Below are 60948 nucleotides of genomic sequence, written 5' to 3' on the forward strand. Positions count from 1 at the left end.
CAGCACCTGGAAAGTAGATCAAGCCAGTCACCGGGTTGCCTACCGAGTCCTTGACAGTTCCAAAAGGAGCTCTTTCCTGTGACCGGTTCCTCCTAAGGTTTACCCCTCTACTGGGGAGGGGAACGAAATACAAACAAAAAAATCAAAACCCCATATCTGCGAGCTTTCAAGATTCAATGACAGACCTCTCCTCTAGCACTATTCAAGCACTATGCAAACAGCTGCTCGCAAGCAGCTCAGGTCTCCCCCTCCACATTTGCCAAACACCACGGAGATGACTCTGTGCCACCTGCCCTTCAGTACGTGCCCAGAGGCAGACCGGATGTCTTTGCCAAAACACTCCGGACAATGTATTAGTACACCGCCACGTTAGCTACCATCACTAACTGCCAGGCAGGACAGCTCCAGGCCAAACACACACACAGGCACGCTACAAACGTTACGAACAAAACACAGAACACAAGGCGCAAAAAAAATAAGAGGACTCCCAGAGGGAAGCCCTACAGCGACAGCTAGTCAGAACAGGTGCTCTGCAGCAGACCCAAGGAGAGACTCAAATGTCACGACATGCGACTGGAAGCAACTGCCAGAACTGGGATGACGGAGGCATAAAAAGCCTGCCTTTAAGACAAGAGACCAGAAGGATGGGGAGTGCAAACCCCAGAAGAAAAATGCTTCGGAAATGAACTCCCAAGACAGAGCTCCTGATGAAGCCCACATGACTTCCGCAACAGCGAGGATGGAAACAGATGCCATCTGAAACCGAATATGATGCACAAGACCTGAAACACATCTGCGCTTCAGGCTGTGACTGCAAGACAAGAAGTGCTCAGATCAGCCCTACGATGATGAAACAAGCATTTAGGACCTTTGGTGTGGCTAACAAGTTGCCCATCTAATCTGTCCAGTGGAAAAAGGCAATGAGGATATCAAGACCTGAGGAGCGTGTAACATATGATAATCACATCAAGAAACATTTGATACAAAAAAATTACACGCACAGAAGAAATGATCTCTTTAGGCTCCCACTGCAAGACAAGAAATGCTCAGCTTCCGATTGAGCATCAGCATTATTCCAGTGAGGTCAAGTGTTCAACACCCTCAGGACGGCTTCCCCAGGGCCTGCCAAGCACCAGGAGCAACAGCACAGCACAGACAACACAGAACACAGACACCAAGCTGGAACTGCCCTGCCTGGCACGTGCTCAAGCCCTACCTGACAGAATCCCACGCCCCCACACACTGTCTGACCGTGATCAATCCTAAAAGGCCCCATCCACAGCAATGACTTAAAAGCACAGACCCTCGCCCTATGTGTGCATTCAAAACCCGAAAGCAAACATAGCACTTGCCCCACAACTTAGCTTGGGAATGACGGGAGGCAGGTTCCATCCTCATCAAGGAACACGAAGGCTAGCCAGGACATTGCTTCCGGCACGAGGCTCCTCTTCACCTGCAGAAATAAAGTGCCATCGGGCACTGGCGCACCAGCCAAACTTCTTCCAGTGAAACACCCACCTCAAAAACAAAACAGTAGTCCACTGACCTGCTCTGCTACTGAAGTCAGATAGACCAACTCCAGACAACTGCCCGCCTTCCCCTGCCAACCACCCCCAAACACACAGTATTTGCCCCTGGACTTAATTCTCAGGGGTCACAATCCATCCTCAAGGTGGACCACAGAGGCCAACTAGGATGTTCCCACTATCTTCTTCGTCCCCAGAAAAGAGGAGTCACCCAGAGGTGGGACCAATAGACTACCAAACCAAAACCAATGCCCTTTTCCCAACTTTTCTCCACTCACCTTCCCGATCCAGGCTTAGCGCTTCCATTTACTGTGCTGAGCCAAGGTCACATAGCTTAGACCAAGGAGAAAGAACAAACAAAAATGACAATCCACAAAACAGTCTATACCCACTCCTCTTCTTTCCTCCCCTACCCCAACAGCCAAGAAGCCCCAGACCCACGTTCCCCAACCCAGTACCACCGCTTTGCTCACCTAACATCCCAAGGAGATGCATCACGCTCCCAGCTCCTCTTGTGCTCCGAGCATCTCCAGCATTTCAGGAACTGGAACCGCTGACGCCTGGCGCGCCTCAGGAACGTGGCAGGAGATGTACTCTGCTCTTTCAAGGTGCTTCCAAAGCCTGCATAACAGGCAAAGCAGACTAACACAATCCACTGACCAACTCAGGGCCCACACTGCCGTCCACTCACCCTCGTGCCTCATTCAAGTGTCCGGGCCCATGCCCTGGGCTACAAGAAACAAAAAGAGAAGGTCATATCCGTGATGGACACGCAAACAGTACAGCTCCTTGCAGAGGACTCAAACACAGAGACGAGAGCCGAAAAAAAAAACACACCCTCAGGTCCACAAATGCCAAAAGGCCATGAATGCACAGCAGCCCCAACAGGGGTAATCACAGACTTATCCTTTACAGATGAAAAAGGTGACCCTGCTCAGTCTCTCCGTAATACTGCACTTATGCGGTCAAGCCCCTTCGGATGCGTACTGAAGCTCCTTGTGAAGCCTCTGGACAGTTATGCAAATGGCTTGATATACCTAGAGATTAAAAGGTAACTCAAAAAAAAGGAACCGTACCCCACCATTTCCCAAAAACAAGTTAGCCAGCAACACCTCCTAAGCACACCTCTATTACGTGAATTCCAAGCACTTAAAAACTAGAAGGCTGCAACATCTAAAGACTCTACAGCCACACAAACCACAGGCAAAAGCTCCAAAAATATAACAAACTGTCCCTAACCCTGAAAAAGACTACCCCTTACATGCCTACTGCTGCTCTTTTCAGACACATGCTTACACAGGGAGCTTCGATGATACTTATCTCCTAAACCCTGCTCCATCACTTTGCCATCAAGGTTATAACTTTGACAATATTTGCCTTAATTCAGCAAAAATCATAAGGGACCCAGAACCAAAAGCAAACACACAAAGTAGCACTGCCATCCTATCCGTAAACATGCTATAACAATTACTCACCTGAAGAAGAGCTGCATGCAATACAGGCACCTATTACTAGATTGGTTTACTCTAACAGATCCTACCAGTTGTTACCTCACAAAGATGGGCGTACCGGTCTCTACTTGGAGACGCATCAGTCCATAGACTCTTAACCACCTAAAGAAACCTGCAACTCACTGAAGGAGAAACAAAGCACTTAACCCAAAGTGCAGCCCAGGCAGAATGAGCTCTCTGATGGGATGCCTGTGACTCAATGACCACCAGGCCCTCCCTGGAACCCAAAGCCAATCACCTGGGAAAGGGGAGGGGCAAAGCACAAGTAGAAAGAGAAGCAGCAGCTGTGGTTTATTTATTATTGCTTCAGCTTTGAATATTGAAAGCTTTTCTCCTCTACAACTCCTGTCTCAGGAACCAAACAGCATTCCAGTGACCTGCTTTGCTCCTTTTCCAAAGACTATCACAGCCCACCTTGCCTGTGGCACCTGATAAGCAGAAGAGAAGGCAACCACAGCAATAAAAGCCACAGCACCCTCAGGACAGTTACTCTCATCCCCTCCTTTACCTCAGCCGCTTACCTACCCCACATGGCAGATGCTTCCACCCGTTCTCTGAAGCCACCTAGAGCACCTCTAAAAGAGAAACTGGAATTTTACTCTATTGGATGTAGTTAAAAAAACTGCAGGGACAACCGCACCCCAAAAATAACAGCTACCTCTGTTCATCACTCACCAGAGTCACTCCAGAGGTAGCTTGGGTCGTGACGTCCTGTACTGCACACTGCGTTTCAGCCTGAACAAAGGAAAACACAGAAGACAAACATTCAGCTGACAACATTAGCACCCATCCCTCAACAACAGAAGTCACCCCATATTTAATGTTTTCGTTTCAAAACAACAGTCCACTTGCCTCTGTACCTGCAAGTTAGATCCAAGCTCGAAAGGAACGGCCACCATCACCCATGCCACCTGGGAACACAGAAGGACAAAATGACCACTGTGCTTGCAAGCGACCACCTGCCACTCTGCTCCTCTGTCCCAGCCAGCTTCACCTCAGACCCTCAGAGGGAAACACCTGAACGTCTTCCCCTGTGGTGGTTTTACAGGGGTAGGCGACCGAGCTCCACCAAAACCGCTCTCTCACTCTCCCTCCTCAGAGAAGGACAAGGAGAAAATACAAGGAAAAAGGGCTCAAGGGTTGAGATAAGGACGAGGAGATTACACAGTGAATATCGTGATAGGCAAAACACACTCAGCATAGAAAGATAGAAAGATTTATTGCTTATTACTACACAATGTAGAGAAGCGAGAAACAAACGAAAGCAACCAAAAGCACCTTCCCCCCCAACCACCCTCTTCCACCTTCTCCCCCCCAGCGGTACAGGTGATCGGTGTTTATGGTCAGTCTATAGCGCTTCTTTGCCGCCACTCCTTCTCGGACGCCCTCATCCCCTGTGCTGTGGGGTTCCTCCCGCAGGATGCAGTCCTTGGTCAACTGATCTGGCATGGCCTTCCCACAGGCAGCAGCTCTTCCAGAACTGTTCCAGATGTAGGTCCATACCACGGGGTCCATCCCTCAGGAGCAAACTGCTCCAACCTGGGTCCCCCACGGGCAGCAGCTCCTGCCAGCTCACCTGCTCCTGCCTGGTCCCCTCTCCACGGTCTACAGGTCCGGCCCGGAATCTGCTCCGGCAGGGGTCTTCCACAGGCCGCAGCCTCCATCAGTGCAGGTCCACCTGCTCCACCGTGGCCTCCTCCACCAGCTGCAGCATGGAACCCTGCTCCACCGTGGTACTCCGTGGGCTGCAGGGGGACAGCCTGCTTCACCATGGTCCTCGCCACAGGCCGCAGGGGACTTCTGCTCCGGCACCAGGAGTACCTCTCCCCCTCCTTCTTCACTGACCTTGGCGCCTGCAAGGCTGTTCCTCACTCCTCTTCCTCTCCCAGCTGCTGCATGGACCAGCGTGGTTTTTTTTTTTTTCCTGTCTTAAATATGCTCTCACAGACGCGCAAACAACATCACTTATTGGCTCCGCTCAGCAGCGGGGCGCTTACCTAACATGGGGCAGCTTCTAGATTCTTCGCACAGAAGCCACCCCTAGAGCTCCCTGCTACCAAAACCTTGCCACATAAACCCCCCACGTCCCTTCACTTCGGTTAAGGGACGACCAGGCTGACAACACGCTCGCCTTCCCTCACTGCTCCGTGACACGGGGATTTCCCTGTCCAAGACTGCACGAAGCCCCTGCAGAGACGAGAGAAAAGCACACCCTGAGGCACCTCACAGCCACAGCGTACCTGCTGCAATACCTCTCTCTCCCCAGTTGCTTTACTTCAGTTGCTCGTTAGCTCGATCTAAGATAAATGTGCCCGGGCGGCGCCGCGCCAAAATGTGCCCGGGCGGCGCCGCGCCAAAATGTGCCCGGGCGGCGCCGCGCCAAAATGTGCCCGGGCGGCGCCGCGCCAAAATGTGCCCGGGCGGCGCCGCGCCAAAATGTGCCCGGGCGGCGCCGCGCCAAAATGTGCCCGGGCGGCGCCGCGCCAAAATGTGCCCGGGCGGCGCCGCGCCAAAATGTGCCCGGGCGGCGCCGCGCCAAAATGTGCCCGGGCGGCGCCGCGCCAAAATGTGCCCGGGCGGCGCCGCGCCAAAATGTGCCCGGGCGGCGCCGCGCCAAAATGTGCCCGGGCGGCGCCGCGCCAAAATGTGCCCGGGCGGCGCCGCGCCAAAATGTGCCCGGGCGGCGCCGCGCCAAAATGTGCCCGGGCGGCGCCGCGCCAAAATGTGCCCGGGCGGCGCCGCGCCAAAATGTGATACAACCCCAAAATGTGCCCGGGCGGCGCCGCGCCAAAATGTGCCCGGGCGGCGCCGCGCCAAAATGTGCCCGGGCGGCGCCGCGCCAAAATGTGCCCGGGCGGCGCCGCGGTGCCCGGGCGGCGCCGCGCCAAAATGTGCCCGGGCGGCGCCGCGCCAAAATGTGCCCGGGCGGCGCCGCGCCAAAATGTGCCCGGGCGGCGCCGCGCCAAAATGTGCCGCGGGCGGCGCCGCGCCAAAATGTGCCCGGGCGGCGCCGCGCCAAAATGTGCCCGGGCGGCGCCGATCACAGACCTAGCCTTTACAGATGAAAAAGGTAACTCTGATACAACCCTGCTCAGTCTCTTGGTAATACTGCGCCTACGTGGTCAAGCCTCTTGTAGTGTGTAATCAAGCTCTTTTTAGTCCTATGGAGAGTTACACAAGTGCCTTCATACGTCTAGAGATTCAAATATAACCCAAAAACACAAGTGGATCCCACCATCCCAAAAACAAGTGAGCCAGCAACCTCTGCTAAATATCCCTCTAGTAAGTGATTTCCAAGCACTTAAAATCTAGAAATCCATAGACTCCAACCTGCCCAAAGAACCCTGCAACTGACTGAAGGAAAAACAAAGCACTTACCCCAAAGAGCAGCCCAGGCACAATGAACTCTCTAATGGCATACTTGGGGCTCATATACCATTTGGCCCCGCCCAGCACCCAAACCCAATCACCTGGGAAAGGGGAGGGGCAAAGCACAAGAAAGTAGAAAGAGCACAAGCAGCAGCAGCTGTGGGGTTTTTTTTTGTTTGTTTGTTTGTTTGTTTTAAATCTGGTTTAGCTCAACAGCATGCAGACTGCAGACAAGACAACTGGGGTGTTTCTAGAAGCAACAATACCCATGCTTTTGCTGCAGCTTTGAATATTGAAAGGACAATACGACCAAGCAACTGATTTTTTTTCAGCTGGAATTAGCTCAAACCTTTCTTTACAAAGAAATAAAAATCTAGGAGCATAACAGATCACTCATCAAAAAAAAAAAATCACCAATTCCATGTAATAACATCACTCGCAGAAAAATTCACGTACTTGAGTAGGCTATCTGTAAACCAAAAGGCTATGCTGATGGGTCAAAACACACTACAGGACAATGGAGCCTGGCCCTCTGCTGCACCAGCTTAAAACTCATCCCTACACTCACCAAGGTGCAACCCCAGCCCAAACACAGACACACCATTTCAGCCTCAACACAGTTTTGGGAACTGCTGGAAAGCAGGCTTCATCCTCAGCGAGGCGTGCTCAGGCTCCACGGGATGGGGCTTCAGGCACCGCTTCACCTACTGAAGACGACCACCACCATCAGGAGCTGCCACGCCAGACCACCTTTTTCCTCTGCAACACCTTTCTCAGGAACCAAACAGCATTCCAGTGACCTGCTTTGCTCCTTTTCCAAAGACTACCACAGTCCGCCTTGCCTGTGGCGCCTGATAAGCAGAAGAGAAAGCAACCGCAGCAGCACAAGCCACAGCACCCTCAGGACAGTTACTCTCATCCCCTCCTTTACCTCAGCCGCTTACCTACCCCACAGGGCAGATGCTTCCACCCGTTCTCTGAAGCCACCTAGAGCACCTCCAAAAGAGAAACTGGAATTTTACTCTAATTGATGTAGTAAACTAACTGCAGTGATGGGCACGAAAATGTGCCCAGATGGCAGCAATCACAGACTTACCCTTTACAGATGAAAAAGGTGACCCTGCTCAGTCTCTTGGTAGTACTACCGTGCTTATGCGGTTGAGGAACCGTACCCCACCATTTCTTAAAAACGAGTTAGCCGGCAACACATCCTAAGCACGCCTCTATTACGTGAATTCCAAGCACTGAAAATCTAGAAGGCTGCAACGTCTAAAGACTCTACAGCCACACAAACCACAGGCAAAAGCTCCAAAAATATAACAAACTGTCCCTAACCCTGAAAAAGACTGCCCCTTACACGCCTACTGCTGTTCTTTTCAGACACATGCTTACACAGGGAGCCTCGATGATACTTATCTCCTAAACCCTGCTCCATCACTTTGCCACCAAGGTTGTAACTTTGATAAAATATGACATACAGGCAAAGACTCACAAGTAAGCCCCGCAATTCGGCAAAAATCATAACGGACCCAGAACCACAAAGTAAACACACAAAGTAACACTGCCATCCTAGCCGTAAACACGCTATAACAATTACTCACCTGAAGAAGAGCTGCATGCAATACAGGCACCTATTACTAGATTGGTTTACTCTAACAGATCCTACTAGTTGTTACCTCACAAAGATGGGCGTACCGGTCTCTACTTGGAAACGCATCAGTCCATAGACTCTTAACCACCTAAAGAAACCTGCAACTCACTGAAGGAGAAACAAAGCACTTACCCCAAAGTGCAGCCCAGGCAGAATGAGCTCTCTGATGGGATGCCTGTGACTCAGTGACCACCAGGCCCTCCCTGGAACCCAAAGCCAATCACCTGGGAAAGGGGAGGGGCAAAGCACAAGAAAGTAGAAAGAGGAGAAGCAGCAGCTGTGGTTTATTTTTTTTTTGCTTCAGCTTTGAATATTGAAAGCTTTTCTCCTCTACAACACCTGCCTCAGGAACCAAACAGCATTCCAGTGACCTGCTTTGCTCCTATTCCAAAGACTATCACAGCCCACCTTGCCTGTGGCACCTGATAAGCAGAACAGAAAGCAACCACAGCAATAAAAGCCACAGCACCCTCAGGACAGTTACTCTCATCCCCTCCTTTACCTCAGCCGCTTACCTACCCCACATGGCAGATGCTTCCACCCGTTCTCTGAAGCCACCTAGAGCACCTCTAAAAGAGAAACTGGAATTTTACTCTATTGGATGTAGTTAAAAAACTGCAGCGACAGCCGCACCCCAAAAATAACAGCTACCTCTGTTCATCACTCACCAGAGTCACTCCAGAGGTAGCTCGCGTCGTGACGTCCTGTACTGCACACTGCGTTTCAGCCTGAACAAAGGAAAACACAGTCAGAAGACAAACATTCAGCTGACAGCATTAGCACCCATCCCTCAACAACAGAAGTCACCCCATATTTAATGTTTTCGTTTCAAAACAGCAGTCCACTTGCCTCTGTACCTGCAAGTTAGATCCAAGCTCCAAAGGAACGGCCACCACCACCCATGCCACCTGGGAACACAGAAGGACAAAATGACCGCTGTGCTTGCAAGCCACCACCTGCCACACTGCTCCTCTGTCCCAAACAGCCTCACCTCAGAGGGAAACACCTGAATGTCTTCCCTTCGCTTCAGATCAGGGATCACCAGGCTGATAAAACTCCCACCTTCCCTCACTGCTCCGTGACACGGGGATTTCCCTGTCCAAGACTGCACGAAGCCCCTGCAGAGACGAGAGAAAAGCACACCCTGAGGCACCTCACAGCCACAGCGTACCTGCTGCAATACCTCTCTCTTCCCAGCTCCTTTACTTCAGCTCCTCACCAGCTCTGAGATTCTTCGCTTCAGTTTCCCCATTGACTGGGTAATCCAGGTTCACGATCTATCCGGTGCTTCACTGAAAATACACAGCTGCTGGCCTGTTACAAGTCAATTTTCTTTTTTCCTTGACTGTTTTCCTCTTTGAGGTGGTAATGTTTCTTACACCGTGATTTCCAACCAATTGCTCTAAGGATTCTGGTTGTCTGCATTTTACAAGGTTGTCTGTTAAGCTTTCTTCTCACTGCAAGCATATCTCAATACTACCTTCCTTCCCTCTAAACAAGGTAACTCTGTGCAAAAACATTTTTATTCCCACAACCTTGATCCCCTTACCCTAAAATCCTTATTCCCTTTAACCCTAACAACTCTAACCACAACCCTAACCCTTCATATCAACCCCCCGACGCTAATGACACTGACTAATGATCCAAACCCCAAACCCCAGGCAACCAACAAAGAAACAGACACAAAGCTGGAAACTACAAAAAAGGCAAAACCCTGGATACAGACCCCAAATCACAAACACGCGACCAAAATGCTACAGAAAAGCCCCAGACGCAGGCCCCAAGCACTACAGCTAGGCCCCAGAAGCTCAAGACACATCCCAAAGCCAAAATGCAAGCCCCAAACGCTACAGAAAAGCCCCCGAACACCAGACGCAGGCTGCAGAAGTCTACAAGCGGGCCACAACCCACCCCCAGACGCAGGCCCCAACCACACCCAGATGCAGGCCCCAACTGTCCACAAGCAGCTCCCAACCCGCCCCCCATGAACTGGACCCCACCCCACCCCGATGCAGGCCCCAGGCCCCAGCCCCAGCCCCCACACCCCAGACTCAGGCCCCAAAGGTGTACAAGCAGGCCCCTACAGTATACAAGCAGCTCACAACCACCCCCCCAGAGGCAGGCCCCAACCCCCTCCAGATGCAAGCCCGAAAGGTGTACAACCAGCTCCAACCCCCCCCCCACCAAGACGCAGGCCCCAAGCCCCCCCAGACACAGGCCCCAAAGGTGTACAAGCAACTCCCCACCCTCCCTCCCCAGAGGCAGGCCCCAAAGGTGTACAACCAGCACCCGACCCCCCCCAGATGCAAGCCCCAAAGGTGCACAAGCAACTCCAAATCTCCCCCCCCCATCCCAGGCTTCCAGTGTACGAGCAGCTCCCAAACCCCCCAACACAGGCTCCTATACTGTACAACCAACTCTGAACCCCCCCGCTCCCCAGAGACGCAGGCACCAAGCCCCCACAGATGCAGGCCCCAAGGGTGTGCAAGCAGCTCACAACCACTGTCCCCCCCCCAGAGGCAGGCCCCAGCCCCCCCCAAACGCAAGTCCCTGCAGTGTACAAGCAGCTCCCAACCCCCCCCAGATGCAAGTCCCAAAGGTGTACAAGCAGCTCCACACCTCCCCAAAACACTGGCCTCAACCCTCCCCCCAAGACACAGGCCCCAAATGCCTAAACATACGCCAAGCAAGTACTAATGCAGGTGCCAAACGCTACAGACAGGCCCAAAAGCACAGGCACACGCCCCAGATGCTCGAGGCCGAGACGTAACTTGGCTTTCTGAATTACTGGAAAGCGGCTTTCCTTCTCAGCGAGGTGTGCGCAGGCTAGACAGGATGGGGCTTCAGGCACCTCTTCACCTGTGGAAACACACTGCCATCAGGCACTGCCATGCCAGACAAGCTTTTTCTGTTAAAACACCCTTCTCAGATGCCCTGCGGCATTCAAGTGACCTGCTTTGCTCCGATTCTAAAGACTAGTGTCACAGCCCACCTTGCCTGTGGCACCTGATCAACAGAAGAGAAAGCAACCATACCGTTTGGAAACCGTCACTGCACGTGCCGCTCCTTGATGCTCTGTAACCTCTTCTGAAATCCTCAGCCACTTCTGTGGAGAGCCTGCCATGGCACCTGCAAAGCAAGATGGATACCCTTCGCAGTCACCTTGCGCAACTTGGCCATTCTGCTCCAACCCCACTCACGACCAGCCTGCCCTTCTAGTGCTGCTCTTCAGAGTGCAGCTCTGCAACTCAGAGTGCAGACCCCTCTGGGTCTGTGCGAGGCACCTGCGAAAGAAAAAGAAAAGCATAGGCCGCGGCAGCATCCAAAGCCGCAGCACAGCTAGGACAGGTACTCTCACCTGCTCCCTTACTCTGCCCCCTCACCTGCCCTCGAGGCAGATGCTTCCATCTGCTCTCTTAAGCCAGCTACAACACCTCTGGAATATAAACAGGACTTTAACTGTATTTTGTGTAGTTAAGTAACTGCAGTGACAACCGCACCCCTAAAATAACTGCTGCATCTGTTCATCGCTCACCTTGCCAAAACCAGCTCTGGTCGTGAAGTCCCAGGTTGTACGCTGTGTTTCAGCTTTAACAAATGAAAACAGTCAGAAGATAATCATTCAGCTGCCAGAATTAGCACCCATCCCTCAACCACACAAGGGACCCCATGGCTAATTTTATCATTTCAAAACAGCAGCCCCCTTGCCTCAGCACCTGGAAAGTAGATCAAGCCAGTCACCGGGTTGCCTACCGAGTCCTTGACGGTTCCAAAAGGAGCTCTTTCCTGTGACCGGTTCCTCCTAAGGTTTACCCCTCTACTGGGGAGGGGAACGAAATACAAACAAAAAAATCAAAACCCCGTATCTGCGAGCTTTCAAGATTCAATGACAGACCTCTCCTCTAGCACTATTCAAGCACTATGCAAACAGCTGCTCGCAAGCAGCTCAGGTCTCCCCCTCCACATTTGCCAAACACCACGGAGATGACTCTGTGCCAGCTGCCCTTCAGTACGTGCCCAGAGGCAGACCGGATGTCTTTGCCAAAACAGTCCGGACAATGTATTAGTACACCGCCACGTTAGCTACCATCACTAACTGCCAGGCAGGACAGCTCCAGGCCAAACACACACACACAGGCACGCTACAAACATTACGAACAAAACACAGAACACAAGGCGCAAAAAAAATAAGAGGACTCCCAGAGGGAAGCCCTACAGCGACAGCAAGCCAGAACAGGTGCCCTGCAGCAGACCCAAGGAGAGACTCAAATGTCACGACATGCGACTGGAAGCAACTGCCAGAACTGGGATGATGGAGGCATAAAAAGCCTGCCTTTAAGACAAGAGACCAGAAGGATGGGGAGTGCAAACCCCAGAAGAAAAATGCTGCGGAAATGAACTCTCAAGACAGAGCTCCTGATGAAGCCCACATGACTTCCGCAACAGCGAGGATGGAAACAGATGCCATCTGAAACCGAATATGATGCACAAGACCTGAAACACATCTGCGCTTTAAGCTGCGACTGCAAGTCAAGAAGTGCTCAGATCAGCCCTACGATGATGAAACAAGCATTTAGGACCTTTGGTGTGGCTAACAAGTTGCCCATCTAATCCGTCCAGTGGAAAAAGGCAATGAGGATATCAAGATTTGAGGAGCGCGTAACATATGATGATCACATCAAGAAACATTTGATACAAAAAAATTACACGCACAGAAGAAATGATCTCTTTAGGCTCCCACTGCAAGATAAGAAATGCTCAGCTTCCAATTGAGCATCAGCATTATTCCAGTGAGGTCAAGTGTTCAACACCCTCAGGATGGCTTCCCCAGGGCCTGCCAAGCACGAGGAGCAACAGCACAGCACAGACAACACAGAACACAGACACCAAGCTGGAACTGCCCTGCCTGGCACATGCTCAAGCCCTACCTGACAGAATCCCACGCCCCCATACACTGTCTGACCGTGATCAATCCTAAAAGGCCCCATCCACAGCAATGACTTAAAAGCACAGACCCTCGCCCTATGTGTGCATTCAAAACCCGAAAGCAAACATAGCACTTGCCCCACAACTTAGCTTGGGAATGACGGGAGGCAGGTTCCATCCTCATCAAGGAACACGAAGGCTAGCCAGGACATTGCTTCCGGCACGAGGCTCCTCTTCACCTGCAGAAATAAAGTGCCATCGGGCACTGGCGCACCAGCCAAACTTCTTCCAGTGAAACACCCACCTCAAAAACAAAACAGTAGTCCACTGACCTGCTCTGCTACTGAAGTCAGATAGACCAACTCCAGACAACTGCCCGCCTTCCCCCGCCAACCACCCCCAAACACACAGTATTTGCGCCTGGACTTAATTCTCAGGGGTCACAATCCACCCTCAAGGTGGACCACAGAGGCCAACTAGGATGTTCCCAGTATCTTCTTCGTCCCCAGAAAAGAGGAGTCACCCAGAGGTGGGACCAATAGACTACCAAACCAAAACCAATGCCCTTTTCCCAACTTTTCTCCACTCACCTTCCCGATGCAGGCTTAGCGCTTCCATTTACTGTACTGAGCCAAGGTCACGTGGCTTAGACCAAGGAGAAAGAACAAACAAAAATGACAATCCACAAAACAGTCTATACCCACTCCTCTTCTTTCCTCCCCTACCCCAACAGCCAAGAAGCCCCAGACCCACGTTCCCCAACCCAGTACCACCGCTTTGCTCACCTAACATCCCAAGGAGATGCATCACGCTCCCAGCTCCTCTTGTGCTCCGAGCATCTCCAGCATTTCAGGAACTGGAACCGCTGACGCCTGGCGCGCCTCAGGAACGTGGCAGGAGATGTACTCTGCTGTCGCAAGGTGCTTCCAAAGCCTGCATAACAGGCAAAGCAGACTAACACAATCCACTGACCAACTCAGGGCCCACACTGCCGTCCACTCACCCTCGTGCCTCATTCAAGTGCCCGTGCCCATGCCCTGGGCTACAAGAAACAAAAAGAGAAGGTCATATCCGTGATGGACACGCAAACAGTACAGCTCCTTGCAGAGGACTCAAACACAGAGACGAGAGCCAGAAAAAAAAAACACACCCTCAGGTCCACAAATACCAAAAGGCCATGAATGCACAGCAGCCCCAACAGGGGTAATCACAGACTTCTCCTTTACAGATGAGAACGGTGACCCTGCTCAGTCTCTCCGTAATACTGCACTTATGCGGTCAAGCCCCTTCTGATGCATACTGAAGCTCCTTGTGAAGCCTCTGGACAGTTATGCAAATGACTTGATATACCTAGAGATTAAAAGATAACTCAAAAAAAAGGAACCGTACCCCACCAATTCCCAAAAACAAGTTAGCCAGCAACACCTCCTAAGCACACCTCTATTATGTGAATTCCAAGCATTTAAAATCTAGAAGGCTGCAACGTCTAAACACTCTACAGCCACACAAACCACAGGCAAAAGCTCCAAAAATAAAACAAACTATCCCTAACCCTGAAACAGACTACCCCTTACAGGCCTACTGCTGCTCTTTTCAGACACATGCTTACACATGGAACTCGATGATACTTATCTCCTAAAGCCTGCTCCATCACTTTGCCACCAAGGTTGTAACTTTGATAATATTTGCCTTAATTCTGCAGAAATCATAACGGACCCAGAACCACAAAGCAAACACACAAAGTAACACTGCCATCCTATCCGTAAACATGCTATAACAATTACTCACCTGAAGAAGAGCTGCATGCAATACAGGCACCTATTACTAGATTGGTTTACTCTAACAGATCCTACTAGTTGTTACCTCACAAAGATGGGCGTACCGGTCTCTACTTGGAAACGCATCAGTCCATAGACTCTTAACCACCTAAAGAAACCTGCAACTCACTGAAGGAGAAACAAAGCACTTACCCCAAAGTGCAGCCCAGGCAGAATGAGCTCTCTGATGGGATGCCTGTGACTCAATTACCACCAGGCCCTCCCTGGAACCCAAAGCCAATCACCTGGGAAAGGGGAGGGGCAAAACACAAGAAAGTAGAAAGAGGAGAAGCAGCAGCTGTGGTTTATTTTTTTTTTGCTTCAGCTTTGAATATTGAAAGCTTTTCTCCTCTACAACTCCTGTCTCAGGAACTAAACAGCATTGCAGTGACCTGCTTTGCTCCTATTCCAAAGACTATCACAGCCCACCTTGCCTGTGGCACCTGATAAGCAGAAGAGAAGGCAACCACAGCAGCAAAAGCCACAGCACCCTCAGGACAGTTACTCTCATCCCCTCCTTTACCTCAGCCGCTTACCTACCCCACATGGCAGATGCTTCCACCCATTCTCTGAAGCCACCTAGAGCACCTCTAAAAGAGAAACTGGAATTTTACTCTATTTGATGTAGTTAAAAAAACTGCAGCGACAGCCGCACCCCAAAAATAACAGCTACCTCTGTTCATCACTCACCAGAGTCACTCCAGAGGTAGCTCGCGTCGTGACGTCCTGTACTGCACACTGCGTTTCAGCCTGAACAAAGGAAAACACAATCAGAAGACAAACATTCAGCTGACAGCATTAGCACCCATCCCTCAACAACAGAAGTCACCCCATATTTAATATTTTCATTTCAAAACAACAGTCCACTTGCCTCTGTACCTGCAAGTTAGATCCAAGCTCGAAAGGAACGGCCACCATCACCCATGTGCCACCTGGGAACACAGAAGGACAAAATGACCACTGTGCTTGCAAGCCACCACCTGCCACACTGCTCCTCTGTCCCAAACAGCCTCACCTCAGACCCTCAGAGGGAAACACCTGAACATCTTCCCCTGTGGTGGTTTTACAGGGGTAGGCGACCGAGCTCCACCAAAACCGCTCTCTCACTCTCCCTCCTCAAAGAATAACAGGGAGAAAATACAAGGAAAAAGGGCTCAAGGGTTGAGATAAGGACGAGGAGATTACACAGTGAATATCGTGATAGGCAAAACACACTCAGCATAGAAAGACAGAAAGATTTATTGCTTATTACTACGCAATGTAGAGAAGTGAGAAACAAACGAAAGCAACCAAAAGCACCTTCCCCCCCAACCACCCTCTTCCACCTTCTCCCCCCCAGCGGTGCAGGTGATCGGTGTTTATGGTCAGTCTATAGCGCTTCTTTGCCGCCACTCCTTCTCGGACGCCCTCATCCCCTGTGCTGTGGGGTTCCTCCCACAGGATGCAGTCCTTGGTCAACTGATCTGGCATGGCCTTCCCACAGGCAGCAGCTCTTCCAGAACTGTTCCAGATGTAGGTCCATACCACGGGGTCCATCCCTCAGGAGCAAACTGCTCCAACCTGGGTCCCCCACGGGCAGCAGCTCCTGCCAGCTCACCTGCTCCTGCGTGGTCCCCTCTCCACGGTCTACAGGTCCGGCCCGGAATCTGCTCCGGCAAGGGTCTTCCACAGGCCGCAGCCTCCATCAGTGCAGGTCCACCTGCTCCACCGTGGCCTCCTCCACCAGCTGCAGCATGGAACCCTGCTCCACCGTGGTACTCCGTGGGCTGCAGGGGGACAGCCTGCTTCACCATGGTCCTCGCCACAGGCCGCAGGGGACTTCTGCTCCGGCACCTGGAGTACCTCTCCCCCTCCTTCTTCACTGACCTTGGTGCCTGCAAGGCTGTTCCTCACTCCTCTTGCTCTCCCAGCTGCTGCATGGCACAGCGTCTTTGTTTTTTTTTTTTTTCCTGTCTTAAACATGCTCTCACAGACGCGCAAACAACATCACTTATTGGCTCCGCTCAGCAGCGGGGCTGTTACCTAACATGGGGCAGCTTCTAAGTTCTTCGCACAGAAGCCACCCCTAGAGCCCCCTGCTACCAAAACCTTGCCACATAAACCCCCTACGTCCCTTCACTTTGGTTAAGGGACGACCAGGCTGACAACACGCTCACCTTCCCTCACTGCTCCGTGACACGGGGATTTCCCTGTCCAAGACTACACCAAGCCCCTGCAGAGACGAGAGAAAAGCACCCCCTGAGGCACCTCACAGCCACAGCCTACCTGCTGCAATACCTCTCTCTCCCCAGTTGCTTTACTTCAGCTGCTCGTTAGCTCGATCTAAGACAAATGTGCCCGGGCGGCGCCGCGCCAAAATGTGCCCGGGCGGCGCCGATCACTGACCTACCCTTTACAGATGAAAAAGGTAACTCTGATACGACCCTGCTCAGTCTCTTGGTAATACTGCGCCTACGTGGTCAAGCCTCTCGCAGTGTGTAATCAAGCTCTTTTTAGTCCTCTGGAGAGTTACACAAGTGCCTTCATACGTCTAGAGATTCAAATATAACCCAAAAACACAAGTGGATCCCACCATCCCAGAAACAAGTGAGCCAGCAACCTCTGCTAAATATCCCTCTAGTAAGTGATTTCCAAGCACTTAAAATCTAGAAATCCATAGACTCCAACCTGCCCAAAGAACCCTGCAACTGACTGAAGGAAAAACAAAGCACTTACCCCAAAGAGCAGCCCAGGCACAATGAACTCTCTAATGGCATACTGGGGCTCATATACCATTTGGCCCCGCCCAGCACCCAAACCCAATCACCTGGGAAAGGGGAGGGGCAAAGCACAAGAAAGAAAGAGCACAAGCAGCAGCAGCTGTGGGTTTTGGTTTGTTTTTTTTTTTTTTTTTAAATCTGGTTTAGCTCAACAGCATGCAGACTGCAGACAAGAGAACTGGGGTGTTTCTAGAAGCAACAATACCCATGCTTTTGCTGCAGCTTTGAATATTGAAAGGACAATATGACCAAGCAAGTAACTGATTTTTTCTCGGCTAGAATTAGCTCAAACCTTTATTTATATAGAAAGAAAAATCTAGGAGCATAACAGATCACACATCAAAAAAAGTCACCAATTCCATGTAATAACATCACTCGCAGAAAAATTCACGTACTTGAGTAGGCTATCTGAAAACCAAAAGGCTATGCTGATGGGTCAAAACACACTACAGGACAACGGAGCCTGGCCCTCTGCTGCACCAACTTAAAACTCATCCCTACACTCACCAAGGTGCAACCCCAGCCCAAACACAGACACACCATTTCAGCCTCAACACAGTTTTGGGAACTGCTGGAAAGCAGGCTTCATCCTCAGCGAGGCGTGCTCAGGCTCCACGGGATGGGGCTTCAGGCACCGCTTCACCTACTGAAGACGACCACCATCAGGAGCTGCCACGCCAGACCACCTTTTTCCTCTGCAACACCTTTCTCAGGAACCAAACAGCATTCCAGTGACCTGCTTTGCTCCTTTTCTAAAGACTATCACAGCCCACCTTGCCTGTGGCACCTGATAAGCAGAAGAGAAAGCAACCACAGCAATAAAAGCCACTGCACCCTCAGGACAGTTACTCTCATCCCCTCCTTTACCTCAGCTGCTTACCTACCCCACAGGGCAGATGCTTCCACCCCTTCTCTGAAGCCACCTATAGCACCTCTAAAAGAGAAACTGGAATTTTACTCTATTTGATGTAGTAGAGTGATTCAAAGATCATAAATCCAATTTCTTTAAGTGATTTATTCTTTATTGACGGCACCGGATGCACGGGGGATCTTTCTGCCTATCGTGCATCCCGAAGTGAAAAGCCGTCCCAAATTTATACATCACAGTGATTAATATTTTATTAACGCCTATACATATTCATTATCTAACCCCGCCTACTCTCGCTTCTCATGCTAATCAGTTTTTTGTGTCCTGCGCCTGCGCAGATCCTCTCGGTGGTCTTGGGCAGGGGTTGTCGAGCTGTGGTCGGTGGTCTCAGAGAGGAAGGCCATAAGTCTTCCTCACAGCGTACTTTTCACCCTTGGTCAGGATTCTGCTGAGTTAGCTTTCTTCCTAACCGCAAGGACTGTTTTTTCTTCGAATCTTCTGCTCATTATTTTCTTATCTTGGATTCCAATGTCTTGTTCGAGATATATTGCCCGTATGTCCTATTTCAAGATACATTGTCCGTACATCTGTTTCCTGCCCTACACCTAATGTTCTGTTCTCCTTTAAGAGTTACATTCTTAACCCTTTCTTATCTGGAATCGCCTCAGCTTCCCTAATCAAGAGTAAATGCAGCGAACATAACCCTAACTGGAACAAGAAGCTGAACCCGAGTTAGACCCGAAAAAACACGCACGGTGCCACTTTCTGCCATCAAAAAGTGCTCTCAGCGGAAGCCTTTGGGTACACCTGAAAGCCTTTACGCAACCCCACACTCAACAGGACTCTGCCTCTTCACTCTTTCCTAACAACCCCAAACATAACCCTAACCGCAACAAGAAGCTGAACCCGAGTTAGACCCGAAAAAACACGTACGGTGCCACTTTCTGCCATCAAAAAGTGCTCTCAGCGGAAGCCTTTGGGTACACCTGAACTCCCTGGGGGAGCCTTTACGCAACCCCACACTCAACAGGACTCTGCCTCTTCACTCTTTCCTAACAACCCTAAACATAACCCTAACCAGAACACTGAACCGAACCCTAAGTAGGATCCTAACGTTCAGGAGAAGTCCGCGGGAGGTCTGCAGTGTGCCTGAGAGCGCACTGGAGAGCCCTGCGAAGCCTCCAGAGGCCTCTTGACTCCGGGAAATGTCCTTATTTTGCCTCTAGGGTACAGGAGGAGGCTCGTAGGGCACCCTAGAGTGCCCTGGGAGGCCTCTAGGGCATCCTAGAGGGCGCTGGGTGACACTGGGATACCTGCAGAGGACCACGGGAGGCCCCCAGTTCCAAGCGGGAGGCATTTATTTGGGATGGAGGACCTTGCAGAGCCCTGCGAGGCCTCGAGCTTGTGCCGGAGGCTCCTTTGGGGGGTCCCTGGGTAGCCTCTGGTGGTCTCCTCAGCACCCAGGGGAGGACTGGAAGTCCTCAGGGAGTCCTCTGCTTCCCCACCCCAGCCGCCACTGCCTCCACATCCCCGTTGCGCCTGCGCTGTGGGCACGGAAGGAAGTGGTTTTTGGGGGGCGGGGGGGGGGGGGGGGGGGGCGCGTAGTGCCGGGGGAGGCCGCCGAGCGCGCGGCAATGGCGGCACCGGCGGCGAGCGGAGGCTGCGTGGCCTCCGCTGGAGGCCTGGTCCTTGTGGGGGTCCTGCTGGCTGGTGAGGGGGGGACAGGGGCACGTTAGGGCAGGGGGTGAGGGGGACTGGGGGGGTATTGGGGAGGGGGATGTTGGGCATGGGATATTGGGGGGGAGGAGATATTGAAGGGGATATTGGGGAAGGGGATTTGGGGGTGGGATGTTGGGGAGGGGGGGATTGGGGGCTGGATGTTGGGGGGATGTTGGGCGGGGAGATATTGAAGGGGATATTGGGGAGGGGGATTTGTGGGGGATATTGAGAGGGGGAGATATGGGGGAGGGGGATATTGGGGGGATATTGGGGGTGGGATTTTGGGGAGGGGGGGATTGGGGGGGTGTTGGGGGTGGGATATTGGGGAGGGGGGGATTGGGGGGGGTATTTGGGGAGATATTGGAGGGGTATTGGGGAGGGGGAACATTGGGGGGGGTATTTTACTGGGGTGGTTTGAAGGACAGGGACGGAGGGGTGCTGTGGGGAGGGGGCATCCCAGTGCCCCCCCCCCCTTCCTCCCCCCCAAGTTTGGGGTGGCTGCAGGGCATGCTGGGAGCCCCCGCCCCTTTCTCCCACGGCCAAGGGAAGGAAGCGAGGTTAACCACAGCCCCCACACCCCACCTGCGGATGCTTCACACGGATATGTGGGGCCGTTATGGGGTGGGGTGCGAGGGGCAGGACCCCCACACATCCACAACCCCCCCCCCCCCCCCTCCCCACAGTGCTCCCCCCCGTGGGGGGGTTCAACCTCCAGCCGAGCCCCCACCGCGTCCTCAGCCACAACAGCGCCCGCAGCTTCGGGCATCAGGTGCTGCAGCTCCCGGGGGCACGGTAAGGAAACCCACCCCCCAAAAATCCCCCTCCCCACGTCCTCCATGTCCCCGTCCCCCACCCCGCAGAACAAACCCCCATTTTTCACCCCAGGATCGTGGTGGGAGCCCCGGCGGAGGAGGGCACGGGGCGGCTGTACCAGTGCGAGGTGGAGAGCGGGAGGTGCACGGAGCTGGAGGCGGAAGGTGGGGAGGGGTCGGGGTGGGGTGGGCAAGGGCGAGGGACGGGAAAAGGGGTGGGATGGGGGCGGACAAGGAAAAGGGGTGGGGATTCATTTGGGATGGGAATGGAGGAGGGATCGGGATGGGAATGGAGGAGGGATCGGGATGGAGAAGGGATGGGATTGGGTGGAAAGGGGATGGACATGGAAGAAGGACGGGGATAGGGTTGGGGTTGGAATGGGAATGGGATGGACATAGGGATAGGGGCGGGGATGGGGGTCGGGATTGGGATTGGGATGGGATGGACTGGGAGGAAGGACAGGGAATAGGGCTGGGAATGGGATGGACAAGAACAAGGGATGGGGTTGGGTGGAAATGGGATGGGCACGGAGGCGTTATGGGGATAGGGTTGGGAGGGGAACGGGATGGACACGGGGGGAGGACGGGGTGGAGGTGATGGCGGTGGGACGGGACCGGGTTTGGGCTGGTGAAAAGGCCAGGACCATGCGTGTCCCCCCCCCGCCACGCAGGGAACAGCACCGCCTCCCACATGGGCATGGCTCTGGCCCGCGACGGCAACACCACCATCGTGAGTGGGGCTGGGGCTCGGGTGGGAGCTGTGGGGCAGATCCGGGGGGGTCCCGGCCCCACCGCGCGTCTCCCTGACCCCCCCTCCCCCCCCCCACCCCCGAAAGGCCTGCGGCCCCGGGCTGACGCGCGAGTGCGACCGCAACGTCTACGTCAGCGGCGTCTGCCTGGTCCTCGGCCCCGACCTGCGGCCACAGGAGGAGCTGAACCCCGGCTACCAGGGTGAGGAACCTGAGGGGGGGGGACAAGGGGGGGGCCCACATCGTGTCCCCCGCCCCAGACGGCCTCCGAAACCCAACGCGTGGTGCTGCAGTGTGCCTGCCGGGCATGGTGGACCTCGCCTTCCTCTTCGACGGCTCCAACAGCATGAACTCGGCGCAGTTCGGGGCCATCCGCGACTTCATGGTGGAAGTGATGGAGCAGCTGAGTAACAGCTCCATCCGCGTGAGGAGGGGGCGCGGGGTGGGGGCAGCAGGGGCTGTAGGGCGATGGGTGGCCGTGGGGGGCAGGGAGGGCTACGGGGGCGGTAGGGTCGTGGGGTGATGTGGGGGGGGGGGGGTGGGGGGGGTCGGGGGGTCTGCGGATGTTGTAGGGGTGGTGGAGACGACTTGGGGCTATGGGGTCTGGGGGCTATTGTAGGGGGGAGAGGGTGTATGGGGGATATAGGGGCCACGGGATCTATAGGGGGACAACGGGCACTATATGGGGATCCTGGGGTCGGCAGCACCCAAGGGGGTCTATGGGGCCAATAGCGGGGTCTACAGGGCCCGTGGGGGGGTCTGTAGGGCCCGTGGGGGTCTATAGAGCCCATGGGGGGGCTATGGGGGACTACAGGCCCGCATTGCCCCCCTAGTTTGCGGCAGTGCAGTTCTCAGACCGGGCACAGACGGCCTTCACGCTGCGGGACTACGCCGAGCGGCCCCGGCCGCGGGAGCTGCTGCAGGACCTGGTGCAGCTCCGCAGCCTCACCGACACCTTCTCGGCCATCAAATATGTGGCGTGAGGGCCCCGCATGGCCACCCCCCCGGCCACCCCCATCACCCAACCACGGACACCTCCGTCACCTCCATGGCCACCATCACCCCATGGCCACCCCTATTACCCCATGGCCACCCCCATCACCCCATGGCCACCCCTATCACCCCATGGCCACCTCCATGGCCACCATCACCCCATGGCCTCCCCTATTACCCCATGGCCACCCCCATGACCCCATGGCCACCTCCATGGCCACCATCATCCCACGGCCACCCCTATTACCCCATGGCCACCTCCATGGCCACCATCACCCCACGGCCACCCCTATTACCCCATGGCCACCCCCATCACCCCATGGCCACCCCCATCACCCCATGGCCACCTCCATGGCCACCATCACCCCACGGCCACCCCTATTACCCCATGGCCATCTCCATCACCCCATGGCCACCCCTATCACCCCATGGCCACCTCCACGTTCCCCATCACCCTATGGCCATCTCCTTCACCCCATGGCCACCCCCATCACCCCATGGCCACCTCCATGCCCATCATCACCCCACGGTCAACCCCACGCCCCCCCCCCCCCCCCCCATCACCCTGTGGCCACCCCGCAGGGAGAACATCTTCACCCCTGAGAACGGGGCTCGGGCGGGGGCCAAGCGGGTGATGATCATCATCACGGATGGCGACGCCACCGACAGCGGCACTGTGCAGGAAGCCGAGGAACGCGGCATCATGCGCTACATCATCGGGGTGCGGGGGGTGTGGGTGTGGAGGGGATGGAGGGGATAGGGGGGATGCAGAGGGGTGGCCGGGGACCACCTGACGCCGCCGGTGCCCGCAGGTGGGGAACAACTTCAACAGCCCCAACACCCAGCTCTACCTCAGCCAGTTTGCCTCGCGGCCCAGCTCCGAGTTCGTCAAGGTGCTGGACAGCTTTGAGAAGCTGCGCGGGCTCTTCCGCGAGCTGCAGGCCAAGATCTACGACATCGAAGGTGCCCCCCACACACACACCTCCAGGAGCCCCCCCACCCCCCCCCACCCCCGCCACCAATTTTGGGGTCCCAACCCCCCCCCCCCCAACCTTCCTGCAGGCACCAGCGACCAGAACCGCTTCCACCTCGAGCTCTCCTCCAGCGGCTTCAGCGTCGACGCCATCAACGTGAGACAGGACCCTGGGGAGGGGGCACCCATGGGTTCCAGGCCCCCCCCTTGTCACCCCCCCTACCACCACCACCACCACCCTCCTTGTCCCCAGGGCCGTCACGTGACCGGAGCAGTGGGGGCCGACAACTGGGCCGGGGGCTTGGTGCAGATGGCGCCCGGGCCGCAGGTCTTCGTGCCCAGCCCCTCGTTGGCCGAGAACCTGACGGACACCTACCTGGGTATGGGGGGGAGGGGAAGGGGGCGTGGCCTTATGGGGGGGGGAGGGGACATGTCCGGGGGGGGGCCGAATGGGGGGGAGCCAAACGGGGAGAGGTTGGGTTGGGAGGGTCCCAGCTGGTGAGGACCAGGCTGGGGGAACCGTAGATGGCGGGGACCCGACTGGGGGACTGGGGGACCCAACTGGGGGACGCTGGGGGGGGGGGGGGGGACACAAATTGGGGGGACTGGGGGGGGGCAGGGGGGTGGTCCTGGTGTGCAAGGGGACCCTGGGTGGGCTGCTCAAAGTGGGGAGCCAATGGGAGGGGGAACGTGCAAATGGGGGGGGGACCTGAACTGGGGGGAGACAAACTGGGGAGGGGGTTGCAATTACTGGGATAGATGGGACCATTGTGCCCCCCACCCCCCTCCCCCCCCCCCCCCCGACTAGGCTACTCGGTGGTGGGGGTCCCGCGCCCCGGGCGGTCGCTGCTGGCAGCGGGGGCCCCCCGGCACGGGCACGTGGGGCGCGTGGTGCTCTTCGAGGTGGCCGGGCCCGGAGGGGGCTGGCAGGCGCTGCAGAGCCTGGCCGGGGAGCAGGTGAGTATGGGGGGGGGATTTGGGGGGTGGGGGGGGGGGCATTTTAGGGACCCCCACCCCCCCCCACCCCAACCGATGTCACCACGGCCACACAGGTGGGGTCGTACTTTGGGGCCACGCTCTGCGCTCTGGATGGGGACAGGGACGGGGCGGCTGAGGGGCTGCTGGTGGGGGCCCCCATGCACTTCGACGGGCGCCGGGGGGGGCGCGTGCACCTCTACCAGTGGGGGCAGGTAAGGGGTCACCCTGTGGGGCGGACCCGTCCCATCCCCATCCCCATCCCCATCCCCATCCCCATCCCCATCCCCATCCCCATCCCCATCCCCATCCCCATCCCCATCCCACATCCCACATCCCACCCCCTCCGACCCAATCCCAACCCCCCCCTTCCCCCATCCTGACGCCCCTCTGCCCCCCGCCCCCCCCCCCAGAATGGGCTGGAGGAGGCCGGGGAGCTCTGCGGAGCCCCAGGGCACCCCCTGGGGCGCTTCGGGGCGGCGCTGGCGGCGCTGGGTGACCTGGACGGGGACGGGGTGGCCGAGGTGGCCGTGGGGGCCCCCATGGAGGATGAGGAGCACGGCGCCGTCTACATCTTCTCCGGGCGCAGCGGGGGCCTGGAGCCAAGCTACAGCCAGGTGGGGCGTGGGAGGACGTGGACGCAGGGTGGATGGGGTGGGGGATGCCGTGGGGACACGTCTGACTCCGCACCCCACCCCACAGCGGCTGGAGGGCCGCGTGGGGGGCCCCGGCCTCCGCTTCTTCGGGCAGGCGCTGGACGGGGCCATGGACGTGACCGGGGATGGGATGGTGGACCTCGCCGTGGGGACCCAGGGACACGTGGTGGTGCTGAGGTGGGACATGGGGCGGGGGCAGGGTGGAGACGGGGATGGGATTGGATGGGATTGGGGTGGAGATGGGGATGGGATTGGGATGGGATGGAGATGGGGTTGGGATGGAGATGGGGATGGGATGGGATGGGGATGGGATGGGGGTGGAGATGGAGATGGGATTGGGATTGGGATGGAGATGGGATGGGGGTGGAGATGGAGATGGGATTGGGGTGGAGATGGGATGGGGGTGGAGATGGAGATGGGATTGGGGTGGAGATGGAGATGGGATTGGGCTGGAGATGGAGATGGGATTGGGGTGGAGATGGAGATGGAGATTGGGGTGGAGATGGAGATGGGATTGGGCTGGAGATGGAGATGGGATGGGGGTGGAGATGGAGATGGGATTGGGATTGGGATGGAGATGGGATGGGGGTGGAGGTGGAGAAGGGATTGGGGTGGAGATGGAGATGGAGATTGGGATGGGATTGGGATTGGGATGGAGATGGGATGGGGGTGGAGATGGAGATGGAGATTGGGATGGGATTGGGGTGGAGATGGGATGGGGATGGGGATGGAGATGGGATAGGATGGGATTAGATAGGCTGGAGATGGAAATGGGATGGGCATGGGGCCATAGACGGGGCCAATGCCAGGGCAGCCCCAGCCCCATTTCCGTGCCCCCCCAGCTCCCTGCCCATCGTGACGGTGACCTCGAACCTGAGCTTCTCCCCGGCACGGATCTCGCTCAGGATGGTCGACTGCTCCAACAACACCGGCGCCTCCGTCCAGCTCCAGCTCTGCTTCCGGGCCCACCTGGACACCACCTCCTACACAGGTCCGGGTGGTCTGCAGAGAGGGGGCGGTCCGTGTCCCACCCCCCCACTGAACCCCATGTGTCCCCCCCCCCACCCACCCCAGGAGACCTGGTCGTGCCCCTCGCCTTCCACGTGGACGTGGACCCGCAGCGGGTTCGGGGCCGCGGGGCCCTGGGCGACGGGAGGCGGCAGTGGGACGGGCACCTGGAGCTGCGCAGGGAGGACAAGTGCCTGCAGGAGACGCTGCACATCCTGGTAGGGCCCCACCGGCCTCAAACCCGTGTTGAGGTGCTCCTGGTGATGGGAAACCCCGTAGCGAGGTGCTCCTGATGACGGGACACCCTGTAGAGGGTTAGACCTGATGAGGGCGACCCCAAATCGAAGTGCTCCTGGTGACGGGTGATGCTGGACCCACCCGGGGCGACCCCACACGTGGGGAGGTTGCCGCTGATGGGGGCCCCCTCCCCACCCCAGACCTGCCTCGAGGACTTCGTCACCCCCATCCGCGTGGCTGTCAACTTCTCCCTGGACCCTGCCGGGCCCCGGGACGCCCCCAGCCTCGTCCTGAACCCCAGCGATCACATCGGGATGGACCGAGGTGGGTGCAAGGGGCCCAGCCCCGACCCTGGGGCGGGACGTGGGGCCGGGGGGGGCCGCTGACCCCCCCACCCCGCTCCGCAGGTCCCCTTCGAGAAGAACTGCGGGGCCGACGAGGTGTGCGAGGCCGACCTGAGGGTCTCGGCGCTGCCGGGGGCCGCGGTGCTGGCGGGGGCCCCCGGCGTGGAGCTGGCGGTGGCCCTGCGGCTGCACAACGGCGGGGAGGACGCCTACGGGGCCACCCTGCGCCTCCGCCACCCGCGGGGGCTCTCCTTCCGGAGGGCCGGCGCCACCCAGGTGAGCGGGGGGCTTCTCCCCGGGGACCCCCGTGGCTGCCACCCCTCGTGCTGGAGGCACCGGGGTCACCGGGGGAGAGCACCGCCCCAAATCCTCCGCCCAGGCCCCCCCCGGGACCCCGGAGGCCAGGTCAACCCGGAGGGGGGCATGGTCCCGGAGGCCAGGTCAACCCGGGGGGGGGGGGGCATGGTCCCGGAGGCCAGGTCAACCGGGGGGGGGGGGGGGGGCATGTTCCCGGAGGCCAGGTCAACCCGGGGGGTGGTCCCGGAGGCCAGGTCAACCCGAGGGATGGTCCCGGAGGCCAGGTCAACCGGGGGGGGGGGGGGGGGCATGGTCCCGGAGGCCAGGTCAACCCGGGGGGGGGGGGGCATGGTCCCGGAGGCCAGGTCAACCCGGGGGGGGGGGGGCATGGTCCCGGAGGCCAGGTCAACCCGGGGCATGGTCCCGGAGGCCAGGTCAACCCGGGGGACATGGTCCCGGAGGCCAGGTCAACCCGGGGGGGCCCCGGAGGCCAGGTCAACATGGTCCCGGAGGCCAGGTCAACCGGGGGGGGGGGGGAGGGGGGGCATGGTCCCGGAGGCCAGGTCAACCCGGGGGACATGGTCCCGGAGGCCAGGTCAACGGGGGGGGGGGCATGGTCCCGGAGGCCAGGTCAACCGGGGGGGGATGGTCCCGGAGGCCAGGTCAACCCGGGGGATGGCCCCGGAGGCCAGGTCAACCCAGGGCACGGCCAACTCACCGAGGTGCCACCAACGGGGGGCTGTCCCCATGGCCCCCCCCCCCCCCCCCCCCCCCCCCCAGCCCACCCGAATGGGGACCCCCCCCCTTGCCCCCCCCCCCATTTCTAGGGCACCTCCCCCGTGGCCATCAGCTGCCAGGAGCAGGCGACGGCCGCAGGCCCCCGGGACCTGGTGTGCAACGTCAGCCGCCCCGTGCTGCGCGCCGACAGCGTGGTGAGTGCCTGGGGGGGCTGGGGGGGGGGGGGGGGCTAGGGGCACCATGGGGGGGTGGGGGGCACCATGGCAGGGTGGGGGTGTCACTGCACTGAGCCCCCGCGTGCCACCAGGTGGACCTCGAGGTGGTCTTCGACGTCCTGCAGAACAGCTCGTGGGACGAGAAGCTGGAGCTGACGGCCAACGCCAGCAGGTGGGGGGGGGGGCGATAATTTGGGGAGGGGGGTGCGATAATTTGGGGGGGGGGGGGGGGGGGGTGACACAGTTCCCACCCCCCCCCCCGCAGCGACAATGAGCCGCCCAGCACCCTGACGGACAACGTGGTCACCTGGCACGTCCCCGTGCGCTACGCCGTCAGCATCGTCGCCAGATGGTGAGACCCCCCCCCCCATTGGGACCACCCCCCCCCAATTATCGACACCGACACCCCCCCCCCCCAATTATCGACACCCCCCCAATTATCGACACCCCCCCCAATTATCGGCACCCCCCCCACAATTATCGACACCCCCCCCCAATTATCGACACCCCCCCCAATTATCGACACCCCCCCCCAATTATCGACACCCCCCCCAATTATCGACACCCCCCCCCAATTATCGACACCCCCCCCAATTATCGACACCCCCCCAATTATCGACACCCCCCCCAATTATCGACACCCCCCCCCAATTATCGACACCCCCCCCCAATTATCGACACCCCCCCCCAATTATCGACACCCCCCCCCAATTATCGACACCCCCCCCAATTATCGACACCCCCCCCCAATTATGACACCCCCCCCCCCAATTATCGACATTATCCCCCCCCCCAATCCTGACACCCCCCCCCCCAATCCTGCCCCCCCCCAGGCAGGAGGACTCCACCCCCTACCTCAACTTCACCTCCGGCGATCCCCGCCACAAGACCCTGCGGCACCACTACCAGGTGAGGAACCGCCCCCCCCTCCCCCCCCCCCCCCCTTCCAAAATAACCCCCCCCCCCCCCCCATTTCCTGAGGACCCCCCCCCCCCCAAAATCCGCAGCTGGAGACCCTCCTGCCTGCCCCCCCCGGCGTCCCCCCCCCGGAGCTGACGGCCTTCGTGCTCCTGCCCCCCACGCTGCCCCACGGCCTGCGCTGGGCCCCCAGCGTCCGCATGGTGAGCGAGCGCCCCCAGACCCACACGATGGGGTCCCCCCCCCCCAAATTTGCTATGGGGGGGGGTCCTAACCGCCCCCCCCCCCCCCCCCTTTTGTCCCTGACCCCCCCCAGGAGGACGGCACCGCCTGCGAGGCTCTGGACGAGGGTGAGGTCGGGGAGGAGGGGAGGGAGCTGCAGCGGAGCATGGCCCAGGTGGGGCTGGGTTATGGGGCTGGGGTATGGGGTGGGGTTATGGGGTGGGGTTATGGGGTGGGGTTATGGGGCTGGGGCTGGGTTATGGGGCTGGGGTATGGGGTGGGGTTATGGGGTGGGGTTATGGGGCGGGGGTTATGGGGCTGGGGCTGGGTTATGGGGCTGGGCTATGGGGCGGGGTTATGGGGCTGGGGCTGGGTTATGGGGCTGGGGTATGGGGTGGGGTTATGGGGTGGGGTTATGGGGCTGGGTTATGGGGCTGGGGCTGGGTTATGGGGCTGGGTTATGGGGCGGGGTTATGGGGCTGGGGCTGGGTTATGGGACTGGGGTATGGGGTGGGGTTATGGGGCTGGGGCTGGGTTATGGGGCTGAGTTATGGGGCGGGGTTATGGGGCTGGGTTATGGGGCTGGGTTATGGGGCGGGGTTATGGGGCTGGGTTATGGGGCTGGGTTATGGGGCGGGGTTATGGGGTGGGGTTATGGGGCTGGGTTATGGGGCTGGGTTATGGGGCTGGGGTATGGGGTGGGGTTATGGGGTGGGGTTATGGGGCTGGGTTATGGGGCTGGGTTATGGGGTGGGGTTATGGGGTGGGGTTATGGGGTGGGGTTATGGGGCCGGGTTATGGGGTGGGGTTATGGGGCTGGGTTATGGGGTGGGGTTATGGGGCCGGGTTATGGGGTGGGGTTATGGGGTGGGGTTATGGGGTGGGGTTATGGGGCTGGGTTATGGGGCTGGGGTATGGGGCTGGGGTATGGGGTGGGGTTATGGGGTGGGGTTATGGGGCTGGGTTATGGGGCTGGGTTATGGGGTGGGGTTATGGGGTGGGGTTATGGGGCCGGGTTATGGGGCTGGGGCTGGGTTATGGGGCTGGGTTATGGGGCGGGGTTATGGGGCTGGGGCTGGGTTATGGGGCTGGGTTATGGGGCGGGGTTATGGGGCTGGGGCTGGGTTATGGGGCTGGGTTATGGGGCGGGGTTATGGGGCTGGGGCTGGGTTATGGGGCTGGGGTATGGGGTGGGGTTATGGGGTGGGGTTATGGGGCCGGGTTATGGGGCTGGGGCTGGGTTATGGGGGTGGGGTTATGGGGCCGGGTTATGGGGCTGGGGCTGGGTTATGGGGCTGGGGTTATGGGGTGGGGTTATGGGGCTGGGTTATGGGGCGGGGTTATGGGGCTGGGTTATGGGGCTGGGTTATGGGGCGGGGTTGGCATGGGTTAGCCGGGTTATGGGGCGGGGTTGGGGGGGTGGGGTTATGGGGCTGAGGTTATGGGGTGGGTTATGGGGCTGGGTTATGGGGTGGTGGGGCTGGGTTATGGGGCGGGGTTATGGGGCTGGGTTATGGGGCTGGGTTAGCGGGGCTGGGTTATGGGGTGGGGTTATGGGGCTGGGGTTGGGGGTGGGGTTATGGGGCGGGGTTATGGGGTGGGGTTATGGGGTGGGGTTATGGGGCCGGGTTATGGGGCTGGGGCTGGGTTATGGGGTGGGGTTATGGGGCCGGGTTATGGGGCTGGGGCTGGGTTATGGGGTGGGGTTATGGGGCGGGGTTATGGGGCAGGGTCCAGGCTATGGGCCTGAGTTATGGGGCCGGGGCAGGGTTATGGGGCAGGGGCAGGGCTATGGGGCAGGGCTATGGGGCAGGGCCCCCCTCACCCTCCTGCCCCCCCAGGCCTGCGCCTCCCCCCACCTCCTCCTCTTCCGCTGCCCCCTGGGGCCGCTGGGGGCCGGCGCCCGCGTCCTGCTGGAGGCCCAGGTGGGGCCCCCCCCCCCGGATCCAGGTGAGGGGGCGGGGCTTGGCGAGGGGGCGGGGCTTGGCGTGAGGGGGCGGGGCTTGAGAGGGGGCGGGGCTTGGCGAGGGGCGGGGCTTGGTGAGGGGCGGGGCTTGGCGGGTGGGTGGGGCTTGGAGAGGGGCGGTGCTTGGCATGGGGGCGGGGCTTGGAGAGGGGGCGGGCTTGGAGAGGGGGCGGGGCTTGGAGAGGGGGCGGGGCTTGGGGAGGGGGCGGGGCTTGGAGGGGCGGGGCTTGGAGGGGGGCGGGGCTTGGCGGGTGGGCGGGGCTTGGGGAGGGGGCGGGGCTTGGAGAGGGGGCGGGGCACAACCAGGCAGCTGGGCATCAATGGGGGGCTGGTGGTGGGTGGGAATGGGGGCGTGGCTCCCAGGGGGCGTGGCTCCAAGGGGGCGTGGCTACAAGGGGGCGTGGCTACAAGGGGTGGGGGCATGACCCGAGAGCCGGGCACAAACAAGGGTGGAAGTAATCCAATGGGGGGGGGGGGTGGGGTCCAAAAAGTGGGCGTGGCCCGAATTGCGAGGGGCGTGGCCACGTGGAGGGGGCCCCTCCCTGCTAAGCCCCGCCCCCCCCCCAGGCCGCTGCCCGCCCCCGCCCTGCTCCGGCCTCTGGTTCGCCTTCGACACCCAGCGCTTCGCCAGCACCCTGGGGCCCGAGTTCGCCTGGACGCAGGTTTTTGGGGAGGGGGGGGGCTGAAATATGGGGGGGGGGTCCTGGGGTGGGGAGGGGTCCCCAATTTGACCTCCCCCTCCCCAAAATCCCACAGGGGGCCACGGAGGTGGAGCTGCTGCCGGTGCTGAACTTCACGCTCATCTACGTGGGCAGCGGCGTCGGGGGGCTGCTGCTGCTCATCCTCATCATCTTCGGCCTCGTCAAGGTGGGGGGGGGGGGGACGGTCACGTGACGGGCACGCGGCCCCGGGGGGGGGGGGCACGGTCACATGATGGGGGTCACGTGATGGGGTCCTAACCCCGCCCCCCCCCCTTCATTATCCCGCAGTGCGGCTTCTTCAAGCGCAGCTACCGGGAGCGGATGGAGGAGGGGGCGGAGCCTGACGGGGGCGGAGCCCGAGGGGGCGGAGCCTAACGGGGGCGGAGCCGCTGAAAGAGGCCTGAGCCCCGCCCCTTGTGTGTAAGCCCTGCCCCTTTTCTGCGTTAAGCCCCGCCCCAACGTTGGGTTAAAGAGGGGCCGGTTGGGTTGGGTCGGGTCTTTAATGGGTTGTAGTGGTTTGTAGTGGTTTGTACTGGTCTGTACTGGTTTGTACTGGTCTGTAGCGTTCCGTAGCGGTCTGTACTGGCCTGTACCGGTCAGGGCGGGGGTGGGCGTCCAGGTACCGCCGCAGCCGCCCCGGGTAGTCGGTCATCACGCCGCTGGCGCCACGGGCGAAGGCGTCGGCGAAGTCGCACTCCTCATTCAGCACCCACAGCACCACCTGGGGGGGGGCGTGGGAACACCCCAAAATCCCCCTAAATACCCCCAAAACCCGCCCCCAAATCCCTCCGTCCCTCCCAACCCTCCCCAAACCCCCCCAAAATAACAAAAAATCCCCCCCCAAAAGTCCCCCAAATCCCCCCCAAACCCTCCCGTATCGCCCCCAAATCCCCCCCCCAAATCCCCCCCCCAAACCCCCCCCAAATTTTCCCAAAATCCCCCCAAATCCCCCCCAAATCCCCCCCAAACCCCCCCAAATTTTCCCCAAATCCCCCCAAACCCCCCCAAAACCCCCACCCCATGTCCTCGTGCCCCGCCCCCCACCTGGATGTCGCGCTCCCGCAGGTGCTGCAGCAGCCCCTTGGTCATGATGAACCTGGGGGGGGTCCATGACGTCACCATACGACGTCACCGGGTGGCTATGACGTCATCGCGGATGACACGATGTCATCACGAGGGTTATGACGTCATAAGGAGGGGGGGAGCACTCACTTGTCAGCCAGCAGGGCAAGCGCCTGCCCCAGGATTCCCTTTGGGCACCGGGAAATACGTCCTGGGGGCGGGGAAGGGGGAAATTTGGGGGGGGGTCCTGGGGGTGGCACCGCGCTGCCAGACCCCCCCGAGACCCCCCCCCCCCAAATCCCCCAAATCCCCCCCAACCCCCCCCAAATCCCCCAAATCCCCCCGAGACCCCCCCCCCCCCCAAATCCCCCAAATCGCCCCCAACCCCCCCCAAATCCCCCCAAATCCCCCCCCAACCCCCCCCCCAAATCCCCGACATCCCCCCATCTGCTTCTATCCCCACCTCCCCCATCACCCCACAACGCCCCCAAAACCCCCCCAAACCCCCCCCCCAAACCCACTAAATTTCTCCCCCAACCCCCCCCCCAGATTTCCCCAAAACCCCGCAGATTTTCCCCAAAACCTGTTGATGATGCCGGGCAGGGGTCCCAGCAGCGCCGCCTCCCCCAGGGGCAGCAGCGGCAGCAGCCCCAGGTAGTGGAAGGCGAGCACCAGCAGCGCCCGCCGCGGCGAGAAGCCGTACGGCATCCCGGGGTGCTGGAGGAGGGGCACGTGACGTCACCGCGAGGGTCGTGACGTCACAGGGAAGGCGCGTGACGTCACGCGGGGGGGCCTGGCCTCACCGCCGCCCGGCACTTGCGCAGGATGCGGTCGTCGAAGGAGGCCCAGAGGGTGATGGCGGCGCGGTCGTGGCGCCGCACCAGCTCCGCCACCTTCGGAGGGGGGTGGGGGGGAAAGGGGGCGTGGTTATGACGTCATCGAGCCCCGCCCCTTCTCGTTTGCATATGCAAATGAGGGCCCACCTGCTGGATGAGCTCGTCGTCGTCGTCCTTGATCTCGACGCTGACGGCCACGTGCGGGAAGCGGGCGAAGACCTCGTCCAGGCGCGGCATGCGGCGGTCGCGGCCCCGCGAGTAGCACCCTTGGGTGGGGGTAGGGGGGGTAAATGGGGGCTGGGGGAGGTCAGCCCCGAAACCCCCTGCGTCACCCCCCGAATCACCACCTGCCCCAAAACCGCACCAAAATCCCCCCAAATCCCCCCAACATCACCCCCAAACCCCCCACTGGCCCCAATCCCGCTCCCAACCCCCCCCCGAAATCCCCCCCAAAGTCACCCCAAATCTCCCCAGGGCCCCCCCCAAACCTCCTCCCCCAAATTGCCCCTAAAGCCCCCTAAGACTTCCCCAGATTGCCCCCTAATCCCTCCTCACCCCAAATCCCCTCCCAAACTCCCCCAGATACCTCTAAACCCCTCAAAATCACCCCAAATCCCCCCAAGTCCTTCCCCACCCCAAATCCCACCCAAAATCCCCCCAGAACCCTCCCAAACCTCCCCAAATTCCTCCTAAATCCCCCCCGAATCCCCCCAAACCCCCCAAATCCCACCACAACATCCCCAGATCCCCCCTGAAATCCCCCCCCAAATCCCCGCAAACCTCCCCAAATCCCCTATATTGCCCCAACCCCCCAAATCCCCCCGAACCACCCCAAAAATCCCCCCCAAGCCCCCCCAAATCCCCTCAAACCTCCCCAAATTCCCCCTATGTTGCCCCAACCCCCCCAAATCCCCCCGAACCACCCCAAAAATCCCCCCCAAGCCCCCCCAAATCCCCCCAAACCTCCCCAAATCCCCCCCAAATGCCCCGAATTCCCCCAGCCCCACCCTAAATCCCCCCAAGTCACCCCAAATCTCCCCCAACCCCCCCCCAAATCCCCCCAAATCCCCCCAAATGCCCCGAATTCCCCCCAGCCCCACCCTAAATCCCCCCAAGTCACCCCAAATCTCCCCCAACCCCCCAAATCCCCCCCAAACCCCCCAAATCCCCCCAAATCCCCCAGCCCCACCCTAAATCCCCCCAAGTCACCGCAAACCCCCCAAATCCCCCCCAAAACCCCCAAACGCACCATAAAACCCCCGAATTCTCCCCCCCCCAAAAACCAAATTCTCCCCAAAAAACCAAATTCTCCCCCAAATCCCCCAGACCGTCTCACCGGGCGCAAACGTCACCTCCAGCGTCTCCTTGTAGGGCGGCAGCTCCTGCGGACGCAGCCGGTTTTGGGCCGAAAACCCTCCGGAATCGGGTCCAAAAGCCCGCCTATTTTTGGGGCAAAACCCGGGGATTTCGGGGCTCCCACCTCGTAGGCCAGGTCCCGCAGGTCCCGGTCGAGGCCCGCCTGGCGCCGCAGCCCCCGGTCGTGGCTCAGCACCACGGCGCCGTCCCGCGTCCGCCGGCAGTCCAGCTCCAGCAGCTCCGCGCCCTGCGCCACCGCGCTGCAGGGGCAGGGGCGGGGTGGGCGTGGTCAGAGTGGGCGTGGCCCCGAGGGGGCGTGGCCCCGGGGGGGCGGGGCTTAGCGGGAGCCCCGCCTACTCACTTCTCGAAGGCCTCCATCGTGTTCTCCAGGCGCCGCCGCAGCCTTATAAGGGGGTGGGCGGGGCGTCGGGGCCACGCCCCCAAGTCGAGGCCACGCCCCCACGTGTGAGGCCACGCCCCCAAGTCTGAGGTCACGCCCCCAAGTCGAGGCCACGCCCCCAAGTCGAGGCCACGCCCCCACGTGTGAGGCCACGCCCCACGTGTGAGGCCACGCCCCCAAGTCGAGGCCACGCCCCCGCGTGTGAAGCCACACCCCCAGGATTGAAGCCACGCCCCCAGGCATGAAGCCACACCCCCACGGGTGAAGCCACGCCCCCTCGCTCTTTGCCCCCGCCCCTCCTGCCCCTTTCCCTCCCCCCACCCCCCCCTCCCCACTTCCCCTCCCCCAAACCCCCCCTCCCCCACCCCGCACCCCCTCCCCCACCCCCCGTTTCCCCCCCCCCAACCCCCCCCCAAAACCCCCTCCTTTTCCCCCAGTCCCCCTCCCCTCTCCCCCTCCCCTTTCTCCTTACCCCCTCCCCTCCCCCCACCCCACCCTCCCCCACCCTCTCCCCCTCCCCCCCCACGCCCCTCCCCCACCCCCTCCCCATTTCCCCCCCCCAAAATCCCCCCATTTCCTCAACCTTTTCCCCCGAATCCCCCTTCCCTCTCCCCCCACCCCCAGCCCCCTGCCCCTCCCCCCCCCACCCTCACCCCCCCTGTGTGCCGCCGTCCTCGCCCCGAAGGCCGCCCGGGGCCGCTCGCGCTCCGCCCGCTCCCGCGCCTGCCACAGCCCCGCGGCCGCCGCCAGCCCCAGCCCCAGCCCCAGCCCCAGCCCCAGCAGGGGGCGGCGGCGGCGGCCATCTTGGGTGGGGGAGGGGCGGGGGAAGGGGGCGCGAGGGGGGTGGGCGAGGGGAGCTCGTCGCCCCCTCTTCCTCCTCCGGCTGCCGGCTTCTCCGATCCCGGATTCCCGGTTCCGGGATTTGGCCCCGCCCCCTTTTGGCCCCGCCCCCCTTTGGCCCCGCCCCCACCTGTACAGGTGCCCCTCCCCCCGCCCTGGAGCTCCCTGTGGGGGGGAGGGGTTGCGGCAGTCCTCCCCTCCCCCCAAGGAATAAGGGCAGGGGGCTTAATTGGGGGCGGGGCTTAATGGGGGGAGGGGCTTAATTGGGGAGGGGGGTTCATCGGGGGAAGGGCTTAATTGGGGAGGAGATTAATGGTGGCTTAATTGGGGGATGGGTTTCATATGGGAGGGGCTTCATCAGGGGGCTTTAATCGGAGCAGGGGCTTAATTGGGGGAGGGGCTTCATTGGGGGGAGGGGCTTCATTGGGGGAGGGGCTTAATTGGGAGAGGGGCCTTGTTGGGGGATGGGTTTCATTGGGAAGGAGTTTAATTGGGGGGGCTTAATTATGGGAGGAGCCTAATTGGGGTGGGCTTCAATTAGGAGAGGAGCTTAATTAGAAAAGAAGTTTAATCAGGGGAGGGGGGGCCGCAATGAAGGCCTCCTCTTGGGGGTGTTACGGGGGGGAGGGGGCGGCCAGGTGACGCAGGCGGTGGGGGAGGGGCTCCTCTCACTGCCCCCCTCGGCCGCCCACTGCTCGGGGGTGAGCGTGCGCTGCTCCAGCGCGTGGATGCGGCCCAGCTCCGCCGCCAGCGCCTCGTTCACCAGCCTGGAACGCAAAACGGGGTGGGGGAAGTCAGCCCCAAAAAAAACGCCCCCAAACCCCCAGGAAACGCCCCCAAACCCAACCCCCCCCCCCCCCCCGCCGAGCTCCTACCGGTGCCGCTGCAGCAGCCCCTTGCCGCGGGAAGGCGGCCGCCACCACCAGCACGCGGAAGCTGGCGGCGCAGCGGGCGGCCGGTCGTGTCCTCCACCCCTGCGGGGGCAAACGGGGGCTCAGGGGGGCTGGGGGGGCCTAACGAGGCCTAATTAGGTCTCGTCAGGCCCACAGAGGCCAATGAAAGCCTAATGAGGCCTACTGAGGTCTGCAGAGATCTACTGCGGCCTCCTGAAGCCTTCTGAGGCCTATTAAGGTCTACAAAGGCCTAATAAGGCCTGGGGTGGCCTAATGAGGCCTAACGAGGTCCATACAGGCTAATTAAAGCCTACCGAGGCCTAAGGAGATCCGTAGAGGTCTACTGCTGCCTACTGAAGCCTTCTCAGGCCCTATTACGGTCCCCTAAGGCCTAGCGCGGCCCTACTGAAGCCCACTGAGAGCTGTAGAGACCTACTGAGGACTCCCAAGGCCTGCAGAGGCCTACCAAGGTCCGTAGAGACCCACCAAGGTCCGTAGAGACCCACCAAGGTCCGTAGAGGCCTACCAAGGTCCGTAGAGGCCTACCAAGGTCCGTAGAGGCCTACCAAGGTCCATAGAGGCCTACCAAGGTCCGTAGAGGCCTACCAAGGTCCGTAGAGGCCTACCAAGGTCCGTAGAGGCCTACCAAGGTCCGTAGAGGCCTACCAAGGTCCGTAGAGGCCTACCAAGGTCCGTAGAGGCCTACTGAGACCTGTAGAGCCCCACTGAAGCCTACTGGGGCTTGTGAAGGCCTGCAGAGACCGACTGCACACTACTGAGGCCCACTGAGACCTACTAAGGTCTACAGAGACCTACTGAAGCCTACCGAGACCTATGAAGGCCTCCTAAAGCCTTGTGGAGCCTACTAAGGCCTGTAGAGACCCCGAGACCTACAGAGACCCACGGAGGCCTTCTGAGGCCTAAGGAAGCCTACTGAGGCCTATTAAGGTCTCCTGAGGCCTACGCTGCAGCCCAGTGAGGCCTATTAAGGCCCAGCGCGGCCTCCCTGACCTATTAAAGCCGACTGAGGCCCTACAGAGACCCACTGAGCCCTTCTGAGGGCCTGCTAAGGCCTATAGAGACCAACTGCGGCCTAGTGAGGGCGATTAAGGCCCAGCGCGGCCTCCTACGACCTATAAAACCTCCATTAAGGCCCTATAGAGGTCTACCGAGGCCTACTAAGGCCTATTAAGCCCCACAGAGACCTATTAAAGCCTAATGAAGCCCCCCCCGGTCCCCCCCCCCGCCCACCACGTGCTCTGCTCCCAGCTCCCGCCGCAGCCGCTCCCGCAGCGCCTCCGCGCTCAGCTCCGGCTCCGCCATGGCCCCGGAAAGGCCCGGCCGGGCGGCAGCCAATGAGGAGGAGGCGGTGGGAGGGCGGCGGCCAATCAGAGGGCGGGGCAGAGGCGGAAGGGGCGGGGCGAGGAGCGGTCGCGTAGCAACGGGGGAAGGGGGCGGAAGTGGAAGGGGGTTGCTTAGCAACGGGGCGGCGGGGCGGGAGCGGCGCGGCGCGGGGGCCTGTGGGAGGCGTGGCGGAAGTGGGGGATGGCGCTGGGCAACGGGGGAGCGCGGGCGGAAGTGGGGGCGGTCGCTTAGCAACAGGGCTGCGGACCGGAAGCGGAAGCGGGGTGGCAGGAGCCGCGGGCCGTGGTGGGGGGGAGCAGCGTGGCGGCGATGTCGCTGCGGGCCGTGTACCTGCTGCGCTCGGCCGCCCCCGGGGCCCGCGGCGGGGCCTACGTCGGCTTCAGCCTGGACCCGGAGCGGCGGCTGCGGCAGCACAACGCGGGGCGGCGGCACGGCGGGGCCTGGAGGACGAGCGGCCGCGGGCCCTGGTGAGGTGGGGGGAGTGGGGGGGGGGGGGGGAAGGGGGCGGAGGGGGAGGCGCTGACGTCACTTCCGCAGGGAGATGGAGCTCTACGTGCACGGCTTCCCGTCCGACGTGGCGGCGCTGAGGGTGAGGACGCGCCCACTTTTCCCGTGCCCCCGCCCCGCTTTGTGTCCTGGACGCGCCCCCCGGCGTAAAGCCCCGCCCCCTTGGGTCGTCCGGCTCCTAGACCCCGCCCCCAATATCTGGCCCCGCCCCCAATATCTGGCCCCGCCCCCAATATCTGGCCCCGCCCCCAATACCCTGACCACGCCCCCCAGCTCTTGGCCACGCCCCCGATGTCCAGGCTCCACCCACTTCCCCTGAGCCCGCCCATTTCTGGACCACGGCCCCCAAAGTCCTGGCCCCGCCCCCCAAGAACCAGGCTCCTCCCCCAGAGCCCTGGCCCCACCCCAGCCCCTGGCCCCGCCCCTTTCCTTAACCACGCCCCCTCGATACCTGACCCCACCCCTCTCTTATCTCTGCCCACAAACCCCTGGCCCCGCCCCCAATACCCTGACCACGCCCCCACAGCCCTGGGCACGCCCCCTAAGCCCTCACCCCCCCTCCCCCCATGCCCTGACCCCACCCCAAAATCCCTGGCCACGCCCCCAACGCCCTGATCCCACCCCCAACATACCTGACCCCACCCCCAAAAGCCCTAACCCCACCCCAAAATCCCTGCCCGTGCCCCCCAAAGCCCTCATCCCACCCCCAAAGCCCTGGCCCCGCCCCCAAAGCCCTGGCCCCGCCCCTTACGCCGTGTCCCTGCCCCCCCCCCCCCGCAGTTCGAGTGGGCGTGGCAGCACCCCTCGGCCTCCCGCCGCCTCCCCGGCGTGTCGCCGCGCCGCCGCCGCGAGCGGCCCATCGCCTTCGCCCTGCGGCTGCTGCCCCGCCTCCTGCGCGCCCCCTGGAGCCGCCTCCCCCTGCGCCTCCGCTGGCTCCGCCCCCGCCCGGCCCCGCCCCCGCCCCGCCCTCGCACGTCGTCGTCGAGGTGGGACCCGCGTGGGCCGAGGCCACGCCCCCCGAGGAGGAAGGCCACGCCCCCCGCCGGTTTGGCCACGCCCCCCGCCGCCTTGGCTCCGCCCTCCCTGCAGCCTCTGTGGGCTGCCCTGCGAGGTAAGGAGGGGGGGCGGGGCTTGGGTGGCTCGAGGCTCCGCCCCCTGAGGCTGGCCCTGCCCCCGAGGCTGGCCCCGCCCCCCCAGGGCCCTGACTCCGCCCCTGCGCTGCCCGCGGCCCGGCTGCCCGGCGGTGACGCACGCCCCTGTGCCTGGCGCCGCGCTTCCTGCGCGCGGAGCCCCGCGAGCTGCTGCCCCTGCGCGGGGCCTGCCCCGGGTGAGTCGCCGCGGCGAGGGGGCGGTTGTCGCGGCGACGGGGTCGTTGTCGCGGCGACGGGGTCGTTGTCGCGGCGACGGGGGTCGTTGTCGCGGCGACGGGGTCATTGTCGCGGCGACGGGGTGGTTGCCAAGGCGATGGGGTGGTTGCTGGGGCGGTTGCTAGGGCCAGGCCCGGTTGCTAGGGGCAGGCTTCAGCCCATCTGCTAGGCCGCACCGCTGTAGCTATGGGGGCGTTGCTAGGGGGCGTGGCCAGTTGCTAGGGGTTGGTCTGGTTGCCGGGGGCGGGGCCTGTTGCCAGGGGAGGAGCCAGTTGCTAGGGGCAGGCTTCACCCCACCCACTGTTACTAGGGGAGCGTTGCTAGGGGGCTGCCGGGCAGGGGGCGGGGCCTGTTGCCGGGGGGCGGGGCCTGCTGCCGGGGGGCGGGGCCTGTTGCCGGGGGCGGGGCCCGTTGCCAGGGGCGGGGCCTGCTGCCAGGGGGCGGGGCCCGTTGACCCGGCAACCGCTGAGCAGCTGCCAGCAGGACATGCTGTGGGGGGAGCTGATTCGCCACTACCACGGTTACCATGACGACGAGGGAGGAGGAGGCGGGGCTGGAGGACCCCGAGCTGGTGAGCCACGCCCCCCGGCCACACCCACTTCACTATGCCACGCCCACCCGTGACGTCATCAACTCCCCTCCCCTGCAGGGTCACTGGGCGGACGAGCTGCGGCTGCGCCAGGGGGCGGGGCCTGCCCGAGGCTCCGCCCCTTCCGGTGCCTCTTAATTATTCTTAATAAAGGCAGGGGGCGGGGCCTGCTCTGGCCCCGCCCCCACAGGTCTGGGGGCTTCAGAGGTCAATTGTGGGGCTGGGGGGGCGTATGGGGTCTGATGTGCTTCCGAGGGCCGCAGGATCCCCCAAATTGACCATAAATTGCCCCAAAACCACCCCAAAAAGGACTCGGGACACTCCAAAATTATCCCAAACCACCCCAAAACCAGCCCTAAAGCCCCCCAAACCAACCCCAAAGCCCCCCAAACCAACCCCAAAACACTTCTAAAGCCCCCCAATCATCCGCAAAACCCCCAAACCCTCCTAAAACCCCCCAAACCAACCCCAATCATCCCCCAAACCCTCCTAAAAACCCCCAAAACACCTTCCAAAACCCCCAAACCCCCCCCAAAAACACTCCCAAAGACCCCAAATCACCCCAGAAATACCCAAAACACCCCTAAAGCCTCCTCAGCCACCCCCAAACCATCCTAAAAACCCCAGAAACACCCCAAAAACACCTCCGAAGCCCCCAAACTACCCCGAAAACACTCCCCAAAGCCCTCAAACCATCCTAAAAACACCCCTAAAGCCCCAAAGCCCCTGAAATGCCCGAAAACCGCTCCAAAACCACCCCCCAAACCACTCCCAATTCCATGAAGTCCCCCGCAACGCACCCCAAAACCCTCCCAGCCATCCCAAATCCCCCTAAAATCCCCCCAAACTGCCCCAAATCGCGGCTGGGGTCTCCCCCACCCCCCACGACGAGGCAATAACGGAGCTGGAGGCAGTGCGGGGCGTTCCCGCAGCATTTAATGGGGACGATCCCAAAACGGGGGTAAAAACTCCCAAAATGGCCCCAAAGGAAGTCCCAAAGTGAAAGCAAGACCCCCAAAACAGCCACAGCGACTCCCAAAATGGTGTTTAAGGGGTCCCAAAGTTGTCATCCATGGGGAAAACCCCCAGAATTGTGTCTTTGGGGTCCCCAAATGGTTGCTGAGGGGCCCCAAAATGGCTGCCAAGACCCCAAAATGGTCTCTGAGGGCCCCAAAATGCCCACTAAGGCCCCAAAAACAGCCACCAGGACCCCAAAACGTTGTCTGAGAGATCCCAAAGTGGTCATCCACGGGGGAAAATCCCGAAATAACTGCGGGGGGGTCCCCGAATCGTCACTGAAGGGCCCCAAAATGGCTGCCAGGGGGTCACAAAATGGCCGCCACGACCCCAAAATGGTTTCTAAGGGCCTCGAAACGGCCGCTAAGACCCCAAAAATGGCCACCAGGACCCCAAAATGGTGTTTAAGGGGTCCCAAAGTGGTCGCCCATGGGGGGTGATCCCAAAATGGTTTCTGAAGGGTCCCCAAATGGGGTCTGAGGGGCCCAAAAATGGCTGCCAGGGGGTCACAAAATGGCCGCCAAGACCCCAAAATGGTCTCTGAGGGCCTTAAAATGGCTGCTAAGACCCCAAAAATGGCCACCAAGACCCCAAAATGGCGTCTAAGGGGTCCCAAAGTTGTCATCCACGGGGAAAATCCCAAAACAGTTGCCGGGGGGTCCCCAAATGGTCACTGCAGGGCCCTAAAACGGCCGCCAAGGCCCCAAAATGGTCTCCGAGGGCCCCAAAACGAGCACCAAGACCCCAAAAACGACCACCAGACCCCAAAACGACCACCAGGACCCCCAAAATTTCCTCCACGACCCCAAAACCACCCCCCCCAAGCCCCCTTCCTCCTCACTTCTTCTTGGTCTCCTTGCAGGCCACCACGTAGCGCTGCGCCACGTTGAGGGGCGGCGAGTAGCCGTCGGCGTACGAGGTGTCCTCGAACAGCACCGAGTAGTCGTCCTGCGGCTGCGGGGGGGAATTTTGGGGTGAAAAACGGCAAATTTGGGGCTGGGGGAGGGCGGCATCCACCCGCCGTAAGGACGAGGGCGCGGTGGGGAGGCGGGTGGTGGGCGTAGGGCCAGCGCCCGGCGCTCCTTACGGAGCAGCGCCTCCGCGGGGGGGGGGGATTTTGGGGTAAAAAGGGCGAATGTGGGCACGGACCCGCTGCGGGGGCGCGTGGATGAGGGCGCGGTAGAAGCAGGTGGTCTGCGGGTACAGGGCCAGCACCAGCTGCTCCTTCTGGAACAGCGCCTCGGGGTCGGTCTCGGGTTGGCCTTCCACTGCGGCAGCGGGATGATGCGGCGGCGGCTCAGCGTGTGGCGCCTGGGGGGAGTTTTGTGGGGTCAGGGGCGTTTTGGGGCCGACGGAGGGGATTTAGGGTCAACGGAGGGAGCTTGGGGTCAACGGAAAGGGTTTGGGGTCAACGGAGTGGGTTTGGGGTCAATGGAGGGGGATTTGGGGTCAACGGAGGGGATTTGGGGTTAGGGAAGGGGACTTAGGGTCAATGGAGGGGGATTTGGGGTCAATGGAGGGGATTTGGGGTCAATGGAGGGGATTTGGGGTCAATGGAGGGGATTTGGGGTCAATGGAGGGGATTTGGGGTCAATGGAGGGGATTTGGGGTCAATGGAGGGGATTTGGGGTCAATGGAGGGGATTTGGGGTTAGGGAAGGGGACTTAGGGTCAATGGAGGGGGATTTGGGGTCAACGGAGGGAGCTGGGGGTCAACGGGGGGGAGTTGGGGTCAACGGGGGGAGTTGGGGTCAACGGGGGGAGTTGGGGTGGAAGAGAAGGGATTTGGGTGAGGAAAAAGGGTTTGGGGTTGGGGAGTTTTTTGGGGTCAGGGAAGGGGATTGGGGGTCAGGGAAGGGGATTTGGGGTCAGGGAGGGAAAACTCACTCCTTGCCCTCCTCGTCGATGTCGTCCACCTCATACCTGTGGGGGGTGAGGGCGCAAAACGGGGGCATGGAGGGGACTCAACTGGCCCCAAAAAGGCCCAAAACCAGCCCAAAGACGACGCGAAACCATCCCAAGAGAGCCCCAAAAGTAGCCCCAAAACTGGCCCCAAATCCACACCGGAACAGCCCCAAAACCATCCCAAAAATCGCCCCAAAGGAACCCCAAAGCCCCAAAAGTCCCCAAGGACGCCACAACAAACCCCAAACATACCCGCAAAACTGCCCCAAAATATGCCCAAGTGCTCCTAAAAGACCCCAAAACCACCCCAAAACCACCCCCAAAACACCGAAATCCCACAAACCACCCCAAACCCTCCCCGGAACCATCTCAATGCCCCAAAACAACACCCCAAAACCCCCCCCTTCAAATCCCTCCAAAATGCCCCAAAACCACCCTAAATCCCCCCAAATCACCCCAAAACCACCCCCCGAAACACGGAAATCCCGCAAACCACCCCATAAACCTCCCCAAACCCTCCCCGTAACCACCTCGGCACCCCAAAACACCGCCCCAAAACCCCCCTCAACCCCCCCTCAACCGCCCCAAATCCCTTTGAAGAAAGCGCCCAAACCCCCCCCAAAAAACCCCAAAATCCCGGGAAACGGCCCCAAAACCCGCACTTGTTGGCGGCGTGGCTGTAGCTGACCACCTCGGCCAGGATCCACTGCTCGTCGCCGTCCACCGCCTTGACGCGCGCGGCCACCTTGTCCCCGGGCTTGGCCACGTAGTCCCCGGCCGCCGGGATGGCGCCGCACAGCGGGGGGGGGCCTGCGGGGGTGGGCGGGGCCTCGTGGGGGCGGGCGGGGCCTCGTGGGGGTGGGCGGGGCCTCGTGGGGGCGGGGCCTAAGCGGGTGGGGTCTTGGGTGACGCTGTGGGTAGGGGAGGTGGAGATCAAAGCGGTGTCGCTTTAAGGGGCGGGGTTTGTGGTGGGCGTGGCCTCAGGGGGCGGAGCTTGGGGTGGGTGGGGTCCCGGGGGCAGAGCCTAAGGGGGCGGGGTCTTGGGGTGGGGGTGTGGGTGACACTACATGGGGGGGGTTAAAGGGGCGTGGCTTAAAAGGGCGGGACCTCAGGGGGCGGGGCTTAAGGTGGGTGTGGCCTCTGGGGGTTGAGGGTTAAAGTGGGCGGGGCTTGGGTGGGCGGGGCTTTGTGGGCGGAGCCTAAGGGGTGGGGCCTAAGGGGGCGGGGCCCAAGGGGGCGGGGCCTAAGGGGGCGGGGTTTGGGAGCAGGGCATTGGGGTGGGGATGTGGAAGGTGGCGGGGGAGGGGGGTTAAAGGGGTGTGGCTCGGAAGGGGCGTGGCCTCAGGGGGCGTGGCCTCTGGTGGGCGGGGCCTCGGGTGTGGGGAGTCACATGGGTGGGGCTTGGGGGCAGAGCCCGAGGGGCCGGGGCATGGACCACATAGGTGGGGTTTAAAGGGGCGTGGCTCCTTTGGGGGCGGGGCTTAAGTGGGTGGGGTCTTCGGTGGGCGTGGCCTTAGGGGGTGTGGTCTTGGGGTGGGCGGGGCTTTAAGGAAGCGCTGAGGTCTGGTGAATGCACTACTATGAAGCACATGAGGTAGGCGGAGCTTATCAGGGCGTGTCCCCACGGGGGCGGGGGCTTAGAGGGGGCGTGTCCCCCGGTGGCCCCGCCCCCCCCCCCCCACTCACTCTGTCCCCGGGCTTGCCGATCCAGAGGGGCAGCGTCATGGCCGACTGCTGCAGCAGCGTCATCAGCACCCCCGCGGCGCATCGTCTTCCGCGGCGGCTCCGCGTCGCTGTAGATGCCGGCGATCTTGGCCGCTGGGGGCGGGGCCAGGAGTCAGGGGGCGGGGCTTAAATGGGCGGGGCCTCGTGGGGGCAGGGCTTGGGTGGGCGGGGCCATGGGTGGGGTTTGGGGGCGATCTTGGGTGCTGGGGGCGGGGCCAGAGTCAGGGGGCGGGGCTTTGTGGTGGGCGGGGCTTTGTGGTGGGCGGGGCTTCGAGGTGGGCGGGGCTTCGAGGTGGGTGTGGCCAGGGGAGGGGCTTGTAGGGGGCAGGGCTTGGGGCAGGTCAGGGGGTGGGGGGAGGGCGCGGGGGGTGGGGGTTGGAAGATTTTGGGGCATTTTGGGGGGTTTCGGAGGGTTTGGGGGCGAGGAGGATTGGGGGGTTTAAGTAGGGTTTTGGGGCGTTTTGGGGCGTTCGGGGGGATTTTAGGAGAGTTTAGGAAGGTTCGGGGGGAGTTTGGGGGGATTTGGGGGAATTTCGGGGAGTTCAGGAGGGTTTTGGGGGGACGGGGGGAGTTTTGGGGTCGGCTTGGGGGATTTAGGAGCATTTTGCGGGGGTTCGGGGGCGTTTCAGCGGGTTTCGGGGGCGTTCGGGGAATGTGGGGGGAATTTGGGGGAGGAATTAAGAAGGTTTTGGGGGCGTTTGCGGGAGTTTGCAGCTAGTTCCAGGGAGTCGGCAGGATTTCGGGGGCGTTTGGGGGGAATTTAAGAGTATTTTGGGGTGTTTGGGGGGATACGGGGGGGATTAATGGGGATTTGGGGTGGGAGTGATAAAAATATAACGAAATATTGGGGCTTTAGGGAAGTTTGGGGGATTTGGGGGAGTTTGGGGGGATACAGGTAGAAATTTAAGGCCGAAAGGGGCTATAAAAGGGGGTTAGGGTCGCTTAAAAGGACACAAAAATGATTTAAGGTAATAACAAAAAACTTAAAAAAATAATTGGGGGAATAGAAGTGGAAATTTAGGGCACTTTGGGACAACACCAGCAGCTTTTAGGGCAATTTGGGGGGAAATCAAGAGAATTTAAAACAAATTTGCGGGGGCCACGAGAAAATTTAAGTCCCATTAACGGAAACATGTGAAAAATTTGAAGCCATATAAACGAAAAAAAACATTTGGGGGAAACCGGGGCAGATTTGGGTGTGTTTGGGGGAGATTGGAGGAGATTTGAGGCAGATTTGGGGCTTTTAGGGCCACTTTGGGGTCTTTTAGGGCCGCCTGGGGGCTTTGGGATGCATTTTGGGGCAGTTTCCAAGTGTTTTGGGGTCTTCTGGATGAGTTTGGGGGGCTTTGGGGTGAGTTTGGGGGGACTCGGGGGCCCTCTCCGAGCATTAAATGATTTAAAAAGCATTAAAAGGATTCCGGAGCTCTTTTTGGTACGTTTTGGGGAAAGTTTGCGACATTTCGGGCTCGTGACGATGACGGGACGCGTCCCGGGAAAACCCAGTTACGTTTTGGGCGCGTTTTGGGGAATTTGGGCAGCGGGCGGCCACTCTGGGGGAATTTCAGGGGATTTCGGCTCCGATTTGGGGCTCGGGCGGGGGAGAACTTGGGGTTTTCTGCTGCGTGCCAGGGGATTTGGGGAGATTTGGGGGAAATTTGGGGGGATTTGGGGGTGGTGACGGCGTTTGGGGTGGTTTGGGGGGAATTCTGAAGGGATTTGGGGTGGGATTTGGGGTGGGATTTAGGATCAGGTTTGGGAGGGATTGGGGGGGATTTGGGGCAGTTTTGGGGGGATTTTGGGGCAGTTTTGGGGGGATTTTGGGGCAGATTCGGGGAGATTTTGGGGTCAAATTGGGAGGAGGGGACGTGGGGGGATTTGGGGTGGGATTTTGGGGTGAATTCAGGGGGTTTTGGGGCCGTACTCAATGCGGCGCTCCTCCAGCAGCGACTTGATCTCGGCGATCTTGTCCAGCGCCTTCCGCAGGATGCTGGGGGGGGGGGGAATTAACAGGGTGGGGGGGGGGGCGAACCCCAGCTGTTTTTGGGGCAAAAAAGGGCGGAATCGGGTCCGTGGGGTCCGTCCCCCCCCTTACTTGCACTCGGCCTCAGCGTCCGCCTTGGCGGTGGTGTAGAGCCCCCGCAGCTTCGTGCGGTAATAGGGGGAGACTGGGGGGGGGGCATGGTGTTAGGACCCCTCCCCCCGGCCCCGAAACCGCCCCAAATCGCCCCAAAACCCTCCCGGCCCCAAACCCCGGCCGAATCGTCCCCAAAAGAAACAACGAATTGCCCCAAAAGGGCCCCAACTCAACCCCCTGACCCCAAACCGCCCCCACACCCCCAAACCCTTCCCCTAAATCCCCTCCCAAGCCCCCCAAATCCCCTCAAACCACCCCAAGCCCCCCCCAAAACCACCTGAAGTCCCCCCAAAACCCCTCCCCCGGCCCCAAACCCCCCCAAATGACCCCAAAATCCCCCCCAGCGCCGACTTTTGTTCTCCGTCTGCATCCTCTCGTGCGTCTTCTGGATGTTGACCAGGTTGTGCTCGCTGCGGGACCGCTCCTCCTGCGGGGCGGCACCCCGAAAACCCTCAGGACCCCCCCCCCCAAAGCACCTCAGGACCCCCCGGGGCCCCCCAAATCCCCTCCAGAGCCCCCCAAATCCCCTCAAGAGCTCCCCAACTCCCCCTAAGCCCCCCCAAACCCCACTGGAACCCCCCAAGTCCCCTCAGGACTCCCTCAAGAACCCCCCAGCCCCCCCAGTGTCCCCAGCACCCCCCAAACCCCCCAACCCTCCCCAGGAGCCCCCAGGGACCCCAAAGGACACCCCCAGGCCCCCCCAAGCCCTCCCAGGACCCCTCAACACCCCCCAAATAGCCCCAGGACCCCCTCAGTGGCCCCCAAACCCTCTCAAGACCCCCATATAACCCCTGGGCTCCCTCGAGCCCACTCAGGACCCCCCCGAAACTCTCTCAGGACCCCCCCCAAATCCCCCTCAGAACCCCTCAACCCCCCCCAGATCCCCCCCAAGCCCCCTGAGGCCCCCCAAAGCTCCCCCACCCCCCCCCCCAATCCCCCCCCCAAAGGCCCTCAGGACCCCCGAGGGCCCCCTAAGACCCCCAAAGCCTCCCCCAATCCCCTCAGGACCGCCCAAGGCCTCCCCAAACCCCTCAGGATCCCCCCAAACCCCCCAGGACCCCTCAAACCCCCTCGGGACCCTCCCGACCCCCTCAGACACCCCCCAGGTCCCCTCAGGAACCCCCAGACCCCCTCAGGCCCCCCCGAAGCCCCCTCAGGCCCCCCCCGGACGCCCCCAAACCCCCGCAGGACCCCCCCAAACTCCCCCGACCCCCTCCCAGGCCCCCCCAGCCCCGCTACCTGCGTCTGCTTGATGAGCTGGTGCAGCTCCCCGAGCAGCTCCGCGATGCGCGAGTCCGCCGAGACCAGCGCCATCTTGGGGGGGGCCGGTGCGCATGCGCGCGGGGCTTTCCTCACTCCTCCCCCTCCCCCAGGGAACTCCCCTCCCGCCGTGCGCATGCGCTGCGCGCTCGTTTCCCCCCCCCCCCCTCCCCTCAGGGATTCCCTCCCGCTCGCTCCCCCCTCCCCTCAGGCCCTCCACGCACTGCGCATGCGCGCGGCGCTCCCCCGCTCCCCCTCCCGTCGGGGATTTCACATTGCGCATGCGCGCGTCCTTTCCCCCAGTCCCCGTCTCCTCGGGGATTTCACACTGCGCATGCGCGCAGCGCTCTTCCCCCCACTCCCCCTCCCGTCGGGGATTTCACGCCGCGCATGCGCGCGGCGGTCCCCTCACCCCTCTCCCCCTCCCCTCCGGGAGTCCCCGGCACCGTGCGCATGCGCACACTCCTCCCTCCCCTCCCCCACAGCACCTGCTCTCCCCCTGCGCACGCGCACCTCCCCCTCCTCACCCCCCCCTCCCTCCCCGCGCATGCGCACCGCCCCCCCCCTCCTCGCAGGGCACGCCGGGGCTTGTAGTCCTCCCCATCCCCCCTAGAACCAGGCCCCGGGGCTTCCCCGCGGCCTCGGGACCGAAACCGGGAGCGGAACCGGGCCGGGGCCGGGCCCTTAAAGGCGGCGGGGCCGGGGCCGGGGCCGGGCGGCGCCATGGGGCCGGGGCGGGCGCTGCTGCTGCTGCTGCTGGCGGCGCTGGGCCGCGCCGGGCCCGGGCTGCGGCTGTGCCGGCGGCTGCTGGGCGAGAGCCGCGCGCTGCGGCGGAGCTACGTGAGCGTGGGGGCGTGGTCACGTCGTGACGTCACTGCAGGGCGCGGCCTCACGTGACCACGCCCCCCTTCGCTTCCTTTTAAGGCCGCCGAGCGCCTGCACGGGGCCCGCCTGCACCTGGCCCCGCCCCCCGGGCACCCGCTGCTCGTCAGCATCGCGGCCAGGGATTGGCTGGCGCTCAGCGTGAGGGGCGGGGCTTCGGGCGGGGTGGGCGGGGCTTCAGCGGGGGTGGGCGGGGCCTGGGGAGGGGGGCGGGGGGAGGGGCTGGGGGCTCCTGTGGGGCACGGGGGTCGTCCCTGTGGGGCAGGGGGGGTCCATATGGGGCAGGGGGAGGGGTTTCCCTGTGGCATTTGGGGTCCCTACGGGGCAGGGGCATTATGGGTCCCTATGGGGCTCGCTGTGGGGCTGGGGGGCTCTTATGGGTCGCTATGGGGCTGTGGCGGGGGGGGCTCTCTAGGGGTCGCTATGGGGCAGGGCGGGGGTCTGGGGTCCCTATGGGGCATTTGGGGTCCCTATGGGGCATTTGGGGTCCCTATGGGGCATTTGGGGTCCCTATGGGGCAGGGGGGTTTCTCTGTGGGGCCCTACGGGGCACTGGGGGGCTCTATGGGGTCGCAGGGGCTCGCTGCGGGGCTGGGGGGTTTCTAGGGGTCGCTATGGGGCAGGGGCTGTGGCTATGGGGCGGGGGGGAGTTCCTATGGGGCCGGCAGCCCTGACCCCCCCCCCCGTTGTGCCCCCCCCCCAGGCCCCGCAGCGCCTGGAGGCCCTGGGGCGCCGCCTGCCCCTGCTGCGGGGGGGCCTGGGGGCGCTGGGCCGGGGCGAGGGGGCGGCCGGGCGGCCCGGACGTGGGGCAGCGGGCGCGGGACCTGGGCTGGGACCTGCGGGACCTCGGCCGGCACCTGGGGGCGCAGGTGGGGGGCGGGGGGGGGCTGTGGGGCGGGGGGGGGGCCGGGAGGATACGGGGAGAGACGTGGGGCTGGGGGTGGGGGGAGATGTGGGGCTGGGGGTGGTGTGGGGCTGGGGGAGCTGTGGGGGGCTATGGGGGCAGATGGGGGGCAGGGGGTGGTGTGGGGCTGGGGGAGCTGGGGGGCTATGGGGGGAGATGGGGGGAGATGGGGGGCAGGGGGAGGTGGGGGGCTGGCGGGGAGGTGGGGGGGGCTATGGGGGGAGATGTGGGGCTGGGGGGAGGTGGGGGCTGGGGGAGATGGGGGGCTATGGGGGGAGATGGGGGCAGGGGGAGGTGTGGGGCTGGGGGTGGTGTGGGGCAGGAGGGGGCTGGGCGGGGCAGGGGGAGCTGTGGGGTGGGGGGGATGCTGTGGGGCGTGCTATGGGGCAGGGAAGGCGCTATGGGGCGCTATGGGGTGGGGGGATGCTGTGGGGCGCCCTCGGGGGGCGATCTGTGGGGCGGGGGGGGGCACGGGGGGTCTGTGGGGCAGGACCCCAGGATCTATGGGGCAGGAGCCCCCCAGCAGCCCCACAGCCCCCCCCGGGTCCCCACCCCACACCTGACCCCCCCCTTTTCTCCCCCCCCCTGTTTTCTCCCCCCCCCTTTTCTCCCCCCCCCCCCAGCTGGGCGCCCCCCCCCGCCCCCCCGGCCCCCCCCCCGGCCCCCCCGGCGGCCGCCCCCGGCGAGTGGGACCGGCGGCGCGAGGCCTCTGCGCTGCTGCGGGCGACGGAGCTGTTCCTGCTGCGCGCCCTGCGCGACCTCGCGCTGCTGCGGGGCCCCCCGGGAGCCCCCGGGACCCCCCGGCTTCGTTAGCGCCCGGCCCTAACGAGGGCGGCGCTGGGGGGGACGGGGGCAACAAAAGCGAGCGAGAGGAGACGCCGAGCCGTGGGTCGGGGCTGCCCCACGCGCGGGGGGCTCCTGGGGCCCTGCCCCACGCGTTTGGGGCCCACTCGTCCCTGCCCCACACATCGGGGTCCTGAAGATTTGGGCCCCACACGTTCCTGCCCCACACTTTTCGGGCCCCTGCGTCCCTGCCCCACACATTTGGGCCCCCCGTGTCTCTGCCCCGTGTCCCCGCCCCACATTTGGGCCCCACATTTGGGCCCCACAGCCCTGCCCCACACTTTTGGGCCCCCCGTGTCTCTGCCCTGTGCCCCTGCCCCACATTTGGGCCCCCCATGTCCCTGCCCCACACATTTGGCCCCCCCCGTGTCCCCGCCCCACATTTGGGCCCCACATTTGGGCCCCACACGTCCCTGCCCCACACATTTGGGCCCCCCATGTCCCCACCCCGTGTCCCTGCCCCCCCATTTCAGCCCCACACGTCCCTGCCCCACACATCGGGGTCCTGCAGCCCTGCCCCACACATTTGGGCCCCACATTTGGCCCCTACGGCCCATGCCCCACACATTGGGGTCCTGCAGCCCTGCCCCACACATCGGGGCCCCACACTTGGGGCCCCACACGTCCCTGCCCCACACATTTGGGCCCTGTAGATTTGGGCCCCACAGCCCTGCCCCACACTTTTAGGCCCCCCTTGTCTCTGCCCTGTGTCCCTGCCCCACATTTGGACCCCACATTTGGGCCCCACACGTCCCTGCCCCCGTGTCCCCGCCCCCATTTCAGCCCCACACATCCCAGCCCCACACATTGGGGTCCTGCAGCCCTGCCCCACACATCGGGGTCCCGCATTGGGGCCCCACACGTCCCTGCCCCACGCGTTTGGGGCCCACACGTCCCTGCCCCACACATCGGGGTCCTGTAGATTTGGGCCCCACAGCCCTGCCCCACACTTTTCGGCCCTCTGCGTCCCCGCCCCACATTTGGACCCCACATTTGGGCCCCCCCCGTGTCCCTGCCCCACACATTTGGGCCCTGTGTGTCCCTGCCCCATGTCCCCGCCCCCCCATTTCAGCCCCACACGTCCCAGCCCCACACATTGGGGTCCTGCAGCCCTGCCCCACACATCAGGGTCCCACACTTGGGCCCCACACGTCCCTGCCCCACACATTTGGGGCCTGTGTGTCCCTGCCCCGTGTCCCTGCCCCCCATTTCAGCCCCACACGTCCCTGCCCCACACCTCTGGGCCCCACGTGTGTGGGTCCCACCTCTCCTGGCCCCACGTGAGGCCCCACAGCCCTGCCCCACACTTTTCGGCCCCCCGTGTTCCTGCCCCACACATTTGGGCCCGCGCCCCCCCCCCGCGCCCCCGCCCCCATCTCAGCCCCGCGCCTCGAGGCCCCGCGGACTCAAGATGGCGGCGGCGGCGCCGTCTCCGTGGCAACGCGGCCCCGCCCTTCCCACGCACGGGAGCGGCGCGGGTCACGTGCCCTCCGGCGGTCACGTGCCGCCGCGGTCACGTGACGGAGCCGCTCCCTGCAGCGATGGCGGAGCCGGCACGGGCCGGGGGTGGCGGTGAGCGGGGGGCCTGCCCCACAGCAGGCCCCACAGCGCCCCATAGCGCCCCATTAGCCTGCCCCACAGCGAGCCCCATAGCGCCCCATAGCGCCCCATAGCGCCCCATAGCGCCCCATAGCGCCCCATAGTCCCTGCCCCACAGCGCCCCACAGCACCCCATAGCCCCACACATAGCGCCCCATAGCGCCCCATAGCGCCCCATAGGGCCCCATAGGGCCCCATAGCGCCCCATAGGGCCCCACCATAGGGCCCCATAGCGCCCCACAGCGCCCCATAGCGCCCCATATCCCCATAGCAGCCCCATAGGGCCCCATAGGGCCCCACAGCGCCCCACAGCGAGCCCCCATAGTGGGTCCCATAGGGCCCCACGTGAGCGCCCCACAGCCCGCCCCACATAGCGCCCCACAGCGTCCACAGCGCCCACATTTGGGCCCCACAGCCTGCCCCATAGCGCCCCCATAGCCCCCCATAGCGCCCCATAGCGCCCCACACAGCGCCCCATAGGGCCCCACATCGCCCCATAGCGCCCCACAGCGCCCCATAGCGCCCCATAGGGCCCCACAGCCTGCCCCATAGCGCCCCATAGCCCCCCATAGCGCCCCATAGCGCCCCACAGCGCCCCATAGGGCCCCACAGCGCCCATAGCGCCCCATAGGGCCCCACATCGCCCCCATAGCGCCCCACAGCGCCCCACAGCCTGCCCCATAGGGCCCCACAGCCTGCCCCATAGCGCCCCATAGCCCCCATAGCGCCCCCATAGCGCCCCACAGCGCCCATAGGGCCCCACAGCGCCCCATAGCGCCCCACAGCGCCCCATAGCGCCCCATAGGGCCCCACAGCCTGCCCCATAGCGCCCCACAGCCCCCCATAGCGCCCCCACAGCGCCCCCACAGCGCCCCATAGGGCCCCACAGCGCCCCATAGCGCCCCACAGCGCCCATAGCGCCCCATAGGGCCCCACAGCCTGCCCCATAGCGCCCCATAGCCCCCCCATAGCGCCCCATAGCGCCCCACAGCGCCCCATAGGGCCCCACAGCGCCCCATAGCGCCCCACAGCGCCCCACAGCCGCCCCATAGGGCCACCCACATCGCCCCCATAGCGCCCCAGCGCCTGCCCCATAGCGCCCCACAGCCAGCCGCACAGCGCCCCATAGGGCCCCACATCGCCACCCATAGCGCCCCACAGCGCCCCATAGGGCCCCACAGGACCCGCCCCCATAGGGCCCCATAGCGCCCATACAGCGCCCCCCATAACCCACCCCATAGCGCCCCATAGGCCCCACATAGGGCCCCATAGCCACCCACAGCGCCCCACAGCGCCCCATAGCCACCCATAACCCGCCCCATAGCGCCCCCATAGCCTGCCCCACAGCGCCCCAGCCCTGCCCCATAGTGCCCCATAGAGCCCCTTAACCTGCCCCATAGCCTGCCCCATACCCGCCCCATACCCGCCCCCACAGCCTGCCCCGTAGCCACCCATAACCTGCCCCACAGAGCCCCACAGCGCCCCACAGCGCCCCATAACCCGCCTCCTCCCCCATAGCACCCCAGTCCTGCCCCACAGCCTGCCCCACAGCGCCCCATAAGGCCCCAGCCCTGCCCCATAGCCTGCCCCACAGCCTGCCCCATAGCCACCTATAACCCCGCCCCCATAGCGCCCCATAGCCTGCCCCACAGCGCCCCAGCCCTGCCCCATAGAGCCCCACACCCGCCCCATAGCCTGCCCCACACCCAGCCCCACACCCGCCCCCATAGCCCGCCCCACACTGCCCCCCCCCACAGATGAGGACCCCCCGGAGCCGCCCCTGGCCGAGCGCTGCCGGAACGACGCCGCCTTCTGGTGAGCCCCGCGCACGTGCCCCACGCTTGGGGGCAGCCCCACGCTCGGGGGCAGCCCCACACTTGGGGGGCAGCCCCACGCTTGGGGGGCAGCCCCCACGCTCGGGGGCAGCCCCACGCTTGGGGGCAGCCCCACGCTTACGGGGCCCGCCCCCAGGCTGCTGGGGCTCTGCAACAACACCCCCTACGTGGTGATGCTCAGCGCCGCCCACGACATCCTGCGGCCCCCCGAGGTGGGTGCCGGGCCCATGGGGGGTCACGTGGACCCCCCCCCCAACCCTCACGTGACCCCCCCCCCAACCGTCACGTGACCCCCCCAACCGTCACGTGACCCCACCACCCTCACGTGACCCTCCCCGTGTCCCCCCCCCCCAGATGCCGCCGGCCCCCAGAACGGCTCCCGCTACGACTGCAGCCCCATCTCCACCGGGGTGAGGGGCGGGGCCTAGGGGAGGGGCGGGGCCTAGGGCAGGGGGCGGGGCCTAAGGCAGGGGGCGGGCCTAGGGCAGGGGGCGGGGCCTAGGGGAGGGGAGGGGCCTATGGCAGGGGGCGGGGCCTAGGGCAGGGGCGGGGCCTAGGGGAGGGGAGGGGCCTATGGCAGGGGGCGGGGCCTAAGGGAGGGGCGGGGCCTAGGGGAGGGGGCGGGGCCTAGGGGAGGGGCGGGGCCTGGGGAGGGGCGGGGCCTAGGGCAGGGGGCGGGGCTTAAGCGGGTGGGGCTCGGGGAGGGGGCGGGGCTTGTGTGGGTGTGGCCGTGGGGGCGGGGTTTGTCGGGGCGGGGCCTTTCCTTTTTGGTTTGTTTCCTGTGGGGTTTTGCTTATGGGGCCGGGACGTGGGGCGCTGTGGGGCAGCCCCATAGGATGTGGGTCTCTGTGGGGCAGCCCTGTAACCTGTGGGGCGGCCCCATAGAGCTCCGTGGGGCGGCCCCATAGGCTGTGGGTTGCTATGGGGCAGCCCCATAGGCCGTGGGGCTCCGTGGGGCGGCCCCATAGAGCTCCGTGGGGCAGCCCCATAGGCTGTGGGTTGCTATGGGGCAGCCCCACAGGGCTGCATGGGGCAGCCCCATAGGCCGTGGGGCTCCGCGGGGCGGCCCCGTAGGCCGCGGGGCGCTATGGGGCAGCCCCCCAAGCTGTGGGTCGCGGCAGGCGGTGCTGCTGGCCGACATCCTGCCCACGCTGCTGATCAAGCTGGCCGCCCCTTCTGCATCCACCTCCTGCCCTACAAGTGAGCGGGGGGGGGGGTGGGGGGGGGGGGGGGTGGGGGGCTGCGGCGCCGTGGGGCGGCCCCGCTGACGCCTTCCCCGCGCCCCCAAGCCTGCGCGTCGTCGCCGTCACCGCCGCGGCGTGGGGCAGCTTCGCGCGCCGTGGCCGCCGCCGCCGGCGTGGCCGTCAGCCTGGGGGTGAGTGGGGCGCCGTGGGGCGGATCTATGGGGCGGATCTGTGGGGCAGGGCCGTGGGGCAGGGCCGTGGGGCGGGGGTGACTTTGCTGCCCCCCAGGCGTGGTCCTGGCCAGCGCCTCCTCGGGGCTGGGGGAGGTGACGTTCCTGGCGCTGAGCTCCTTGTACCCCAGGTACGGGGCTGGGGGGGCGCGCTATGGGGCTGGGGGGGCACCCTGGGGGCTGGGGGGTGCTGTGGGGCAGGGGGGTGTCCCTATGGGGCTGGGAGGGGGTCCCTATGGGGCTGGGGGGGCACGCTATGGGGCTGGGGGGCACCCTGGGGGCTGGGGGGTGCGGGGGTTGGAGGTAAGGGGGAGCGACGGGGGTCGCTGTGGGGCTGGGGCAGGAGATGTGGGGCTGGGGGGTCCCTATGGGGCTCAGGGTGTCCCTATGGGGCTGGGGGGGTCCCTATGGGGCTCAGGGTGTCCCTATGGGGCTGGGGGGGGGTCCCTATGGGGCTGGGGGTGGCACTGTGGGGCTGGGGGGTCCCTATGGGGCTGGGAGGGGGGTGCTGTGGGGTTGGGGGTGTCCCTATGGGGCTGGGGGGATCCCTATGGGGCTGGAAGGGTCCCTGTGGGGCTGGGGGTCCCTGTGGGGCTGGGGGGTCCCCATGGGGCTGGGGGTCCCTATGGGGCTGGGGGGGTCCCTATGGGGCTGGGGGGGGTCCCTATGGGTCCGGGGGTGTCCCTATGGGGCTGGGGGGTCCCTATGGGGCTGGGGGGTCCCTATGGGGCTGGGGGTGTCCCTATGGGGCTGGGGGGGTCCCTATGGGGCTGGGAGGGGGTCCCTATGGGGCTGGGGGTGGCGCTGTGGGGCTGGGGGTGTCCCTATTCGGGTGGGAGGGGGTACCTATGGGGCTGGGGGTCCCTATGGGGCTGGGGGTGTCCCTATGGGGCTGGGGGGTCCTTATGGGGCTGGGGGTGGCGCTGTGGGGCTGGGGGGTCCCTATGGGGCTGGGGGGTCCCTATGGGGCTGGGGGTGTCCCTATGGGGCTGGGGGGTCCCCATGGGGGCTGGAGGGGTCGCTATGGGTCCGGGGCTGTCCCTATGGGTCCGGGGGCCCCGCTGTGGGTCCGGGGGCGTCCCCGTGGGTCCGGGGCCCCGCTGTGGGGCCCGGCGGTGCCCCCACGGGTGGCGGCCGCCCGCAGCTCGGCGCTGTCCTGCTGGTCCTCGGGCACGGGGGCGGCGGGGCTGGGGGGGCCCTGGCCTACCTGGGGCTGACGCAGGCCGGGCTCAGCCCCCCGGGCGCTGCTCCCGCTGCTGCTGCTGCCGCCGCTGACGCTGCTCAGGTAGGGGGCTGCCGCCCCACGGCCGCCCCACGGCTGCCCCATAGCGCCCCATAGCTGCCCCATGGCCACCCCATGGCTGCCCCATAATGGCCCCGTGACTGCCCCATAGCCGCCCCATAGCCGCCCCATAGCTGCCCCACAGCCACCCAATAACTTCCCTATAGTCACCCCATAGCCGCCCCATAGCACCCCATAGCAGCCCCATGGCTGCCCCATAGCCGCCCCACGGCTGCCCCACGGCTGCCCCACGGCTGCCCCATAGCTGCCCCATAGCTGCCCCATAACTGCCCCATAACTGCCCCATGGCCACCCCATAGCTGCCCCATAACTTCCCTATAGTCACCCCATAGCCGCCCCATAGCACCCCATAGCTGCCCCATGGCTGCCCCATAGCTGCCCCATGACTGCCCCACCGCTGCCCCATAGCCGCCCCATGGCCGCCCCACGGCCGCCCCATAGCTGCCCCATAGCGCCCCATAGCTGCCCCATGGCCACCCCATGGCTGCCCCATAATGGCCCTGTGACTGCCCCATAGCCGCCCAATAGCTGCCCCATGGCTGCCCCATGGCCGCCCCATGGCTGCCCCATAACTTCCCTGTAGTCACCCCATAGCCGCCCCATAGCTGCCCCACAGCCACCCCATAGCGCCCCATAGCTGCCCCATGGCTGCCCCATAGTCACCCCATGGCTGCCCCATAATGGCCCCATAGCCGCCCCATGGTGGCCCCATAACTTCCCATGGCTGCCCCATAGCAGCCCCACGGCCACCCCATTGCCACCCCATACTTGCCCCATGGCAGCTCCCATAACTGCCCCATAATGGCCCCACGGCTGCCCCATGGCTGGCCCCATAACGACCCCATAGCAGCCCCATTGCAGCCCCATTGCCACCCCATAGCCTGCCCCATAGCCTGCCCCATAGCCCTGCCCCATGGCTGCCCCATGGCTGCCCCACAGCCGCCCCACAGCGGCCCCACGGTTCCGTCCCCGCAGCTACTTCTGCCTCCTGCGGCCCCCCCAGGCTCCCCCCCCCGGCCCAGGAGCCGCTGCTGGGGCCCGGCCCCGATGTGGGGCTGGGGGCGGCGCAGAAGTGGAAGGTGGTGAAGGTGAGGGGGGCTCGGTGTGGGGCAGGGTGTGGGGCAGGGTGTGGGGCAGGGGCGTGGGGCACGGTGTGGGGCACGGTGTGGGGCACGATGTGGGGCAGGAGACGTGAGGGAGGGAGAAGGATGCGGTGTCTGGGGGGATTTGGGGCGGGATGTGGGGCGCGCTGTGGGGCAGGGGTGTGGGGGGCGCGCTATGGGGCAGGGGGTGTGGGGCAGGGGGTGTGGGGTGCGCTATGGGGCAGGGGGTGTGGGGCAGGGGGTCCTCACCGCCTCCTGCCCCCCCCCCAGAGGATCTTCAAGCACATGGCGCCGCTCGGCTTCGTCTACTTCGCGGAGTACTTCATCAACCAGGGCCTGGTGGGGCCGGGGGCGCTGTGGGGCTGGGGGCGCTGTGGGGCGCTGTGGGGCCGGGGGAGTGGGGTGGGGAGCTGTGGGTCTGGGGGAAGCAGCGTGGAGCCGAGGGGGGAGAAGTGGGGTGGGAGATGTGGGGCCGGGGCAGGGCGCTGTGGGGCCGGGGGGCTGCTGTGGGGCCGGGGAGGAGCTGTGGGGCCGGGGAGGGAGAAGTGTGGGGCTGGGAGAGGCGCTATGGGGCTGAAGGGGGGAGGTGTGGGGCTGGGAGGAAGCCGCTGCGGGGCGGTGTGGGGCTCTGCGGGGCGCTGCGGGGCTCTATGGGGTGCTGCGGGGCTCTATGGGGCGCTGTGGGGTGCGCTATGGGGCAGGCCACGCGCCGTGGGGCAGCCCCCTTTTCCCCCAGCTGGAGCTGCTCTACTTCCCCGAGTCCTCCCTGACCCACAGCGAGCAGTACCGCTGGTGAGCCCGGGGGGGTGTGGGGCGGGGGGTGTGGGGTGGGGATGTGGGGCGGGGATGTGTGGGGCGGGGATGTGTGGGGCAGGGCGATGTGGGGCGGGGATGTGTGGGGCAGGGGGATGTGGGGCAGGGATGTGTGGGGCAGGGATGTGTGGGGCAGGGGGATGTGGGGCAGGGATGTGTGGGGCAGGGGGATGTGGGGCAGGGATGTGTGGGGCAGGGATGTGTGGGGCAGGGCGATGTGGGGCGGGGATGTGTGGGGCAGGGGGATGTGGGGCAGGGGATGTGTGGGGCAGGGCGATGTGGGGCAGGGATGTGTGGGGCGGGGATGTGTGGGGCGGGGGGGTGGGGCGGGGATGTGTGGGGCAGGGGGGTGTGGGGCGGGGGGATGTGTGGGGCGGGGATGTGTGGGGCAGGGCAATGTGGGGCAGGGGGATGTGGGGCAGGGGGATGTGGGGCAGCCGTGGGTCGTGCCGCAGGTACCAGCTGCTGTACCAAGGCGCCGTCTTCGCCTCGCGCTCGTCGCTGCGCTGCTGCCGCTTCCGCCCCATCTGGGTGCTGGCCCTGCTGCAGGTGGGGACACGCCCCCGTAGGCCACGCCCCTGAAGGCCACGCCCCTCTCAGGCCACGCCCCCGTAGACCACGCCCCTCTCAGGCCACGCCCACGCCGACCACGCCCCGACGAGGCCACGCCCCTTGGCCGCGCCCGCAGCCCTGCCCCGTGGTTGCCGCCTGGCCTCCCGCCCCGTAGCCCCGCCCCTTGGCCACGCCCACCCTCCTGGCCCCGCCCACCCCTGGCCCCACCCACCCCTGACCACGCCCACAGCCCCGCCCCACAGCCCCACCCCATGTCCATAGCCCCGCCCCCTGGCCACGCCCACCCCTGACCACGCCCACACCCTGGCCACGCCCACAGCCCCGCCCCATGCCCATAGCCCTGCCCCCTGGCCACACCCACCTCCCTGGCCCCACCCACCCACTGACCACGCCCACCCACTGACCACGCCCACCCACTGACCACGCCCACCCACTGACCACGCCCACCCACTGACCATGCCCACCCCATGGCCAC

General features: G+C 63.1%; 6 protein-coding genes across 6 annotated transcripts; 3 read left to right on the plus strand and 3 right to left on the minus strand.

The window, feature by feature from the left end:
- The first annotated feature begins 20004 nt into the window (after nucleotides 1-20004).
- On the plus strand, nucleotides 20005-32492 carry ITGAL (integrin subunit alpha L). The gene is made up of 29 exons (XM_066984216.1): nucleotides 20005-20137; nucleotides 20830-20938; nucleotides 21032-21123; nucleotides 21630-21688; nucleotides 21795-21909; nucleotides 22001-22131; nucleotides 22541-22686; nucleotides 23283-23421; nucleotides 23513-23663; nucleotides 23763-23830; nucleotides 23927-24053; nucleotides 24482-24630; nucleotides 24726-24863; nucleotides 25062-25265; nucleotides 25351-25481; nucleotides 26147-26295; nucleotides 26379-26530; nucleotides 26750-26905; nucleotides 26957-27169; nucleotides 28018-28122; nucleotides 28236-28315; nucleotides 28409-28495; nucleotides 28977-29052; nucleotides 29151-29264; nucleotides 29378-29458; nucleotides 31125-31233; nucleotides 31817-31911; nucleotides 32006-32116; nucleotides 32239-32492. Exons 1-29 carry the CDS (start codon nucleotides 20062-20064, stop codon nucleotides 32323-32325), a joined length of 3450 nt encoding a protein of 1149 aa, XP_066840317.1. The 5' UTR covers nucleotides 20005-20061; the 3' UTR covers nucleotides 32326-32492.
- On the minus strand, nucleotides 32435-35921 carry LOC136787091 (lysophospholipase D GDPD3-like; the record flags this gene model as incomplete). The annotated part of the gene is given in 10 exon segments (XM_066984218.1): nucleotides 32435-32671; nucleotides 32995-33046; nucleotides 33163-33223; nucleotides 33596-33686; nucleotides 33688-33729; nucleotides 33816-33905; nucleotides 33996-34114; nucleotides 35185-35230; nucleotides 35329-35464; nucleotides 35566-35921. Coding segments are annotated over 10 exon segments (1215 nt in total), but the record flags the coding sequence as incomplete, so codon positions are not given.
- Nucleotides 35922-36994: 1073 nt separating this feature from the next.
- On the minus strand, nucleotides 36995-38693 carry LOC136787092 (bolA-like protein 2). The gene is given in 4 exon segments (XM_066984219.1): nucleotides 36995-37211; nucleotides 37320-37348; nucleotides 37350-37447; nucleotides 38558-38693. Coding segments are annotated over 4 exon segments (426 nt in total). The 5' UTR covers nucleotides 38661-38693; the 3' UTR covers nucleotides 36995-37015.
- Nucleotides 38694-38934: 241 nt separating this feature from the next.
- Nucleotides 38935-41358, plus strand: LOC136787215 (structure-specific endonuclease subunit SLX1-like). Its single transcript, XM_066984346.1, is given in 7 exon segments — nucleotides 38935-39169; nucleotides 39240-39291; nucleotides 39990-40143; nucleotides 40146-40320; nucleotides 40407-40536; nucleotides 41050-41147; nucleotides 41226-41358. Coding segments are annotated over 6 exon segments (726 nt in total). The 5' UTR covers nucleotides 38935-39011; the 3' UTR covers nucleotides 41107-41147; nucleotides 41226-41358.
- A 712-nt stretch (nucleotides 41359-42070) lies between these two features.
- SGF29 (SAGA complex associated factor 29) lies at nucleotides 42071-49335 on the minus strand. Its single transcript, XM_066984350.1, is given in 11 exon segments — nucleotides 42071-43136; nucleotides 43332-43435; nucleotides 43438-43493; nucleotides 44069-44104; nucleotides 44749-44896; nucleotides 45769-45844; nucleotides 45846-45904; nucleotides 47728-47798; nucleotides 47904-47976; nucleotides 48297-48372; nucleotides 49185-49335. Coding segments are annotated over 11 exon segments (891 nt in total). The 5' UTR covers nucleotides 49260-49335; the 3' UTR covers nucleotides 42071-43019.
- A 439-nt stretch (nucleotides 49336-49774) lies between these two features.
- Nucleotides 49775-59072, plus strand: CLN3 (CLN3 lysosomal/endosomal transmembrane protein, battenin). Its single transcript, XM_066984347.1, has 11 exons — nucleotides 49775-50045; nucleotides 50130-50228; nucleotides 50790-50955; nucleotides 55190-55247; nucleotides 55404-55479; nucleotides 55622-55677; nucleotides 56389-56467; nucleotides 56557-56642; nucleotides 56739-56812; nucleotides 57826-57966; nucleotides 58960-59072. The coding sequence occupies exons 1-7, from the start codon at nucleotides 49929-49931 to the stop codon at nucleotides 56423-56425; spliced, it is 609 nt and encodes a 202-aa protein (XP_066840448.1). The 5' UTR covers nucleotides 49775-49928; the 3' UTR covers nucleotides 56426-56467; nucleotides 56557-56642; nucleotides 56739-56812; nucleotides 57826-57966; nucleotides 58960-59072.
- Nucleotides 59073-60948: the final 1876 nt, after the last annotated feature.

This window comes from Anser cygnoides, chromosome 28, assembly GCF_040182565.1.
Source record: "Anser cygnoides isolate HZ-2024a breed goose chromosome 28, Taihu_goose_T2T_genome, whole genome shotgun sequence".
NCBI lineage: Eukaryota > Metazoa > Chordata > Aves > Anseriformes > Anatidae > Anser > Anser cygnoides.

Bases quoted from the DNA above. Each gene is read 5' to 3' on its own strand.
- ITGAL (XM_066984216.1), top strand. From the start codon at position 20,062: ATGGCGGCACCGGCGGCGAGCGGAGGCTGCGTGGCCTCCGCTGGAGGC. The intron at 24,864-25,061 runs GTAAGGGGTCAC...CCCCCCCCCCAG, and splicing joins ACCTCTACCAGTGGGGGCAG to AATGGGCTGGAGGAGGCCGG. The intron at 32,117-32,238 runs GTGGGGGGGGGG...ATTATCCCGCAG, and splicing joins TCATCTTCGGCCTCGTCAAG to TGCGGCTTCTTCAAGCGCAG.
- CLN3 (XM_066984347.1), top strand. From the start codon at position 49,929: ATGGGGCCGGGGCGGGCGCTGCTGCTGCTGCTGCTGGCGGCGCTGGGC. The intron at 50,046-50,129 runs GTGAGCGTGGGG...CTTCCTTTTAAG, and splicing joins GCGCGCTGCGGCGGAGCTAC to GCCGCCGAGCGCCTGCACGG. The intron at 55,248-55,403 runs GTGAGCCCCGCG...GCCCGCCCCCAG, and splicing joins CGGAACGACGCCGCCTTCTG to GCTGCTGGGGCTCTGCAACA.